Source organism: Brachionichthys hirsutus, chromosome 5, assembly GCF_040956055.1.
Source record: "Brachionichthys hirsutus isolate HB-005 chromosome 5, CSIRO-AGI_Bhir_v1, whole genome shotgun sequence".
Classification (NCBI taxonomy): Eukaryota; Metazoa; Chordata; class Actinopteri; order Lophiiformes; family Brachionichthyidae; genus Brachionichthys; species Brachionichthys hirsutus.
The window spans coordinates 13,724,161-13,785,108 of NC_090901.1; the positions used below are offsets into that span (position 1 = coordinate 13,724,161).

Sequence of the window (60,948 nt, forward strand, 5' to 3'; positions counted from 1 at the left end):
ACAGACGCTTGCTGTTGCTGGCTGGAGTCTGTCCCAGCGCGCTCTGGGCGAGGGGGGGGGGGGGGGGGGGCGACCTCCGACGCATCGCCAGACTCAATAAATCAATAAATCAATAATTCATTAAGCGGTTTAAAAAAAAAAAAAAAAAGCTTTGTTGACGGATGAGGAAATAAATCACATTCCAGAGGACCCCCCTGTATAATGAGGACACGGGACACGGTGGACTCTCGTTGGTAACCTTTATCAGATGACCCGGAAGTCCCCTGCGACCCGTAGATGCAAAGCATTATGGGACACGTAGTCCGCTATAGCTACTACTACACCCCCCCCCCCCCCCCCCCCGCTGAGGTACCCCGGTCCATTCAGAGGTTACCTTGGTTGTCAGAAAGGCACATGGGCCCGTCGCGCTGGTAGTTGGCCACGCGGGTCCTGTAGGGGCAGTTGACGGGGATCTGCAGGTAGTTGGCTCCGAGCCGGTGTCTGTGCGTGTCGGGGTAGGAGAAGAGCCGGCCCTAGAAGAAGACAAGGGCGCCTCGTTTTCAGAGAATCAGTACTTTCCTACGTCGTAATCTGAAGGGGGAAACATCTGGATCAAACGTGCAGGTTTAGCATCTGACCGAGCCCGTTTGGGTCAGGCGCACCAGAACCGGTCTGAATATTACACGCCGCTGGAGACTCGGACTACCAACCCCTCAAACTTACCTGCTCCTTTGGCATGAACCACTCTCTCCGGGATCCGCTCCCGGTCAAGGTGAGCCATCTCATCAGTAAAGACGACATCCTGGACCAGCAGGGGGCCCCTGGAGCCCGCAGTCTGCAGGTTCAGCTTGTCTCCCACAGGATGCCCCCCCCCCCCCCCCCCCGTGGTGAGACGGTCCGCTTTCTGCACCAACCCGGATCCACGCATCAAAGGAAAGACACAGACATAATTACAATGCGCTCTAATGTGCAGAATATCACTCTGACGCGGTGCTGAGACAACAGACGAGTCGACGGACGGAAAATCTGACGCATGAAAACATGAAGTTTGTTGTGTTGACGTAAGACGCAAAAAGCTAAAGAGCAGAAACAATGACATTTAACTTGCTGCATCGTAACGATGATCAGCTCCAGGTAAAGCACGTTGTTATTGTAATACTTAAACACGCAACAATGACAAGACAGACAAACACACAACAACCAGAGGACCCAGACAAACACACAAACAACCAGAGGACTCAGACAAACACACAAACAACCAGAGGACCGAGACAAACACACAAACAACCAGAGGACTCAGACAAACACACAAACAACCAGAGGACTCAGACAAACACACAAACAACCAGAGGACCAAGACAAACACACAAACAACCAGAGGACTCAGACAAACACACAAACAACCAGAGGACTCAGACAAACACACACACAACTAGAGGACTGAGACAAACACACAAACAACCAGAGGACTCAGACAAACACACAAACAACCAGAGGACCGAGACAAACACACAAAGAACCAGAGGACCGAGACAAACACACACACAACCAGAGGACTCAGACAAACACACAAACAACCAGAGGACCAAGACAAACACACAAACAACCAGAGGACCGAGACAAACACACAAACAACCAGAGGACTCAGACAAACACACACACAACTAGAGGACCGAGACAAACACACAAACAACCAGAGGACCCAGACAAACACACAAACAACCAGAGGACTCAGACAAACACACACACAACTAGAGGACCGAGACAAACACACAAACAACCAGAGGACTCAGACAAACACACAAACAACCAGAGGACCGAGACAAACACACAAAGAACCAGAGGACCGAGACAAACACACACACAACCAGAGGACCGAGACTTTCAACGGAAACAAGACCGCAAGGGCTTTTTTGAAATGCTCCTCTTAGACAGGATGTTTGACTGTACTTGTACTGTAATACATGCTACTGTGTGACTGTACTTGTACTGCTCTAACATTCTATCTAATAAATATATTCATCATCATCATCCTTACTTTCACTTTAAAGTTTCCAAATCAAAAATGTTCCTTACTTTTATTGAAGTAGTTTTTTTACTTTTAGTTTCATTTCTCAAGTAATGAAATCAACCACCACCAGTCATAGGAAGCTCCTCCCCCCTCCTAACCTGCAAAGAAAACGAAAAAAGACTGAAAAACACAAGGAAGACGTGAGCGTGTCAGGCGGTGTGTGTGTGTGTGGTTGTGTGAGGTTTTTTACTTTTAGTTGCATTTCTCAAGTAATCTCAAGTAGTACGGACAATTTAGCGCCACCAATTCACCGAAGCTTGTCCTCTTGTCTCCACAGAGAGACGGCGGGGACTCAGCCCAGCAACCTTGAAACCATGTTTAGTTTCTCATGGCGTTCAGATGCTCGCGGTGTCCTCAGAACCGGACACGCCCTGTCCTCAGAACCAGACACGCCCCGTCCTCTGAACCCAGTCTCCGGACACTCCCTGTCCTCAGAACCGGACACTCCCCGTCCTCAGAACCCAGTCGCCGAACACTCCCTGTCCTCAGAACCCAGTCTCTGGACACTCCCCGTCCTCTGCTTCTTCAGACAGATAAGACAACCTTCACTAGTTTGTTATGAGCTGAATAGAGGTTCTTTGTCCTGTCTGTCTCCTGGTCCTTGTGTCCCACACACCCCTCCTTCGCCTGTCAAATGTTTAGGACACCCATGTTTCCACCCCTCCACCTAAAATAGTATAAATATCTATGTATGCTTAAAATTCTTTGCACACTGTGTGTTTGTCACGGCGTGTGCCCGAAGCTGCTTTGATCATTTACTATCTTTTTGATAAAATAACAAAAGACAACTCTGCTTGACTCGGATCTTTATTTGCCCTGAATTCAAAGCATAAATGTTTGAATCAATGAAAAGCGTGCGACAAACCAAACACCCGGGGCCGTGCGTGACACGCCCAACGCCTGACGGTGGCAGAAGTGACGCGAAAGTACACCCGAAAGAGTTACAGAAACGGCATCGTTTATTTCAGAGGCCAGCGATGCTGGAAATTGAGCAGCGGCATGTGGGATGAAACACAAAGGAAAGACGAGCCGTGAAGCAGGGACAGGTGGGAGGACGCAGGGACACGTGGGAGGAGACGAGGACATGCCGGAGGACGCAGAGCAGTCCCCCGTGCGTTGGTTCAGGTGGACTAGTTCCAGCGGTTGTACTGGTCCCACTGGTTTCCGTTCATGTAGGAGTTGGACAATGATGTTGCAGTCGAGGTCACGACGGCGACTACAATAATGACAATGAGCGCGCCGATGCACCCCACGACGGTGGCGCTGATGTTGAGGCATCGGGCGGTGGAGCCGTAGTGTCGGGCGCCTTCCACGTCTCCGATCCACTTCCGGTCTCTTGCCTGTCGGAACCAAAGCGGAGTGAATTTAAAACTCTGCTCACATCTTAACAGACATTTCGACACACAACAAGCGACTTTACGGAAGTGGGCATTTCGGGACTTTTACTCTCTTTTTTCCTGTTTCCAAGGTCAGAAGCGCCCTTTGATTTTTTTTTTGAGTAGTATTTTGTTGTTTTTATTCATTAAAATGAAACTTTTTCGTAGTTGCGCACCGGAACACGCGGCGAGGCTTTCTCCAGTAAATGTTTTTTCTTTTTTTAAGTTTCATTATATCTAAACTTTAAAGAAAACTAATCTGCATCTAAATGGTCAAAACAAATAATAATTCAAAAACAATGTTTTTTTTGGTGCATTTCTTTTAAATGTCAAACAGGTTTGCGTGTGAACCCTTCATATGCAAACCTGTCGTCTGACATTTCCCCTCCCCCCCATTGTTTCAGACGACAGGTTTGCACATAAAAGCTTTAATGAAAGAATGAGACGTTCAGGGACTCACCTTGATAGAGTAGATAAGAGCTGCCAGCCCGAGGCAGCAAGGGTTGTAATAGACGAAGCAGCAAAGGGACCAGAGGATGTGGTCCTTGGGGGGCTCGCTGGAGACGCTCACGGTGGTGTACTGGACCACCGTGGGGGGGCCCGGCTGCCCGGATGGGTGACCCATGGGATTCATCTGGCAGCTGGAGTTCGCGTGTGAAGAGTGAGGACTACAACTCGAGTGTGGACAATTTAAGTACTGATGACTTCCTGGTTCTGCTGTCCCACCCCCACCCCCGCAGGAATTTTCTTTCTTTCAAAACTAACCCAAGCATTGATTTACCGACAGCTTGTTCTCCTATACGAACAAATTGGCAGATGCAGTCAGGTTTATTCTCATTCTACTCGGTCATCTAATGATGGGCAGTTTATTTTACCACGTCCAAAGACAAATGTTTTGAAGAGGACGGTTATTTATCGTGCTATCCCACTTTGGAATAATTGCCCACTGAACATATGAAAGTCTCTTTTAAGTACCACCTAAGGATGCACTATTTAAATATGCGAGTATGGAACTATTAAGCATGAATGAAATAACTTATTATAAACATCAAAAGAAAACATTCATAATGTTTTATTGCTTTTAGATTATTATTGTTAAGTGAATTGTGATTATATGTATTGCGTGTATTATGTTTTTTTTCTGTGTGGACTTTTGTGACAGCTAATGGGGATCCTTTTAAACAATATTGTCTTTTGCACTTTCCCCCCCTCACTAGAAACAAACGCCGCTGACGCACGCACGGCCTTTTGTCTTTACGCGCAGATAGATTGAAAATCAATTACGATATGCTTTAAATAGGTTTCTATTCTAAATGGAGCGTGAAGAAGTCGCGCCTCCTTCCTGCAGGTCTCTGCAGCAGAAACAACCGAACAGCTCGTCCCGTTATCAAGTCGCTTAAACATTCATGTGCAGGAATTCTGTCAGACATTCCAGCCAGCAGTTCTGAATACAAAACCTGCAACGGATCATTTGAAGCATTCACTTTCTGTAATTTAACAAATAATTGATGTGGCGGGGACTAAATATTAGATTGAACAACCTCTAAATTCACATCAACATTGATTGACTGACCCTCGTGATGGATGGTCAGTACTCTAGTCGAGTGGTGGATAGTCGGGGTGGTCACATCAGCAATAGTCCAAATCTTCCAAACGCACCGTCTCCCTTTTGACAATTAATCTAAGCTCAACTGTCAGGAAACCAGTTAGAGAGGAAATGATCTCTGGAGTCGTTTTGATCAGACCGGCTAGAACTTTATTAATTTCAACAACAAGCTACCTTTAAATGAACGCTGCTGATTACACACGAAGGAACACGAGCACTAAAGTCACATGAGAGTTCCACACCATGAAGATCAATGCAGTCAGATATGAATGGACAAAGCAGGAGCAGGTGACCTGTACGGCTCATTTTGGACAGAAACACATTTGTTTGCATCCTGATGAGGATCTTTAGGCTCCACAAAGTGATCATAAACATCCTACAACTCTTACATGTAACCCAGTTTGTGCTCAAACAAGCAAAACCACAGAGAGGAAACTTCCTGGTAGCTATAAAATAAAAATAAAGACATCATTTCTAGAGCATTTCCCCCGAATCATCTTAAATTTTGTTGTACTTGTTTCCCCAAATATGGATTGAGGTAATTATTATTGAGCACACAATCATACCCAACTCTAAAGTAAGTTCAGTTGTGGTTTTAAGGCGAGGAGAGGAAACTCAAGCTAAGAAAGCCATACACACGAACTTGTCTGTTCATATGCGGAAACCTGAAGGGAAGTTTCTTTATGATCAGCGGCTTAACGAAGACAAAAACAACCCCGCAGGACAAATGAAGGCACTTCACAATCTCATTCATCCCCGATCGGCATCGCGTTCCTCCGACCTTCGGCTGAAGGAAGGTCGGATCACACATTACCTGAGAAATCACGTCTACAGAGGCCGGAACGTACAAAGCACATTCAGCAATCCCCAAACAAATTGACATTTCAGAAAACAATCAGGGAAAGGGGAACGTCTCAAAGGTGATGAGCAACGGTGGCCATCCGCTAACTTCCTAGTCAACACCCGGATTCGGGGCGTTTCCTTTCCCTAAGATAGTTTTGTTTGCACCTCCCGCCTCCCGCCTCGTTACTTCTGGATCAGCTCCCGGGTTTGGGACGTTCCCTTTCTGTCAGATTGTTTTCTGAATGAGGTTTTTACTTCCCGGCCACCGTACAGCTCCCATCGGTTCTGCTTTCCCAGGACTCTGCAGGACGGATTCCAGGAAAAGTGGGAGGTTTATATGGCGCACATCCAGATAAAACAAGGTGGATCCGGGAATGTATGACTTTGAGATTCCCAAATTATACAACAACTCCAGAAAGTACTTTTAATGAACCCTGAAGGGGCGGAGCTTTGCAAGCTGAACGCACATTTTTAAGGAAGACGTCATCGCTCAGCTGATGCTCCCATTCATCCGAGTCGTTATCCAGACGTGCACTAAAGTCTTCACAATCAAGCACTGAAATGTGGCAGCTTTTAAATACAGAAACCAGCACAGGTTCTAGCAAAGATTGTGTAAAAGAAAAAATAGAATTTCTGTAGCAAATCAACTGTTTGGATGGGCTGAATTATAAATGAACTAACAAACACACACACGCGAGGTTATTTCTCAGTGGTGTGAGCGATTCCATCTCGTTTTCGATGACCTGTGTATTTGCCCTCAGGGGGGCAAATTTTGATGCGTTACATCTTTGAGGATGCGGTCAATGTCGGGGCTCCTGGGCGGGTGTAAACGTGGAGGTTGGGTTTCTAGAAATGATACAGAGGGGAGACGGATTAGGACTCTTGACGCAGAGCGACCAATCAGGTCGCGGCTCAGACTGAAATACAAGGACCAAGTCCAGGACCTTCTCTTTAGCGCGCTCTCCTGTCTAAATGTTCCCATCTTCCATCAACGGTAGCGGTCTATTAGACCGACATCTTTGCTGTTGCTTGGCAACACCGCCAGCTGCTCTGAGACGTCTCATTGGCTACAGTGACCTCAGTGCAGAGCTCTCGTATCGAGCCCCAACCGCTCCTGGTATTTAACCCGCTTTACAAAAAACGAACCAACAAGCTCGTCCATTCTGGATCATGAATGGCCGAGCGGGACCGGGGACTGCGTTTACCTTTTTGGCCTCCTTGTTGTGTTGGTCCAGACAGGCCTGAACCCTGCTGGCGTAGCCCGGATGGACGGCCTTCAGCGTCTCCACCTGCAGGACGGAGCAGAGACGTTTCACTGGTTCCCAGCAGAGCCTCCATTAACAGCCGGTGGATTGTTTGGACACCAGCTACAGTCTACTTTGATCAGCTGGTTACGTTTTCAGTCTTTGCGTGCCGCACATCTGCTCGTTCTTCAAAAGAGACGCTGGAGAATCGTTTCTTAAAAGCTGACGGCATCACCCAATGCGTTAAGCGTTCGTATTTCCCCATTTACTTTTTAGCTAACGCTTGTTTTAAATGGGACTCACACATTTGCAAGTGTTCGAGTTGAAACTTGTCTCGTAATTTAAAGCAGTCGGCCTCGTCTCCCAGCAACAGGCACTGGTTTCCTGAGAGCAGCCACTACATCCTGTGGCGACATCCTGCAGCAGAAACTGATTCTGAAGCAGCGCTCTGGAAATGGAAACGCGTGGCTCACCATGCGCTTCTGAATGAACAGCTGCGCCCCCTTCAGGGATCCGGCCAAGTTCTGGCAGAGTCTCTGCTGCTGCTCCTCGTTCAGCACCCGAGTGTAGAAGTCCCGGACCTGCAGCCCAACACAAGCCCGTCACATGCACGTTATAGCATCATGCTATTATACAGCTCACACACACACACACACACCTTTGTCCACAGAGGAGCAGTCAGGAGACGATAGCATTTCTTAGAACTCGTAAGCATTTCTCGGAAAAGCGTGGCTACCGAGGAGTGATGCCATCGTCAGATGTGAAACACCAAACATGGCTGGTCTTTGCACAGACGTGCTTTGTTAGCCGATAGCTGCATTATAGATTCATATGGTGGATCGTCTCTTTAAATATTGACCTGATGATGAACCTCGACCCTGAACCCCGAGAACTTCGTCTTTACCTGCGTGACGTTGTCCTCATCCGAGGTGTTGTAACGCGCCACGTCTGGAAGCACCTTGAACTTGGACTCCATGAACCCCGGCTGGGCCTCTGGGGCACTGAAGCTGTTGGGGAAGTAGTTTGGGGCACCACCTAGTGGAAGGTGGAGGCAAACACACGCAAGATGAATACGGAATCCACAGACGTCTGTTGAAGCGACGTCAGAAGTGTAAAAAGAAGGTTTCACTGGTTCCTCCAGAGTTACAAGAGCGTAGAAAAAAATAAAAGGAGGGACTGAAGAAAGGAAATAAAGACATAAAGGAAGAGTGCAGGATGCTGTGAGAATCTTTACATCTCAAGTGTAGATGAGACGATCATCTTATCGACAGACGCTTGCCGTTGCTGGCTGGAGTCTGTCCCAGCGCGCTCTGGGCGAGGGGGGGGGGGGGGGGGGGGCGACCTCCGACGCATCGCCAGACTCAATAAATCAATAAATCAATAATTCATTAAGCGGTTTAAAAAAAAAAAATTCCGGAGGACCCCCCCCCCCCCGCTGAGGTACCCCGGTCCATTCAGAGGTTACCTTGGTTGTCAGAAAGGCACATGGGCCCGTCGCGCTGGTAGTTGGCCACGCGGGTCCTGTAGGGGCAGTTGACGGGGATCTGCAGGTAGTTGGCTCCGAGCCGGTGTCTGTGCGTGTCGGGGTAGGAGAAGAGCCGGCCCTAGAAGAAGACAAGGGCGCCTCGTTTTCAGAGAATCAGTACTTTCCTACGTCGTAATCTGAAGGGGGGGGGGTCTGCGCTGCTTTACCTGCAGCATCTTGTCGGGGCTGGGCTCGATGCCAGGAGGCATGTTGCTGGGGTCGAAGGCCATCTGCTCCACCTCTACGAAGTAGTTGGTGGGGTTTCTGTTGAGCACCAGCTTGCCCACAGGAATCAGAGGGTAGTCCTTATGCGGCCAAATCTGAGGGAGAGACGTTCATTAGCTGCAACAACGCAACCGTCGTCTGCGGAGCTGCTTCCAATCAGATTAGAAACCACGATCAAAAAGTTAGGGGTCCGATTCCGCCCTCTACAACATAACATTTGATTTAACACAAACACGCCTTGTTAAAATTTAACTTGAGATAACGTCGCGCCAAAGTAAAGCCGTGCAGAAAACGAGGCCGCCGAGATCAGACACGAGAACGGAACGAAGTTGTGCAACGAACCCGAGCCCTTATCTACAAGCTCAAAGCGTTCGTCCTCGACTCCGACAGAGATAAACATGTTGCAATGCAGTTATTTGGCTTCTCAAAATGTGCCCAATCATCGGCAGTCAGCGGTTCTGGTCAAAAATGACACTCTTGCCGATTCGTCGTTCCTCTGGTGACTGACGGAGACTTTTGCGTCCGACACTGCAGCAATATTCAAAACCTTTCTCCAATAAAACACAATCAGTTCTCTCTTATCAATCGATATTGGATATCTTTTGCTCGGGCTGTGAAAGGTTGGATTGTTGTGCCTTTATTGCACCGATAAAACAGTAGAAAGGTGGAATACGGGTCGTTGTGGTTCTGCCTCGGAGCCTGGAGGAAGGCTACCAGCTCACGAACAAGAAGCGGTACCTTGGTCAAATCAAACGGGTTGAACTGGTACTTCTCGGCCTGATCGAAGGTCATGATCTGGATGGACATGGTCCATGATGGGTGGTTGCCGCTGGCGATGGCGTTGAACAAGTCTCCAATGGCATAATCTGGGTTGGTTGCAGCCAGGCGCTCCGCCTCGTCGACGGGCAGATTCTTTATACCCTGATCCGTCTGGAAAACAAAACGGATGTCCAAAGACGACCGCGGTTCGGGTTCGGCTTCGGGTTCGGGTCCGGGTCGGACGCAGACCGACCTTGTAGTGAAACTTGCAGTAGAAACACTCGTCGGCCGCGTTGACCATCTTGAAGGTGTGAGAGCCGTAGCCATTCATGTGACGGAAGCCATCGGGCAAACCTCTGTCACTAAACAGGAAGGACACCTGAAGAACGGAGGAGAGGAAACGTTTCTGTGCCAGGAACAACTGAACCGCTGCCTAGCAACACCCCGACAAGCCGCTACCTGGTGGAGAGACTCGGGCCTCAGGCTCCAGAAGTCCCACACCATGTCAGGGTCTTTCATGTGCGTCTGGGGGTTGCGCTTCTGAGTGTGGATGAAGGACGGGAACTGCAGGAGGGTGAAGGTGAAGGTGCTTTATCCTGGTTCACGTCTGGCTTCCCTTCGCTATAGATAAATATTAACTCACCAGCATGGCGTCTTTGATGAAGAAAATGGGCGTGTTGTTGCCCGTCAGGTCCCAGTTGCCGTCCTCCGTGTAGAACTTGACTGCGAAGCCTCGGGGGTCTCTCACCGTGTCTGCTGATCCAGATTCACCGGCTGAAATACAAACGGGACGCAGCGATGACAAAAGGCGCCGGGTCTCTTCACGTCGCGTCTCAGCGGGGAAATCCTCCGAACGCGTCCCAACGCGAAACGATGACACGTTATCAGTCACAGGCAAAAAGCCGACGCGCCGCTGCGCTTACCTACGGTGGAGAAGCGCACGGCGACGGGCGTCGACTTGCCGATGTGCTCGAACACCTTGGCCTTGCAGTAACGCGTGACGTCGTGAGTCACCTGGAAGTAGCCGAACGCACCTGCATCACGGGGGAAACACATCTGGATCAAACGTGCAGGAGCGGCAGAGTTCTGTTTAGCACCTGACCGAGCCCGTTTGGGTCAGGCGCACCAGAACCGGTCTGAATATTACACGCCGCTGGAGACTCGGACTACCAACCCCTCAAACTTACCTGCTCCTTTGGCATGAACCACTCTCTCCGGGATCCGCTCCCGGTCAAAGTGAGCCATCTCATCAGTAAAGACGACATCCTGGACCAGCAGGGGGCCCCTGGAGCCCGCAGTCTGCAGGTTCAGCTTGTCTCCCACAGGATGCCCCCCCCCCGTGGTGAGACGGTCCGCTTTCTGCAGCAACCCGGATCCACACATCAAAGGAAAGACACAGACATAATTACAATGCGCTCTAATGTGCAGAATATCACTCTGACGCGGTGCTGAGACAACAGACGAGTCGACGGACGGAAAATCTGACGCATGAAAACATGAAGTTTGTTGTGTTGACGTAAGACGCAAAAAGCTAAAGAGCAGAAACAATGACATTTAACTTGCTGCATCGTAACGATGATCAGCTCCAGGTAAAGCACGTTGTTATTGTAATACTTAAACACACAACAACCAGAGGACTCAGACAAACACACACACAACTAGAGGACCGAGACAAACACACAAACAACCAGAGGACTCAGACAAACACACAAACAACCAGAGGACTCAGACAAACACACAAACAACCAGAGGACCGAGACAAACACACAAACGACCAGAGGACCGAGACAAACACACAAACAACTAGAGGACCGAGACAAACACACACACAACCAGAGGACCGAGACAAACACACAAACAACCAGAGGACTCAGACAAACACACAAACGACCAGAGGACCGAGACAAACACACAAACAACTAGAGGACCAAGACAAACACACACACAACCAGAGGACCGAGACAAACACACACACAACTAGAGGACCGAGACAAACAAACACACAACTAGAGGACCAGAGGCTACACATTTAGTCACTTATTTGCTCTGAATTGTTCGTTGTGTAACTGAAGGGACCGAAGTTCAGTCACCGAGTCTGACCGACGTCACGCTGCAGACAACGAAGCTCCGCGTTGAACGTCAGAAACTAGTTAGCTAACTATATAGCATAACACAAGATTAGCATTATAGCACAACACAAGATTAGCATTGTAGCATAACACAAGATTAGCATTATAGCACAACACAAGATTAGCATTATAGCATAACACAAGATTAGCATTATAGCATAACACAAGATTAGCATTATAGCACAACACAAGATTAGCATTGTAGCATAACACAAGATTAGCATTATAGCACAACACAAGATTAGCATTATAGCACAACACAAGATTAGCATTGTAGCATAACACAAGATTAGCATTATAGCACAACACAAGATTAGCATTATAGCATAACACAAGATTAGCATTGTAGCATAACACAAGATTAGCATTATAGCATAACACAAGATTAGCATTATAGCATAACACAATATTAGCATTGTAGCATAACACAAGATTAGCATTGTATTTACACTTAGCAGCGCCTTGGGAGTGTTTTATTTAAATGTCTGACATTAGCTTGCTCAATGCGTCCCTTTAGTCCGGAACGTTCGACGCTCAGCCTAAAAGCACCCCGGAGCTGCGCACCACAACATCTACAGACCTGCGTGGCTCTGCTCGCCTTCCACAGCTTCATCTGGTCGGTTGAATTATCTCTGTTTTCCGCCATCGTGACAGGTGACGAGGACAGGACGAGGACGAGGACGAGGACAGGACAGGACAGGACAGGACCGGACCGGACCGGACCAGAACGAGGACGAGGACAGGACAGGACAGGACCGGACCGGACCAGAACGAGGACGAGGACAGGACAGGACAGGACAGGACCGGACCGGACCAGAACGAGGACGAGGACGAGGACGAGGACAGGACCAGGACGATAAAGCGTCACCGTTTTATCTGACGGACCAGAAGCGAACCTCCCACTCCTACTATCTGTCTGGCTCCTCCCCCACCAGCGCCCCTCGCTTTTGATTGGTTGAAATGGGAAACCTGACCTATTTGGCTTTACTGAATAAACTTACAATAAAAAAAACATAGAATCGATAGAATCAAAAGCTTTTTGAAAGTCCAGAAACATCATAAAAGCATCGCCCTTAGATGAATAGATGATTATAATCAATCAGATTCAGAACCAAAGAGTCAGTGTTTAGGAGTGAAATAGGTCTAAGGTTGCTGAGACATGTCTTATCTTCACCAGGTTTTTTAATTAATGTTCTTACCCCTTGTTTCATTGTTTCCATGAGCTCTTTTTGATTAATACATTCAATTAATGCTTGGAGCAAAAAGGTCTTAAAGATCTTTAATGGATAAAAGTGGTGTTGTCGGAGCAATATTTCTTGACCTGAAAAAGGCGTTTGATACTGTCAATCACAGAATCCTCCTGTCTAAACTGTCTACCTTTAATTTTTCACTGCGCACACTTGGATGGTTAGAATCATATCTATTACACCGTTCTCAGTGTGTTCAACTACAAAACCATCAATCAGCTGTTCTAGGTCAGTCTACTGGTGTTCCGCAAGGTTCTGTCCTGGGACCATTGCTGTTCTCTTTATATGTTAATGATTTACCTTCTGTTTGTCCTGACATCGACTTACAAATGTATGCTGACGATACTGTTATCTATGTTTTTGGTAGCAGTACTACACAAGTTGCTGAAGAACTCACTGACATCATGGTTCATGTAACAACTTGGCTGAAGCAGTGCTGTTTGCAATTAAATCTGTCAAAAACGGTCTGCATGTTTTTCTCAAAGACAAAGTGCTCTGGTGCTGACCCAGATGTCTTTGTTTTGGGGGAAAGGCTGCAGATTGTTTCCGAATACAAGTACCTTGGAGTCCTTATAGATTCACAACTTAATTTCAAAAAACAGGTTAAAAAGGTCTGTAATAGAGTTAAATTCTGTCTCTCAAACTTTAGATTCACTCGGGATTACATGTCGACAGGGGCGTCGTTGATGTATATGCATTCAATGATTCTTTCGCATATCACTTACTGCTTAACAACCTGGTCGCAGGCCAGTATCACTACTCTAATACCTCTGCAGTCTCTGTACAAACAAACGCTTAAAATACTGGACAAAAAACCAGCACATTTTCATCACTGCCCAATATTAAATAAATACAAATTGTTAAACTGGGAAAATTTGATTAAATATATAAATTCATGTCTGATGTACAAAATTATTAATGGTTTAACATCTCCTCCGCTCGGACAGTTTGTGGATGTAAGAACTGCCACACATCGAGTTTCTAGAGGTGCTGCAAGAGGGGACTGCGTTATCCCACTCAGGAAAAGCAAATTTGGTCAATCTGCCTTTTCCTTTAAAGCTGCACATGAGTGGAATTCTATCCCAGTTATCGTCAGAAATCTTGAGAGCTGTAATGCATTTAAATTTCACCTTAAGGAATGGCTCATTAGCACACAGTTGTGTCGTCACTGAGAGAAACTGCTGTTTAATTTGTTGTTTTTTACTGTCACCTGTTTTTATGATTTTAGTTGCTTTATAAAATTTTAGTTAATAGACATTAAGTTTTACTGTTACTTGAAATTGTTTTAGTTGATATAGTTTTTATTTATGTGGTTATTTTATATCTGTATTTTTATTAATTTTATTTCATATGTATATATATTTTGGGGCCATGGAATTTCTGTCCAGGGACAACAGATGAAAAATAGCCTTTTGGCTAATTCTGGCACATTGACAGAAATGTTTATTAATGTGCGCTGTCCCTGTTAAATAAACGAATCATTCATCACGCCCAAATGGTAGGCGAATGGTGACAACTACTTCTTCTTCCACCCGGGTAAGTGTGTACAGTACACACTTACTTACCCAGTGGAAAGTGTGTACAGTACACCCAGTAAGTGTGTACTGTACACACCTAATGGGTAAGTGTGTGTGTACAGGGCAAGTGTGTACTGCTCTGCGTCAGGTGCTGCAGGCAGGTAATCCAGGTACGGAGGGAGAACACGTGGAGCTTTAAGCAGCACTTCATTCTGTACTGATGGAGTTCACGTAAATAAATATGGCTATAACATAAGTAAATTAATAAATGCTTCATCAAATAGCTGCATGACTTCAATCTGGAGCGACACCGAGATAATCGCCTAGATTTATTCACGCAAGGTTTCCTGAAGAAGCGAATATATTTAATATACAAAATGTAGCAATTCTTGTGGCATTTATATATTTCAATATTTTACTGTCAATTTCAATTTGAGTCACCTGGTATTATAAAGCAGCAAGTATTTGTACCCCCCTTGTTGTAAGGATATTTGGAGAGACGACACACACGTCGCTGAATCTACATCAGACGAAGCATTATTTTGAAATTCACGACTTCTTTCATCGTATATTTGTACTAAATATCAGATCGGTATCAGCTTGGAAGGAAAACCTGCAGCGCATCTCTGCTACGATGACTTTCAATGATCAACAGTCTGAAAACTAACCTGCCGAGTTCACACATAAAACAAACACAAGATGTTCTCTCAGTGAGAGGCATAAAATGATTCCGTTAAACTACACAAGCGAATATTTCCCCAGGCACACGCACTGTTGCCTCATCACTGGTGACAATCATCCTTCCATTTCAAGTGTAAGAACTCGTGCGTCATGAAGACAAACACGCAGCAATCTGCAGATACATTTTGTGATGCTGTTACATCACTACAATAGTATTGCTGCTTGTTTTACATTAAAGTACAGCTTTATCAGAATGTCTTCCTTGCACTCAATCTTTTTATAGTATCTTTTGCAGTTTTGTCTTTATTTGTAATCGATATCTACGTCATCTGGAGCCAATTACCAGTGGTGGAAGAGAACTTTTGATATTCCACTTATTCACCTGTGACGTGCAGACGCACCTTTACCAAGGCCTCCTCATTCAAACAAGATACGAGTCCAAAGGGCTACTGTTGAATCGCGTTTATTTCAAACAGCATTCACATATTGTGTGAATGCTGTTCACTTTTCACCGTTTTCCGTAGGCACAAGTCACATCAAGTGCTAAACAACATCATGCATGATCGAATGTCGGCCACAGCTCTGTTGAATCAAATGCAAATGTTGATTGTAAATAAAAATATTGCTTCAATATCTGGCACATTGGGACCGCGACCACGGTGGGTGATTTTTGGACAGATTTTCAAAGTGATGTGCGGAACACGGTTAGAACTTCCAAAATGTAAAGTACAATCTGCTTAAAAAAAAACCACATTGTCGCGTAAGCCTGATGATGCCTTTAGAGTTAGATAATTCACATTCAATAGTTACAACTAAACATCACTGTTGCACAATGTTGTCGAGATGATCTCAGATAGATAGAAAGCCGCCTTGACATTCTGACGTTTTCCACATATCTTTATTTAAAAAAATAATTAACTGACTTAAGCAGGAGAACCGGTCAGGCTTGGAGCTCCTCTCGGTTTGTCTGGTGAACGTTCTGAATATCAAGGCGTTTCCTTCAAATGACAGGACCTGTAAACCCGTTTAAAAGGTTAGTTTAATATCACGATTTAAATTCCCAGAGGCTTTTCTTTTTAAAGTAATTCAGTAAATATGCTGTTATACAAATGAACTTGGAGTCTGATGTTTGTTAAAGTCTAATACTATGAAAAATGTCAGTGAAAAGAATGCTGTAGTTAACTATGTACACTGTAAAATATATGGTATGCAACTTGTATTGCATTATTTATGGTAACAACAGAAATATGTGTGATATTTATATGTTAAATACATCTGATTAGCCACCCTGTAACAACTGCTACAAATTATTTCACCTGGATAAGAGAACCTGGATATTTCTTTTTTCCCCAAAACACAATGAATACTGAATATACCAAAATCTCTATTATTGATCAACCGCACTGTTTACAAATTACACAAGCAAAACCAAGAGAGCAAAATCAACTCTGAAAGCGCTAAGAAATCAATAAATTCGGTGCGATTGATGACTCCTTTGAAAGGGCAAATGAAGCTTTCCTGAAAGAAGTGATTTCATCCTACGGTCTGGTCAGTTCTCGAGATGGTCATCACGGGCTCTTCAACTAGAGCCGAGCCGAGGAGTAAAACAGAGTACATGGGTGTCAATGAGAAGGTCCCAGGGGGGACAGTGAAGTTACAAGGAATAGACATAAAGAAGGTAGAGGACTTCAGGTACCTCGGGTCAACAGTGCAGAGTGATGGAGAGAATGTGGAAAGGAGGTGAAGAATCGTGTGCAGGCAGGCTGGAACGGGTGGAGGAAAGTATCAGGTGTGCTCCGTGATAGGACGAAGGGACAGGTCTACAAGACAGTGGTGAGGACAGCCATGATGGACGGCTTAGAGACAGTGTATCTGAGGAAAAGACAGGAGACGGAGCTAGAAGTGGAGGAGATGAAGATGCTGAGGTTCTCCTTGGGAGAGACCAGGTTGGATAGGATTAGAAATGAGACAATAAGAGGGACAGTGAAGGTTAGACGTTTTGGAGACAAGGTCAGAGAGACCAGACTTTGATGGTTTGGACATGTCCAGAGGAGAGACAGGGACTATATCGGTAGAAGGATGCTGAGGATGGAACTGCCAGGGAACAGGGCTAGAGGACGACCCAGGAGAAGATACATGGACGTAGTGAGGGAGGACATGAGAGTAGTTGGTGTTGGGGAGAACGATGCAAAGGACAGGGGGAAGTCGAGAACGTTGATTTGCTGTGGCGACCCCTAACGGGACAAGAAGAACGTACAGTAGTAGTAGTAGTAGTAGTAGTGCAGTAGGAGTAGTAGTAGTAGTAGTAGTAGTAGTCGTTTGAGACTTTTTAGTAGGAAAACAATTTCGATGGAGAATCCAGATTTAGACCGGGATACGAAAAGAATGTCAGAACACAAAGCATCAGCTGCTTTCAGTGTGGAATTTTGTGGATTTGTAGGCTTCGGTGGCCCTGAGAGAACATTTAAGAGAAACAAATACAAGCAGAAAGGGAATCAGAGAATTCTTAGATTTCATTCTTCCTGGCTGATTAGCAGCAGAAGACAAAATGGCAACACTCCAGAGAAGCATTAGGCCATATTCACGTGCTACGATCAACAAACAGCCAACAGGAACAATCATCATCGATAGTTTTACCCGAGACCACAATAAAAACGTACAACTTGGACCCATTTACTTTAGGAAGGAACTAAAACACGCTGGACCGGTGATAAAGGGCAGCCCAGCCGGAGTCCAGTATGCACCTGGAACAGGTTTGACTGGCGGCAATGCGAACCCAGCACTGACTTTGATCATACGGGGACCGGGCAGCCCTCAGCAAAGGGCCCCGGACTACATACTCCCAAAGCACCCCCCCCCACAAGACACTATGATTGGGCACGGTCGAACGCCTTCTCCAAATACACGCAGGGACGAAAACAAAGGTTTATAGCATGTACCCTTCCACATGCTTCCACCAGAGGGCAGTGAAGTGACAAAACTGACCGAAAAGAAAGTCTGATAAAGGCGTCGAATGAACGAAAGAGGGCGAAGGCATCGGAACCAGGCCAGGGAAGCGCTCGGCAGGAGTTTCTGTGGATATTTAATACTCCAAAACGAGAGGAGGAGGTTTTATCGTTACCTTTTCATGACACTTTTTAAAATACTGGCATTAGTTGCTCTCATCAGGGGAAAATAGAATGGGTGAACTTTGACCCAATGTTTCTTCAGACTGTCGTTATCAATCCTAAAGCAATCAGCTAATGAATGAAGGCGCTACATTTATGGAACGAAGCCGCTGATGCGTCACTATAGGACAACACCCATAATGCACTTCTTCTTCGTCTTCTCTTGGCTTGTCCCGTGAGGGGTTGCCACAGCAAATCAACTTTCTCACAATGCACCCAAGCCAAAAAAAAAGAAGCCAGACAATACATCGTTGACTCGGCGATCAATGATGGCCGACGCGAGTGTCCTGCGCCCCCGTCCGGCGTCTTTGAGGACAGACGGGACTAGGTTCTGCGCAGAGGGTGCCACATGGACACGGGCTTCCTCAGAGTGGCCAGCATCTGGTTCCAGTGGGTGATCCCCATGCCGCTGGCCTCCGGGCCGATGATTACGTGGCCCAGATTGTCGCCTCGGCTGTCGTCTGTAGTCTCCGCCACCGTCACCCTCAGGGAGAGTTCCTGCAAACAGCACGACGGGATTATGCAGCTTGCTTGTTGTGCTTTCAGACTAATCCGTGCATTTAAAAAGCACATTTTACAACACAGGGTGATTTTAGGGATATTGTCATGCTTAAGTTTCTTGTGGAATGGCTGTCGGGGTTACAGGCAAAATAATCCAACTAAATGAACCCAGTTTAATCTCAAATAAATTGAAACCGGACAAACCAATCGACAAATAAACTGATCTGTCAGAGATGCACGTAAAATCAGGTTGTTTTGGACATTTAAAGGAGGAAATGTTCCTAATATGCTGTAACTTTAAGTGCGTTTGTTTGCTGTGCCATTTTGTTTATTCGGGCTCTGTTATCACATTTTATCTTATCATTTACCTTGACCTGAATACAGAGTCATGAATTTCCACTTAGTCAGCCGTACTTCTGCCAAACACAATTTGTTTGCTCATTTTCCTTCTATGAATCGGTATTTAAGGCGACCTTTGTGAGAGCGCCGCCCTCCGCCGAGCGTTTCCAAAGCTTCACCTGCAGGACGACGGACGGCACAGAGAAGATCATGGCTTCGTTGAAGATGGGGTTGGTGTCGTCCCGCTTGGTGGACGTCTTCTTCTTGCTAATCTTCCTGCCGTCTTGCAGGAGATAAACTTTGACAAATGGATCTGATAAATGAGAATGACTTCATTAGATTGTGAAGTGAAGGCCTCCGAACTGCAGAGAAGAAACACGCCCGAATATTTGAAGAGTGTGTGATAAATGATTTATTGGCGGTAATGTCTGCTGCACGCCATTAACCCCGTGGGCAGAACGACAGGGTGTAACCTGTGTAATGCCACCTGTGTAATGCCATGCAAAGACGGATATTTAGTGATTTGTTTATTTGTTTATCAATGCAATAAAGCCAAAGCCAGTCACAGGTGTTTTCTTATTTAACAAGATCATTATTCACATTTAAGTGAACTGATCACTCCGAATCGTCCGTAGTGCACGAGAGTGTGCGTGGGTGGTTGTCTGTCTGTGTGCCGGTAACGGGTCCGAGGTGCGCCCGGCCTCTCGCCCGTAGCAAGCTGGGACAGGCTCCAGCAACATCGGCTGTCATCTCATCTACACCAGAATGATGGATGGATTATTCACATGATGAGATGCACCCCCCACAGGCGGCTTTTACTCTCTGCATAACAGCAACTCACAGATCCGTCCATTCACGCTTCAGGCTCACGTTCACACTGGTGCATTTCACCAGAAGCAGCTCTTTGAAATGGGCAGCTGAGATTTTAAGCCTGACGGATAATTCTGAAGCAGACATGAATAACCGGAGAGCTCAGACCTCCGCCGAGCAGCTCGTTCCTCTGCTAACTGGATCGACACCGTCCACATGGTGATCTGGATCAGCACCAAAAGGATCTAGATTGTTCTTGGTATCTTTATACACCAACCATGAAAAGTAAAAGTGAATCAGAGTCTTTTTTTGTATTTTTAACTGATTCTTGAATCCGTAAATGAAGTTTTCAATGTTAAAATAAAATATTTTCTACCGACCCCATTCTGGATCTGATCCGGATGAAATTTGGTGGTGGGATAGAGGCCCCCACCCTACATAACTGTGTCAAATTCCATAAATATCGGTCATATTGAGGAACAAATGCTGAAGCTCCATTTACTGCAATGTCAACGGAAAATTCAAAGTGATCCAGAATCCAGGATCTCTTCTGGATCGTCACCAAACTGTAATAATCTGTTCCTGGTAACATTCCCAACATTTTCTCAAGATCTGTCCAGAACATCTTGAGTTACTTTGCTTACAGACAGACAGACAGACAAACTGCCGTTAGAGAGTTGGACATGTCGAGTCTTGATTATCTGGTGGGATGTGACTGATTTGAGGAGAGCGGACACTCTGGAGTCTGGACATGGATTTATAACCCCCCCCCCAGCAACAGAGACACCAACGTCGCTGACCTGCAGTGGTCTTGCCGTTGGTCCACATCAGGTTCTTGCATTTGGCCACAACCACCGTGAGGCGCTCAGCTGTGGGCAGGTAGCTGAGAGACAGCAGGATCTCACCGACGGCATCCACAGCCTGCGGAGTCAAAGGGAAGCGTAGCAGACAACGAAAGAGCCGCCATGACGGCGGCGCCAGGGGGACGCGCCGTCCCACAGAGCGCTCCGAAGCCCCTGCTGCTCCGGAGGGTTGATGAGACGGTGACACCGTCAATTAAATCAAAGACACGTCAAGTTAGGTTGTCTTTCAAATACAAAAGGAGGAAATAGAAGTAGGGTCATTTATAGATAGTTAAAAAAAGATTATGTTGCAGTTCTTCTACGCACAGTTTAAGTGCAATCGATCACATCATGATGTCAGATTTTCAGACTTGCTAATTGCTTAATTGAAATTAAAATACTGTATTTCATTGCAGTACTTGTACTTTTACTTCAGTAAAGTATCCAAGTGTTTCTTCTAGACTTTCTTAACCAATAATAGAACTCATTCACTGTTTGATTCTGATCTGCTCAACTTATGATTGCATCATAAAAAAAAAAAACTGGTCAAGTAGCAAAAAAAACCCCCAGGAGTTGTCATGGCAACCACTATTACTATACACGTGTAGCATCAAGTCAGATGGCTACATGTTTTGAGAAGCAGTTTTTACATATTCCCTGAGATCACAGCATGCAGGCGTTTCATTGGCTGTTCTTATCTTAAATAAGTTATATTTTACCAGATAATCCGTCCATTAATCCGATTGCATTATCAAATTATAACATGTCGTTTTGTGAGTTTCCAGCTGGGGGTCTCAGACACACAGAGACAGAAAGAGCAACTCTTACTGGATCACCGAACACAGTCCTGGTCGAACCTGCGGCCGGATTGGAACCAACCTTGTTGACATCTTGGAGGTAGAGCCAGGCGTTGAAGGGTCTGACGGTCAGATCCAGGTCGGACAGCTTGAGCTCTGCCACGCCGGCGCTGAGGTTTCGCTCTTCAGCATCGACACCGAAGGCGGCGAAACGCAGGCTGTACTCGTCCAGCGCAGAAACGTCCATGTGGATGGAGTAGTCCTCGTCAAAAATCACCGTGAACGCATTTGTCTGGACCTGAGAGGAGACAGGCTGTAGATAAATACAGTGTTCTGACAGATCCTGTTGGCAGACAGTCATGTCCATCCTTTTGGTAATGTCCACCACCATCCGTCCTTCTCGGTTCCTAAGCAGCTAGGATAGAGAATGTATTTTTTGCAGCATTTGGGGTATCATTGTTCATGGAAACAAATTTTCTGTGGTCCCAAGCAGCTGCTTAGGACCACAGAAAATTTGGTTCCATGACCACTAGGGGCCACCGGACCTGCCAACCCTACTTCCTTAATGATGCAGGGATTGCTGTGCGCAGCGCGCGTGAACACTGCAGCCGATAACGGTCATCTTGGCAGCTCTCCTTTTTTGTGTGGCTGCAATCTGGCAACCTACAGAGTGACGTTGGACCTGACCTCGCGCTGATTGGTCGCCTTATTGTAAACAAACTAGTGCGGAAGCCGCTGCTCCTCCACATTGAGAGTAGTCAGCCGAGATGCCCCCTGGGCGTCTCCCTGGGGAGGTGTTCCGTGCATGTCCCATTGGGAGGAGGCCTCAGGGACGACCCAGGACATGCTGGAGAGAGACTATGTCCGAGGAACGCCTCGGGATCCCCCTGGAAGAGCTGGAGGAGGTGGGCGGGGAGAGGGAAGTCTGGAAGTCCCCGCTGAGACTGTTGCCACCGCGACCCGAAGCGGTGGAAGATGGATGGATGGATAAGTCACTGCCAATTTTCTGAAATCTTCATTTATAGAAATCGTTCATGGAAAAGATTTCAAGAAAGTGGGAAAGAATCCCTTTTTATTTGTTTAAGGCTTATTTTATCTTATTCTTCTGTAACATTCATTCCTTCTAGATTTTGAGTGACAATGGAGATAAATAAATGAAACCATGGACACGAGTGGAAACATAAATAATCTCCTTAGTGAAGGTCAAAAGACGAGTCATGGACTGAGATATGAGAAACTGACTGACAAAGATGAAGGTGATGAAGAGGCTGGTCTCAGACAAGGGTTTACAAAGCAGTCAGGCGTTACCAGGCAACCAGCGACTGTGAACGTGTGTGAACAGGATTAATAATAGGTCTGATCTTCACACCAGTGTGTGTTAAGTGTGTACTTCACTGAGAGATATTTGTGCTGAAATCAACACTGAAGTAAACGCAAACAAAAAAAACAAACAAGCATTAGCAGGAGTCGATAAGTCGCTGTTACGACCCGGCTCGGGGGGAAAGGGAAGCAACACAAAATAACCCGGATGGTGGAAAGTGTTTCACTAAAGCATCCAGGACTTCAGAAACTGGTTCACAAAGGCTGATTACAATAACACATGCAAACAAACCAAGAGGGAGGAGCCACGGGTGCAGCGAAACAAGACTCAGTACTCAAAGCGCTCACTGTGAGGTACAAGAAGGGAAACAAGACTCTCTACCCGAGTGAACATAAACAGCGCCACGGCCTCGGAGGACAAGACACGAAGCTTTGCACAAAGTCTCCCGGGTCTCAAAACACCCGGTCGAGAGGCGAGCTGCCACACGTCGACGGGCCGCCCGGACTGACGAGATTCCAAGGCTTATGAAGCAGAACGTCTCGGAGGAATGGCTGGGATTAGCCAGGCGGGAAGCTAACGCTAAAGTCACAAGCAGGCTACATGGCTAGGAGCCCAGGTGACCTTGAACTGTCCTTGGGCTGTTCAGCATCAGCATCAAACATCAGACACCGCTCATCAACATGCAGATATGAAGCATCCACCGCAGAAAGCTTCCCTCCACATGCATGTCTGCAGATGCAGGGGGGGCATGGCGGTGATGTGTGGGGTGAGATTGAGGCAATAAAGGCCGAGCGAGAGGGAGAGCGAGAGGAGGAGTGACACTGAACAGGGAGACTAAAGAGATGAAGTGATGAAAGGCTGATTCAGCGTTTCTCCTGCTTGTCCACACTGAAGAGGGAGGAGCTAATGTCGATGCTTCCTCTGTTACTGCACCCAGCTGGAACACATGAGTACAGCTGAGCGACGTGTTCGAGCTGCACAACAGCAACACCGGGCCGAAAACGATGACTCACAGCCGGGCAACGTCTCCGAGAGGAGAAGGCGAGAGGCAGGGGGAGCAGACGGAGGGACGGAGGGACGGAGGCTCGTTCTTCATATTAGACACAAGATTTTATGAGAATTAAAAGACAAAGGAAGAGAGAAATATTCCCGCAATAACTAAACTGCACTTCCACAGAGGAGTAAATATTGATCTGGTGAAGGATTCAGAATTTAAGAAATCAGGTAATTAAGGAGAAAGAAAATAGAAGGGAGTACGGTACTCGAGCACGGTACTGTGCAGACACACGTCAACACTGCTATTCCGTTTTCTTGCTAAACTAAAAAGTTTGCACACTTCCATATGGATTTCTTCATCACTCTGTTAGCTACTAAATGCTAATAGCTGCTTTTAAAATCTTAAATCTTTTAAAAATAGGGGGAAAAGTTGCAAAAAAGAAGAAAGAAAATTTAAATTTCATAAGGAGCATCTCAAGAACACAGAAGCTTCTTTACCCTTGTGACTCCAATGAGCTCCTCCGGCCCCAGGGAGACTCTGATGAAGCAGCCAGGGAAGTGTCCCTCCTCCTTCTCCAGCAGGTCCTTTCCCTGGTGCAGGGTGATGTGCAGCCGTCCCGTCCCCTGGCCCGGGTGCCTGGATGGCTCGAACTCCAGCGTCACCTCCAGCTGTCCGACTGTGAAGTCGTGGCCGAAGTTGTTGGCGATGGAGGAGATGGAGCTGAGAGAGTCGGTGGAGATGGAGCGGTTCAGGTGCACCGTCCCGTTCGGATCCAGCTCCCTGTTCATGAGCTCCAGATGGCCCAGGTCCCTGAAAGCATCCGGGGTATCGCTGAAGGCCAGGCTGGGCTTGCGGCTGGAGGTCGTGGAGGTCCGCCGGTGGTTGTTGGCAGCCACTCGCTTTAGGGGGGAAATAAGTAAGAGATAAAGAACATTTTAGAAGAACTGATGCTAAAATTGATCCATTTTCAAGACCCAAGTTGTGATAACACGATATATTTGATATCTGATGCTGAAATTCAAACGTAAACACCTTCTGTCTGACTTCTGAGAAGGACGTTCCATATTTTTCCTGCAGGTACCGATAGTCAAAGTTGGGGAAGGGGGACGGCGTTGGGAAGGTTCCGGATTTCCACAACTTCCAGATGTTGAGCCCGGCCATGGCCAGCAGCACTAAGAAGCCCACCAGGTAGATGCCCGCCTCCCAGCTGGGCGGGTTACGCACCACTGAAACAGACAGCGTAAGGTTTGCTGTCATTTTGGGGCATTTGTTCTAAGACCAGCTGATTTGGGCCACGAGCCTCAAAAGGACTCAAGGAGGCCCGAGGAGCGATCCTTTATGCAGATTAGACAGGAGGCGGGATAAAGCCTCCGCAGCCATCAAACAGACACGCCTGATTGGTCCTACCTTCACAACAAAGAGGACAAATCTACCGCTGCTAAATGAATCTACAAACGGTCACATGCGTCTGCAAAGGAAGCGTGACTGGCGCTCACTCACCACTCAGATGGTAGCCCGATAGATCCCCGCTTTGAGTTGAGGACATGGTGCTGCAGCCAGCCTGGAAAAAACATCCAACAGCAATGCAGTCAGGCTTCAACTCAATTCAATTTTATTTCTATAGCGCCAGATCACAACAGAAAGTCATCTCAAGGCACTTTACAGGAGTAGCAGGGAAAGACAGAACCCAACTTGACCCACAAGAGCAAGAACTTTGGCAACAGAGGCAAGAAAAAACTTCCATTCCACAGGCAGAAACCCTGGACAGAACCCAAGGCTGATCGAGGACAGCCATCTGTCTGACCGGCTGGGTTGATAAGAAGAGAGAGAGAGAGAGAGAGATAGGAGGAGAGTCAAAAACAAAACGTAACATGGATGCTGCTGAACAAGCTACTGACTAAAGAGCTGCTACATAAAACTATAAATGCTAATGCTGGCATTTATAGTTTTATATATAGTTTCTTCTGATTATAGACGGAAGAGAATAAATCACACAATCAGTTTCATCATCCAGAATATTTTTACATTCACAGAACACATGGTTTAATTAACCTGTCTGGACCAGAGGGCGACCCCCCCCCCCCCCCCCCCCCTGCTATTTCACTGACACATGCGTAACAATGTCTAAATAACACTTCCTCATAGAGAAAGGAAAGATGTCAGTCAGTCAGTGCAGGACCGATGGACAGAAGAGCCACAAACGGCACTCGAAGTGATTCCTCAGAGCTCTCAAATCCGTTGTTTGACTTTCGTTTGAAAGAATCGCAAACATTTCACTCCTTGGGCATCGTCTGACTCACATCGGACAGTTTAAAAAGAGGAAATCAATAAAGGAGAAAGAGGGTGCCACCGTTTCTATTCCACAGATTCATCATCGTTGCCAAAGCCTGCTGTCTGCATTACCCAGCATGCAACTCGCTGGTGGATGGCTCAGATATCCAGAAGTGTAACTCTACCATACCTTCACTTCAATCCTGCCACTGAGAAATTGTCTTTATACACACATTCAGAAGAGAAACATGATCTCTACCTGCAAGCTGTTGAGAGATAAGAGATTATTTCATTGATTGAAATGAGTCCATTTTTAGGAGACTTCGGCTGGGCCCGTTATAAATAGTCAAATAAATGCCTGAAATCTAAATTAATGCCATTAATACATCAGAATGTTGCGTTCCAGAGGGGCCATTCATGCTCCTGCTCCAGAGCAAATGTCCACGTTATTGATGTCTGCAATCTGGTGTCTGACTCATTCCTCCTTTGCACCCCCCCCCCCCTCCCCCCTCCTATGTGGAATCTCCCCATATCTCAGCGGCTTGGAGGGAATGGGAGCATTACACTAATGATTATGGAAATAAATCTGGGCGGGTCGTCGTCTCAATTCTGCTGAGCGCTTTGCAGACCGCGGCCCTGCAGGCCAATTAAAGCGTCTGACGCAGTGCAGAGCCCCCCCCCCCCCGACAGCTGCTGATGTGCCACGAGCAAAGCACGAACGTTCTCTGGCAGGAAGTCTCTACTGTAGCTTAGCAAAAAAACGGATTAGCATGCGCCGAGTCCGAGGCGGCTGCAGGAGCCTCAAACTGGACGGAGAACACGAGGCGGTCAAGCAGGGAGGAAGGAGCTCTGCTGAATCTAGACCAATAGTTTAACCTGAGTGTGAAGAGGTACCTGCTGAAACAGCTGCAGGTGTGCAGAGATCATAATATCAATTTCACCTTCATCACAAGGTGCCATGCTGTCGTTTCTGGGTGAGCGTTAAGACTTCAGCTTTAAATAGGGTGTAAATAATGTTTTGTCTCCCTGACAGGTTGTACAGAACATTAGGCTGACTCTCATTGCTTCAGGTTCAAGCTGAACCTGTAATATTCTGTAATCTGTAATATCGTATATGTGTTCAAAGCCTTATTGAAGAAAGGCTTATTGTAAAGTAAGAGAACTCCATCAACTGACTGCTCACTATTAAAGGAGACATATTCTACACTCTATCCACGAGTTAACGCAGTTCTCAGACACTTATATGAAATATCTGTCCCAGTCTTTGGCCTAAACATCAAACACATGCTGCAGGACAGCGTCCCTCTTGTCTGTCTCAAACAGCTGCTGCAGGACAGCATCCCTCTTGTCTGTCTCAAACAGATGCTGCAGGACAGCGTCCCTCTTGTCTGTCTCAAACAGATGCTGCAGGACAGCGTCCCTCATTTCTGTCTCAAACAGCTCTGCCAGAAATGCTCTAAACCCGGAAGCAAAAGTACGTTCATAGCGAGCACGCGCGCATGCACGCTACCACGGTAACCGTGAGGGATGCTTTCAGCACGTGAAAACATTTCTGGCAATTTTCGCTGGAACATTACCATAAAAAAAATCAAACTTCATCCACTCTTCTCTTCTTCTTCGACTCACGCAGGAGACAGGAAAAGCAGTGCGCAATCAAGGAGTGAGTGTGTCTACACACGCACATTGCAGCATGTTTGTGTGTGTGTGTCATTGCGCACACACACACAAACGCGTCGCAAGGACGGTAATAATCAGGACGGAATGAAAATCATCTTCAACCCGCTTATCCAGGATGGGTCGCGGGTCCAGCAGCCTCAGAGGAGCGGAGATACTCCGCGCTCTGACGGCGCGTCTCGCATTCCCTCCAGCTGATGACGCATTACTCATCCTGGACAAAGCCAAAGCGTGCAGCAGTCGCCTGGTTTTTGAAGTTGAAAGATCTGCTGAAAGAATTGAAAGCAAAGAAAAAGACAGAACCAAGCTCATCAAGAAGTGAAAAAATGAATCGGGTCAAGAAAGATTATAAAGAAACACAGTTTACCTGTGAGGATCTCACCGGAACAGAGACGGAAACGGTGAAATATGCCCAAAAACAAGGATTCAAAGAAGATTTGGAAATGCTAAAAGAACAACAAAAGGTAAAGGAGGGCAGTTCACGGCATAAGCTGAGTCCAGTACTTCAAGAAGGGTTTATGAAACACTTGTGAAAAATATTGACCTCTCTGAGACACGCAGACTCTGCAGAGAGGGGGGGTCGCCGACAATATTTGACCAAAAGTGGGGAGCTGAGAATATTTCGTGGTGATTTTTCAGACACGTTTTTCAAGGATACCGATATTTCGTTGAGGAGCAAACAGAAGAGCTTCAAATATTTCATATTTACACGATAACCCTGCAGAATAATGCAAACATCCCATAAACTCGAAAAGCAAATGTTTAATTGACAGAGTCGTCACCGCAGAGGTTTGACTTCTCTTGAGACGACTTCACTGTAAAACTCCTTGGATTGATGAAAACAATAATATGCGAAGAGCGTAAACCTGCATGAATGCTACAAGACCAGATAACGGAGAACAACGACGTTTGCCTTCGTTTATCCTGACTAATGAACAGAGATGGCCGGCATCATCAGCCACAGCCACAGGGGTAATTACGGGGGTTGCTGAGTGCGCCCCATTCATTTACACACCTGGATGCATTTTCCAAGCTTTCGTCACTTTTCCCATCTTGAAGTGTGGAGCTCTGGTTTTATGGCTGAAATGAAACAGGAGTAATTGTGCCTCCCCCCAGCAAACACACTAAATGCCACCTATTTGATTAACAACCTCACAATTAAGCAAATACGGAACGGCGAGCACGTAGACCTGCAACAACCGCTGTCAGCATCGAATTCTTGGTGAAAAAGGATCTTCGCTCGCAGTAATGGGAAAGTGGACAGATGAGCAAATTCTTCAAAGTGGGGGCTGAGGAGCCATCCTCTGCTTTATTGATTACCTACTGAGCAACTGCAGTCTGATTCAAAGGCTTTTGGATAGCGGTGCAGTTTTCATGCTTCCGCTCTGCAGCTAGAATTCTTTGTTAAATCTCACTTTCCACAATAAACCTGCAGACGTTTCTCACAATACCTGCAAGAGAGGCTCCTTTGCGCCAATTAAGTAAAGGGAAGCTAATTAGCTTAGCTTGCTCATCTAACCTTCACTGTCCCTCTTATTGTCTCATTTCTAATCCAACCTGGTCACTCCCAAGGAGAACCTCAGCATCTTCATCTCCTCCACTTCTAGCTCCGCCTCCTGTCTTTTCCTCAGAGACACTGTCTCTAAGCCGTCCATCGTGGCTGTCCTCACCACTGTCTTGTAGAGCTTTCACCACCGCTCCATGTTTGGTAAAATCATTTTGGTAATGGCAGACAGCCTGCTGGCGCTTTGTCTGACTCCCCAAGCCACATATCTCTGAGCTCTCAGCTTGTATCATGTAATAAAAGCTCCTCCTCCCAGGAGTCCAATAGGGACACGGTGAGGGAGAGGCAGAATGTTAAAGATCACATAATCATACTCTTTTTCCACAAGTTAACGCAGTTCCCAGACACTTATATGAAATATCTGTGAGAGTCTTTGGTCAAAATAGCAAACAGATGCTGCAGGACAGCGTCCCTCTTGTCTGTCTCAAGCAGATGCTGCAGGACAGCGTCCCTCTTGTCTGTCTCAAACAGATGCTGCAGGACAGCCTCCCTCATTTCTGTCTCAAACAGATACTGCAGGACAGCGTCCCTCTTGTCTGTCTCAAGCAGATGCTGCAGGACAGCGTCCCTCTTGTCTGTCTCAAACAGATGCTGCAGGACAGCGTCCCTCTTGTCTGTCTCAAACAGATGCTGCAGGACGGCGTCCCTCTTGTCTGTCTCAAACAGACGCTGCAGGACGGCGTCCCTCTTGTCTGTCTCAAACAGATGCTGTAGGACAGTGTCCCTCTTGTCTGTCTCAAACAGACGCTGCAGGACGGCGTCCCTCTCGTCTGTCTCAAAGAAGCTGTCAGAAAAGCCTCTGAAAACAAGAACGAAACTATTCATTGCGTGCACGCAATGCGAATGTGCATGCATGTGCACGTTCCCCCTCTGTGACATCACAGGGGGGAGAGATTTCTGCCAGTAGGTGATTACAGAACTATACAATCTATGCAGGTTTTTATTTTTAGCTGTTTTGGGGTTGATAAGGACCCAAACCCACCACAATAGTGTAGAAACACGGGAAACGTGAGTTTTCCATAATATGCCTCCTTCAACAGCTCTGAAAATACGTGTGAAAAGGAGGGAAAGCCCAGGATGCTTCAGGAAACACAGTCAAACACTCAAGAGTCAGATTAAATGGTAGCCTGGGATAGATAGAACTTTGCGAGGGAGCCACCTCCTCCTCCTCCTCCTCCTCACCTAACGCATCTTTCCTCAGGTAATCAGAAAGCAGACAGGAAGTGTGGGAGTCAACTCTACATTAGAGAAGAAATAGTACCCAATACCTAACCCAAAAGAACCCAGAGCAGCTGGTTACAATAGGTCAGAACATTTTCATGCGTTCATTCACACGTCTGAGTAGCTAAGGAGTGAGTTTCAGAGTCATCTGAGATTGGCCAGGGCAAAACATCAATCACAAACAGCCCCCAGTTTGGCCAGAGGAAGTCCATCCTCATCTCGGTCCACCTTTGGCTTTTAAATGAAGGTATAAAATACACCAGGAAATAGTTCTATTTAAATATAGGTCTAAAATGTGGATGGATCAAGTCACCACACGACTCAGCATCATCAAACTTTGTCAAAGTGACGAAGGACGTCTCGGAATGCTTCAAGCTCTAATCACGCTTTTAAAGATTCAATTATCACAAAATGTTTTCACATTCAGAAAAAACAAACTATTTCTGGAAATATAAAAAATGAACACTTTGAAGCACAGTCGAACCGAATGGATCCGTTTAATCCAGCAGCCTCTCCAACCCAGAGAGCAGCCGGGTCCAGGATCAACATCTCACTTCTGCTGCGCATCAAAGCTGCACAAGTTTTAAGGCCATATTCTGCAGCTAGAGTTCCTCTCACTGGTGCTGAGGAGAGAGCATCCATCCTGTGCTACGCTACAACGCATCCTTCACCGCACACAAAGAGGCGGAGGGACAACGTAAATACGCAGCTCGCATGATGCGCGGCGAGGAGAGCGGCGGATTGTGGCTCGAGCAAGCCGGCATTCCTTACCCGGAGTTTTCTTTTGGTGCAGTCGGGAAGAAGGCGGTGCAGGAGGAGGAGGAGGAAACTCCACCGCTCTCCCTTCTTCAGGGGCCGCTCTCCATCCAATGGCACCGGTCTATGTCTCCTGGAGGAGGGGGGGGGGGGTCCTCTCCTCCCGTCTCAATGTAGCTGGAGGAGGAGGAGGGTTTATCTCCCGTGTGTTTGCGCTGCTGTCAGACCCAGCTCACCCCCCCCCCCCCCCCCGTGGTCCACGGAAGAAGAGCCGCACACGCGCGCTGGACCTGTTGTTATGCAACGGACGCATGGGGGGTAAAATATAAAAACATTTTCAACCCCCACCCCCACCCCCCCCAAAAGAAAACTTAAAATTACAGAGACTTAAGATAGTTATATATAAAAAAAAAAAAAACTCTTCGTGATGACATTCCATTTAGATACTTTATAAATTACTTCTAGGTTTCAGTAGAGCATGAAGCGGAACGCCTGATCCAGCCTCACGGAGGCGCTATTTTAACTCTGGCAGATTTAGGGGTTGTTTTATGACATTCTTGTTATTTTAATTTAGACCTTCGGTGATTGTAATTTTCACTGTTTTTATTTATATTTTATTGTCTTTGTGGTTTATTGTTCTTTTATTAAGCCCCTTGTGATTTATTCCATCTGTGAAAGGTGCTATAAATAAACTTTACGTACTTATACTTACATACTTATGCTGGACCCACACAAAAAGTTAACGGGGTCATTCGTTTAATTGCATAAGCAAACAAATATAAAAATATATAAAAGCCCCCCCCCCCCCCCCTACAGCTGCGGGTCTCCCCTTGACCCCTGACCTCCAGATTGACCTTGATAACGTTGATTAAGTTATTACTCAGGATGCAGGTAATAAACCTGCTGGACCGTCGCTCCGGATACGACCCAATGAACTCAGAGCAGGAAACACTAGCACTATACTACTACTACGACTACTGCACTTTCAGCTTGTCCCATGAGGGGTCGCCACAGCAATCAACGTTGTTTTTGTGCACGAAGCAAAGAGAAAATGAACCAGACCCAGTGATGAACGTCAGCTTTTAATGAAAGTCACCCTTCAGCCTCTTTAAAGTGGTTCATCTCCTAGCAGATAACTCTGAGGGCAAATACTACTGTACACATTTCTGTACATGAGCGCTCCTCATCATGTGGCTGGAAGATGAACAGATCTGTTATTTGTTTTAGGACTAACTGTACACAAAACTTTTATTCCCCCCAAAACAGGCGAGAAAATCATGTAAATCTTTGAAAATGAATAAATGACATTGAGACAAAAATAAAGAGGTGCTCCATACTTGACAAAATAATGTGGATTAAAATAGATATAGGTTATACAAATATACTATATACACACACATTATAAAGGCTCAAATCTCTAGACAAGGACAGCCGCCAGTGCTGTCCAGACATTCCTCAGTACCCAGCAATAAACTCACAACGATTCATCGTCTCCCCGTGGACTGTCCCGTCTCGTCCCGCCGTAGTAAAACCATTCCCGGATCCTGATCCCAAAAGTATATTTTTACACTGCCGACAAAGCTGCAGGTTTCCGACTTAAAAAGACAAACTTTTAGAGTAAACTTTTGAAAGGCTTTTAAAGAGCCGTCCGTGCCGTTGTGCATCAAGGCGCTAGCCTAGAAGCGCACGGAGCCCCCCCCATGGTCCTTGGTCATCCCACCCAAGTGAAAATTCAGCCGTCTGCTGGAGCCGAAGCTGAAGGGATGTCTGGTTCCTCTGAGCTCAGGACATTCCTGGAGCTTCAAAGCAAAGTGACGACGCCTACTGGAAGGCAGCGATGCTAGCGCAAGATCAACCAAGCAAGCTGAAGTTTAGTTCTTTAAACCAGCCCCCCCATCTGCTTCATTTAGAACAATGCTACGCTGATTTGGGGTGAAGCGCGACAATCCTTTTCTGGACGGACCTTTTTCTCTCGACCTTCAGTCAGTTGGGGGGGGGGGGGGGCAGTAGGAAAGAGCTGAACTTTTAAGTTGTGTTCATCTCGACTCCATCAATAACGCATGCCGTTCTCACCATCTGTAACGAGTATAGGTGATGGAGCCGCCATTTTGTTGGCTGCTGGACAGCAAAGAATAAAGGAACAGTGCGGGAGGAATGGAAGCAGCTTTCAGTGGCGGCGCTTCACTTCAAGGACAAGTTCTGTGTCAATGGGAAGTGGTTCGTACTGAATGTGCAAAAGTTCTCCCTAAGGGAGAACCATGAGGGGGGGGCAAAAACAACAGAACGGACAAAGAACTTCTGGCAGTCCCTGAAACGTCCCCGTTCAGACGGAACTTTTTACTTGCGTGTTTCTTGATTCTTGTCTCTAAACTTGAGTGAAATCACTTTATGTGCCACAAAACTAAAAAGTAAAAGACTGCTTGCCATTAAAAGTTGCAGAACAAAGGTACAAAAACCCAAACCGACCTTAGGGGCGGTTCCGTGCTGGTTTAACATTAAACGGTATGAAAGCATAGGCAGAATGGACCTATCCTATACACCCCCCCCCCCCCCCCCGGAGGGTGAGATGGGATGCAGACTGCGTTTGACTACCTTCCTAAAATGTGATACAATAATAAAAACTAAAATCTCTCAGTAACTGGATCTCATTTCAAACATGACAAAATCCATCGACCGCAGGAAAGTTGGTTTTCCCTTAATTTGTCTTTGTAATTTTTAATGCTTTTAAGGTTTCACCGCTTTTCAATTTCCTCCATTTCACAGAAGCTAAAACAACTTTTGGATAAACGAGTCATGCAAACGATAATCATCACTCCGGCCTGCTGAACTTTATCGGGGAAACAAGGCCTTTCATCTCATTGCTACCATGAGATGAAAGGCTAAATGATTTCATGCCGGTCTGACAGGAAGCCTCTCACTCTGAGGGCTGACGCTGCACAACCAGCTGTTTAAGAAGAGCTCCGTGGCCAACGCGGTGGAAATCTGTTGCCATAGCAACAGCCGAGATGGGAAGTCAGAGTGGCTGAGACAGGTGGAGGGCGTTTGCTTGGTGGCTCTGAGGAACCGGCTGAGGCTGCTGCAGGATGTGGACGACCCGGATCAGGGTGTCAACGCTGGCGAACGCCAGGTACTGGCAGCAGACCCAGTCCTCAAGGCTGACGCCGCGAGTCGCGTCCATCGAACGCTCTGCAAACTTTATCATCATCAGCGTCCGCTTCAGGTCCAGCCAATTTTGGAGGGTGGCCTCGCGTTGCGTGGCGGTAGCCTCGGACATGGGACTGCAGCCCAGCGCCTGGAACAAATCCTCCCGAGGCCCCCAGAGCAGGCACTGCAGGCAGGCGCGGGCGTCGGACATGGCGATCCTTTCCGAGGGGTTGACGGTGAGAAGCAGCCTGGCCAGCTGCTGCAGCCCCCGCGAATAGAGCGACTGGACAGGAAGTGGCGGCAGGTCCACCCAGGTGTACTCGCGCTCCTTCAGCTTGGGCGTCTCCTCGAAGGGGTTGGGGCGGTGCAGCATCTCGTAGATGAGAATCCCAGTCTGGAATTCGTCGCACTTGCGGTACTGAGTCGCCGTGACGATTTCAGGCGCCAGACGCGACCGGTCGCACAGCAGAGCGGGGTCAGCCGCCATGAGAGTGCTCTTCTGCTTGGCTTGGGAGAAGTTGCTGATGATGAGGCGGGCGGGGCAGGTGGCGTTGGCGGCGGCGGCGCTGGCGGAGGTCGCACCAGAGTCGCCGCTGTTGCCGTTGTTGTTGGGCTCAAGGATGTCCAGGTTCCAGGGGTTGCCAGGTTGGCAGTGGACCAGCAGCAGGTTTTCCAGTCGCAGGTCGCAGTGGGTCACGTGATACGGCTTCATGTGCTCCAAGCCGGCGCACAGCTGCAGCAGCAGGAGACACACCTGGCGCTCGTACAGCTCCGGCTGGTGGGCGTGCCGCGCCACGCCTTCCCGAACGAAGTCCGCCACTGTCTGGAACGGCACCTCCCGCGTGATGACCACCACTCGGCTCTTCAAGTGGCCAGAGGTGCTCATGTGGCCGGCCAGGGGGGGTTCATTTAACTTGCCATTTGCAGTTTTGGAATCGATCGTCTTGATTTCTTTTTCCTTCCGCCTGTTTCCATCTTCCTCTTTGTGCTCTCCTTCCTCCTCCCCCTCCTCCTCCTCATCTTCCCAGGGCAGCAGACGAGTGGGAACATCAGCCAGGAAGTGTCCACAGTCCTGCTGGATGTTGAAGTTCACAGCCAGACTTTGCCTCACCGCCAGACTGTGGAAGAACTGCTGCTGGGTCTCCTTCAGCTTGCTCCGACAGATCTGGAAGGGAGGAAGAGGCGGTTTGATTTCAAGCTATGAAACATCACAATCGAGGCTTTTCCAATATTTAATGGAGACGATGTTTCCTGTTGAAATTGTAAATGGTCCTTGGGTCCCCAAATTCACACGCTCACCGCGGGCGACTGCTGCCATGCAAGGCAACCCTTCCAACCAGGCCACAGCCACCGCATTGACACCAAAACGCCTAAATACGGTCAATACCGGTTCAATCTGTGCGTCCAACTTGGTAGTTAAGTGAACATGTTTAAATACTGCAAAACGCAGATAATTTACAAGTGATTTTATTAAAGAATAAAGGGTTGGCACTTTGGGCTTGCATATATTGTAAAGTGGCACACGTCATAAAAAAGGTTGCCCCCCCCTGCAATAGATCATGAGAAGAAATAGTTCTTTGTCAGCCTCGGAGACCTTTACAGACACGGGGAACAAACTATTCAGCCTCAAGGATATATAAAGGAATAAACGCCAAACGCCCCTGTGTTCAGACACCCCTGTGTTCAGTATGTTCAGATACCCCTGTATGATATCTTTATGAACCCGGAAGTGTTTTGCTACTGGTATACTATTTTATGAAATTATTCTTGAAATCATGAGTTCAGATTTATTTGCCACTCTGTCATGCTATGATGATTGTCGATATAGTTCGGTAAAGTTGGGAAGATGTTCACAGATTCGTACTTCCTGCATCAATAAGTCATTGGTGATGCGTTGTAAAAGTGACGCCTCTTTCCCATCGATGTGCTACAAGCTCAGTTTGATCAAAAGCAGCCGTCTTCCAAGCTGCAGATGTAACATCGGCGTCTACGTGCAGCCGACTGTCAGACGAGTGTCAAGGGACCGTCTGCAAATTGCAAAACCGCTGCAACAGCAAAGAGAGACACGACACAGATATTCAATAACTTCACTTTTATGCCCTGTAGTGTCACCAGATTTACTGCAGCCATCACCTGGCTGCTGCTGATCATACTACAATACTTAGTTTGATATTTAAATAGTTTTCAATAGTTGATGGCTGCAGTAAATCTGGTGACACTACGGCGCATTAAATGTTGGGGTAGTTTAATTAGTGTCATTGGTTTCTGGTTCTCCTCTTCTGCTACTGGTCGCCTTATTTATGGATGAGTGTCATAAAAACTTTCTCTTGAGCCTCCCGTTAAAATGAAGACCACGCTTTTGAAGAGGAAAGTTTCATATCCTGTGAACTTCATCTGTATGTGATTTGTATTTAGCTTCACAACTCTCCCAACACACACACACACACACACACACAGTAACACAAGCTTTCCTCACATGATTAAAACTACAGATAAAACCCCCATGTATGCACAGACAGGTTTTAGTGCACAAGGCCGTGACCTGAAGGCTCCAAGTTTAAAGATTAAGATTTAAGATTCGTTTTTATTGTCATTGTTACACTGTAAAACCATGAAATGCCATTTACACCCGAGTACAAGGGCCCCTTGACACAACCACACACACACACCCATCATGCAAATATATGCATAGGGGCCCCGTAGCATGCGGAGAGGGCGTAGGGCGCCCCCGGAGCAACTTCCTCCAACCTAGATGAGGAAGGAGGAGTGCTAAAACACAAGGATGATAAAAACACACTGCAAAGATGTCTGATTAGTCAAAGTCTTTTTTTGCAGTTTGTCACAACATTTTATACAAACATACATTTGAACTCAGTAAATGAGCGATGAGGCCAATGAAAGGCTCACCTTGATGGCGTAGTTGACCAGCGGGTCCTTGGCGTAAGAGGCGGTGTAGTAGACGGCATCCCCCGCCTCACAGCAGGGTTTCCCAGTGGTCAGCTTGAAGTGGGACCAGCTATCGGTGCCAAATCTCAAGTGATCCTTCTGACCGGCCATGAAACGGTCCTCGCATTTTGCTGCCAGCTTCCTCAGCGTGTCTGTGTGGAGGCCACGGATCCTTCCCACCACCTCGTCCCAGCTGTCCAACCCCCTGTAAAGAGCAGGTCTTAGGGGTTTGGAGGCCCCGCCTCCAGCAGCAGCACGACCCGTGGCCTGACTCCGTCCGGCAAGAGACTCTGTGTTCGGGTAGACCCTCCGTTCTCTGCCAGTGGTGGCACTGGCCGGGGGTTGAGGGACCAGGGAGGGTGCGCTGCTAGTGGACTGGCCCTTGGCTACAAGTGGCCTCTCCAGGGAGTCACCGCTCTCGTGGTTATTGGTGCGATGAGGCTCTGAGCTGTGAGAGGAACTCTGACTCGCCGTCTCCCACGTGGAGTCCAGGTCGTAGAGAGGGTTGGCCACGCTGAGGTTGGTGCCCCCGGGTTTAGCCTCAGCATGAGGCCTCAACACTTCCTGGGACGACTCTTTGCCTCCGAGGCTGGGTTCAGTGAGGGAGCGAGGAACGACCTTCTTAGGTAGCGGTGGCGGCGTGGCTGTAATGACTGGCTGCTCAGGGAGGGTGTCCAGGTCAAGTGAGGCCAGGGTGTCATTGGACGCTTTGAGATTCCGCGGCTGCTTCAGTGGGATCATGTTGGCTCTGGATTGACCTGGAGGAAAAGAAGATTGCCAAATCATGAATGAAACTGAATCATACAAATGTGAGACGAGACCACGAAGCTTGACACAAAACATGGCAAGGAATGGCCAAACTGGGAGGGTACAAGTTGGAGTACTTATCTCCCCGAAGGCCAATGTCCCCGCCTCCAAAATGTAATGGATTCATGCGTCTTCCAAATTTGGGGAGAAATGGCAAAATTCATTTAAAAAAAGTCAAGAATGGAAACTAATCCAGGACGTAAGGGTTAAAAAATGACACATAAAAAACAAACTGCGCTGCGCTCTTCCGTCGCCGGTATTTCACCCACGTGGCATTTTCAGTCGCCCACTCGTCTGGCAGCGGCCCCGGAGGCCAATTCACGCCAGAAGGCATTACATCTGGGAACAAGCTGTCCCTCCAGCTGCCCGACTCAATCTGCAGGCAGCCTTACAGAGGCAGCGGAGTGAACATATTCATCAGTGGCTTGAAGTGACCTGATTTTCTGGGATGCCGGTGGGAGGTTGATCAGAGATCCTCGCTGCTCGCAGAGGTCGAGGACCACAGAAGCAGAACCAAGAAACTTGGCTGTGCTGCACGATGGGAAGGAAGCAGTCTGGTTGTTTTTTGTGAGTGGACGAAGAAGGTCAAAGACGCAGTAAAACCCTATTCCTGGTGGATTAAGAGAGGCTGAAAGCAATCAGACGTCTTTCCTCTGGGAAACCTCGGACAAAATAGATGCCACTAATAGCACATCCCTGCTCGACGTTATGAGTCACTCCTCACATGTGCGTCACGCCGCCGTCTTAGGAAAGCAGAAGTCTTAAGAAACAGCAGTCAGCAGATAAAGTTAATGTGTCTCGGTAATCCCAGCTGGAACGGGTCTATTTAATGTGCTCCTCTCCCAATCGGCAGTAATCCGTCCTCAGAAACTACCGTCCATCCCGTCGCCCTGCAGACAGAAGACCGACTGAATCTGCGACGGCGGTTTCTAAACACAACACAGAAGAAAGCGTGGCGTGTTTAAAAGATAAACGCCGCCTCAACAACTCAAGCATAATGCAACGAGAAAGGTAAAGCAGCCATGTGCACGTCCAGGCCTGTCCATCTGGGTCCATCTACATGCAACACAGCAGGCGCATGTAGACAGGAACACCGTGCACACCTGTGACGTATGGATTACGTACATACCGAGAACGCACTCCAGTCCCACTGAAAAGAAACCCTCACGTTTCTCCAGGACGCCCCGGAAGCCGTCTTGGAATATATTTGTCCTCGTGTAATGGACACCCATTGACTTCATTTGGTCTGTATTTTGTAACTTATAAGGCCTTTAAAAATAAATAACTTAAAAATGCTGTGATCTTATTAGTCTCAATAGGATCAGATTTTGAAAATCACGCCTCGTAATTTTCTGCACTATTAACAAACTAGTTTAAGAGATGAATGTGAAACGTGTTATTAAACTTCAGTGTGTCTGAAAAGTGAAAGCCTCGTCCGCGTCTCTAAAAAGAACCCGAAACACTATTCATGCTAATTCAGAATGAATCAGTGGAAACCATTCAGCAGCCTTTAGAAACAAGCAGACGGTTGGATTCTCGTTCAGATGATATTTCTTTAAGCGGACTTTAAATGTAAAATAGGAAGACAGCATCTCTTTCACACTGTATTTAAAAAGCCAAACATTGAGGCGCAGCGTCTCTCCTGAAGGAGAGGAAGCGACCGCAGCCGTGATTTCAGCCACGGTGATGTGATGAAACGAACCGAGGCGGGTTGATGAAGTGAGAGCAGAGGCAGCAGAACAAGAGGAAAGAGTGAGATGAGAGAGATGGAGGGATGAAGAGAGAGAAACAAGCCTACCTCAATTCCACTCATTCCTCAAGTTTCCAAGTGAACGTCGCTGAGCGAGGCTGGAATGTTTCCTTTGCTTCATCCCTGAGACTCAGAGGTTTTGACGTTCCCACCAATACCAGAGATTCAGTGACTGACAGGACAAACGCCCCCCCCCCCCCCCCCCCCCCCCGCCGTGGCTCTGATTACAATACCGAACGCACTGTATGTAGCGCACAATGTTAGCACAGTCACAGGCAGGGAGCCCTTCTGCAGTGGAAAGTTCCCACTCAGCGACTGTGGAGTTAATCCTGAAGGACGCTCACCCTCATTAAACTGAGCCGGGAGCTGCAATCTCACAAAGAAAAGCAGGCTCGAAAGCGTTTAACGCATTCGCATTACACAGATCCACACGGCACACACCCGGTAAAACACACACACACCTATTTTTGTACTTTCATACATCACTCCATCGCAGCGACTTCCTGTCCCGTGTTTCACAGCTGCCACCCGTGACTCTTCGCTTTTCACGTTCTCGTCCTCACGCCGCCACCAGGGTTTATAATGGCTAATGATGAAACGACTGTCAACAAGTCACAAGCAGGACCCGAAATAGATCTGGAACGAGAGTCTGCAGGAGCGTTCTGATCCAGAGAGCAGAGATGATGTCACCAAATAACGAGCCTCCACTGCGAGGCAAAATCATTTCATCACCTTCATCTTTACCCGGAATCACGGGAGGGTTGAGAATAAGAGCAGCCGGATGAAAGTAGTTTGTTTGATGGTCTGCCTAAACTTGAAAATGCCTTGAAGGTAAATCTGCTCTTCACGACTTTTCATTTTATAGTTTGAATATTCCTAATATTCAGCTTTGGTAGAAGAACAACAGAAGATGTCGTAGTGATGTATCTTAGTGTAGCTTCCACCCCCCCACTGGTTCTAATACTCGCATGCATTCTCCTCATTAACTTTAAATTTTCTACTAATCAAACAGTAAACACACGTTGGTGCACTGTGATAATCATTTAAAGTTAATCAGATTAAATCACTCAAATCGACACATTTGATATGGCACATACTGGCAAAACTAAATAGATTAAACATAGAACAGATACTCTTGAATTAACATCTACATTAAATAAAGAAACTAGAAAAGCCCTCAGAGAGCGCAGACCTCCGCCGAGCAGCTCACTCCCCTCATGATTAGATTTACACCGTCCACATGGCGATCTGGATCATCACCAACACTTTATATCTTTGTACACAACCGTGGAAAGTCAAAGTGAATCCGAGTCGCTGTGTATTTTTTACTGAGTTTTGAATCTCTGAATGTAAAAATGTAATATTTTTCACTGACTCCATTCTGGGTCAGATCCAGATGAAACTCGGCGGTAAGATTTCATGAACATTTCATCACGATCCGTCCAGAATGTTTTGAGTTACTTTGCTAAGAGACGGACGGACAAACAAGGAGGTGAAAATCGTTCTACCAATCGCGTCTCTGAACGCTGCACACCGGCGTCACCCTGACGCATCGACTCCTTTGGACTTCTCAACTGCTCCAAAACCAAAGTGAAGCACAGCCTCCTCCAATTTACCTGATTCCTCACCTGAACGAATCAGTGCTGCCCTCTACTGATAAATCTCAAGAATTGTATTGACTGTTTCGATCAGGGTTGGGCAAACGTTTTGACTCGCGGGCCACAATGGGTTCTAAAGAGGGGCCGGGCCAGGAACAGATGGAGGGAGTGTTTATATGGACTAATATAAATGACATGTAAAAGTCATTAGATGAAAGGATTTGGCCTTTTACAGGTAGCAAAGCATGAATATGCAAGGCTCATTGTATAAATTACAGGGAAAAGGTCAAATGAATGAGGTTTAATTATAATAACATTTAATTTAATGATATAATTCGGACAAATTGGGCGGGCCGGATTAAATATTCTGGTTTAGATTATGGCTCAACGGCTGTTATTGGTATGAATCAATATATTCATGAAGAATACTGCAACATTGTGCCTTAATGGCGGTTAATGTGCCTGGAAAACATTTACAGACGCCTCCTGCTGATTCTCCAGTAGCTTGTTTTTTGGCTCAGTGGTTGGGAAATGGAAGGTCACCGTTTCTAGTCCCGGGCCACCAGCCCGGAGTGTGGGCGGGGGGCTGGCTACCCCCAGAGCACTGCCACTGTCACGGCGGTGCCTTCACCTTCGTCCCTCTCCGCATGCTACGGGGCCCCGATACATATGGTGATGATGATGATGAGTGTGAGTGTTTCGAGGGGCCCCTTGCACTCGGGTGTAAACGTTATTCCGTTGTTGTTGTGTGTAGGGGCCAACATTCATTAACAATGACAGGAATAAAGCTTTCTGCTTTTTCATATATATATATTTCAAAATGACTTTTTGTTTTGTTTTGTATCGTTGCTTAACGATCAGCCAATAAGAATAAGAACCGTCTGATTTATGAGTTCCTCTCTTTACTTCTGCTCAAAGATTTATTCCCACTTGCTTTTCAGCTGTTAAAAACAAAAACAAATATTCAATTCTGTTTAGAACAAATGGAGGAAGAGGAGTCTGATTCAAACCGGACTTCAAGGCATCATCATCATCACCAGACAGTTGAGAGGATTTAGAGCAGAGGCGGGACAACAATTAGTCTCACACATGAAATGAAGACAAATAGTTTATGACGTTAATAACAGAAGCGCTGTCTGACCCTGTAATGTGATTAGCCCTGATTGTCACCTAGCAACAGCAGGAGACGACGATGACGAGGGAGGAAGGTGTACTAAGGATAGAGCAAATGTTAGCTTTTTTATCCGGGATTCACACGCCGTATATTCTGCATGGCTGATCAGAGCAACAGAATCAGAGAATTTACTCCACTTCTAGTTCTCGGAGTGAAAAAATATATTTCCAGTTACTTTCCGCTGCAGCCTGCGGGCGACAAGATTTGCAGAGATTTAGCTCTGACAAGGAAATAAATTAAGACCTGCCACATACGGAGACGTGCCGATGGAGGAGGGAAATAAAATCATTTCACATTCTTATGCCACTGAAGACCAAATCTGACCGTCATTACTCTTCGGAGGATGCAGAACCAAACGTCCACAGAGGTGTCGACGTTTCAAACCGTTCCTCTCTGCTCCGAGTGTTTGTGACGCAACATCAGAAGCTCATTTGCATCCCATCACATATTTATGAGAAATATTCAAAGTAGGAATAAAAACTCATTCTATAAATTATGACATAAAATCGAGCTGAAAATCAGCCAGAGCATGAATTAAAAGCATTTAGAGTCTACTGTCAAAACTATGATGAGATGATCAAAAGAAAATGAGTGTACAGCATCCTCACCCAGATTGCTGTATGTGGCACTGCACTGGCTGGAGGCAGTGGAGTGGGAATGCTGGGATTGGCTCCCGTCCTCCTCTGGATCTCTGAGGCTGCCCTCGATGGCTGACGCCTGGGAGGCAACCTGGTAGGAGCCGTCGCCCTCCCCAAGCAGCAGACCCTGATTCACTCTGGCAGAGACGGAGGCGGCCCCAGGCAGCAGCCGGCCCCTGGTATTGCTTGCAGTAGCTGGTACCTGACTGCAGACGACACACAGAGGGATGGGAATGTTGGAATGGAATGAGCTTTCTGTCCTTCACTTGAAACCTAAGATAATATTTCCCCACTGCTTTGTGATCGTTCATCACTGATGATGATGATATCAGGACAAAGCCGCTAACATCAGAGGATGTGAACAAAATAAATGTTTAATCTGATTCCGGGGGGTTTCTGCCTCTGCCTCCAGAACAGCTGTCAGAGGGGGGGGGGCACTGAAGAATTACACAAAACTCCACACATGCTGCCTGAGGGAGAGAACGTCGGGCTGTGTTTTAAGCACACTTCTAGGACGGTAACTGGCTGTGATTTCATTTGTTTAAACATTTGAAATAAATGTCATCTCATTCTGTCAAAGATCGATCAATAGCTATGATGTTCAATATTGTTGGACATATTACCGTATTTAATTTTAAAGACGTACAAGAGACAAATTGAAAATAATACATTCAGAGAGTGCAGAAGAAGCCAGCGTCAATAAAAAGAATAAAAGCTAAATGGAACAAAAAGACGGCATTATCATTTCATTAATTCACATTATCTCAGAGTGCTCATTCACTTTCAGATGAAAGAAATACAGAATTACTACTTGAAGGATAAACATAAGTATTTCTTAATATTTTACTGTAAACCACAAAAGACAAAAGACAAACCGTCCAGCTATACTTCCTCTACTGAGGGACATATTAACAGAGCAGCTGCTTTATCTGTTGGGTTTTATGACTTTATTGTGAAGCTGCCGTTCAGAGTGAGGAAGCAGATCTCTCTTTCTTCTTGTCCCCTGAGGGGTCGCCACAGCAAATAAATGTTCTCCACTTCACCCTGTCCTTTGCATCGTCCTCCCCAACAACAGCCACTCTCATGTCCTCCCTCACTACGTCCATGTATCTTCTCCTGGGTCGACCTCTAGCCCTGTTCCCTGGCAGTTCCATCCTCAGCATCCTTCTACCGATAGAGTCCCTGTCTCTCCTCTGGACATGTCCAAACTATCAAAGTCTGGTCTCTCTGACCGTGTCTCCAAAATGTCTAACCTTCACTGTCCCTCTTATTGTCTCATTTCTAATCCTATCCAACCTGGTCACTCCCAAGGAGAACCTCAGCATCTTCATCTCCTCCACTTCTAGCTCCGCCTCCTGTCTTTTCCTCAGAGTCTCTAAGCCGTCCATCATGGCTGTCCTCACCACTGTCTTGTAGACCTTTCCTTTCATCCTCACTGACACTCTCCTATCACAGAGCACACCTGATACTTTCCTCCACCCGTTCCAGCCTGCCTGCACACGATTCTTCACCTCCTTTCCACATTCTCTCCATCACTCTGCACTATTGACCCGAGGTACCTGAAGTCCCCTACCTTCTTTATGTCTATTCCTAGAGCAGACCTCCACTTCTCTAGATTCTCCTCTACCTGTTCTCACCGCAGATCACAATGTCATCTGCAAACATCCTATTTCAAGGAGCTTCCTGTCTCACCTCATCTGTTAGTCTATCCATCACCATGGCAAACAAAAAGGGGCTCAGAGCTGATCCCTGGTGCATCCCATCTCTACACTAAACTCCCCTGTTACTCCTACTGTCTGACTGTCATACATGTCCTGAACTAATCTGACATACTTCTCTGCTACTCCAGACTTCCTCATGCAGTACCACAGTTCCTCTCTGGGCACCCTGTCATAGGCTTTCTCTAGATACAAAGACACAATGCAGCTCCTTCTGACCTTTCCTGACCTTCTCCATTGCTAGCATCAATGGAAACACTGCGTCTGTGGTAATGTTCTCAATCAAAGCAGGACGGCTTTGGTGGCTCAATAGTGTCACCATTTTTGTAAATGTTATTTCAAAAGACGCCACTGTGACCGCATATTGTTTTGAGTTTTGAGTTTGAATTATCTCAACTTTTTTTTATTCATTACTTAAGATAAGGGCAAAACAAAGAAAGGTGACATAACAGTTCACAGAGTTGGTTTCATGGCCACGGGTGCTGTCCTGGGCGGGCGGTAATATTTGGATCGTCTGGATACGGATGTGTCATTTCCTTTGACGCCAATAATGCTGCCAATGAGACGAATGATTCACATGTTAACCAAAGCAGGTTTAGGGTTAGGGTTGTGTGTGATTTAAGAGATGGCTGAGATCGTGTACGACTCCGCATCGAGGCCTGAGGGTTAGAAATTACGACACTTGGAAAATGAGTTCAAATTCTTCCATCGCTATCAGGCTGCCAGCTATTTACAGCCGTAAAGAATGTGAAATGAAGTACTAAAGGCTCCTGGTTTGATATAATTATTGTTCCGTAAAAATACATTTGTCTGGATCACCATTTTAGGGACTTGTGTGGTGTTGAAGGAAGCACATCGGTCGTTCCACAATGAAGGATGAAAAATGGAAAGTTGCTGAATACCCCACCCCAACAGATTGGTAAAGTTTGGGAGATTTCTGAGAACATGTTGTAATGTTAGGATAGTGAAGATTAAAAAAAATAAAACTATCTTGTAATAATCAAGGTTTATGCCCCTTGATCTGGATCCAAAGCAGAACTGAACCTTCCCTGACTCTTCATGGGAACCCATTATGTATTTTGTATTTAATCAATCTCAACAACACAAACAAACAACCCTTCAAGAAAATGTCCTCGTCTTTAACAGAACATTAAGTCAATAAGTACTTGAAATATTTGTTTCTAAAATAAACAAAACTAAATCAAAATAAAATGAAAAACTATGATGAACAGTTTTATTACATAATTTTAACAATGTGAACAGAAAGCCAACGAAAACCACCCAGCTGTTTGTGTCTGTGGTGTGTGTCTCAACCCTGGGACACATCGTCCGAGTAAACCCACTGCGTCTCCTTCAAACAGCTGATCAACACCATCTGCGTTGGCCTGGCGAACTCGTTAGCAGTAGATAGTAGTTTTAGTTTAAATGAAAGGCTGTTAGACAAACAGAAAAAAGTAATCAAACTCTGGCAGGATGGCGGTGCGACAATTATAATTCAGCAAGAAACAGTAGATACAAATCTGTCTTTCCTTTTCTGCTTCAATGAATAGATCCAATTCTTGGTTTTAACTAACCGGACACAAAGTTCTTTATCTAACAAAAGGACTGATAAAAACAGTCCCCTCAGAACACACCCTGTATGAACACAACACCCACTCCTTGAGAGGCTGTCCACACAGTAAATACCTTTATGGCTGCTACATGAATCGGTGTCAGGACCCGACTTGTTCAGGCGGCAGGAAGTTGCCCCTGTGCTCTTCACAGATTCTCATTTTTCTGATGAGAGAACTAAAACCCCAACTTCTAAATCAATACGCCCTGGATGGCCCCGTGGGTTCACAGAGGTGAAGGAAAAGAGTTTCTAGTCTTACCCACTGTACTGGCTCACACAGCTTCCCATCTGGAAACCTCGAACACAAGACAAACCTGGATTCACATTGCAAAATGAGCAATAATCCCTGGTTGGATGTAAGAAGAAGAAAAAAATGAATCTACCGCTGCAAAGTTCTCCCCTTGTCTTTCTTCCGTCTCTCCTCCTTTGAATGTCCTGACCTGTCTCTGGTAAGGTGTGTGTTTGAGGAGCATGCCCATATTAGCCAATAAAACTACTTCCATAAAAAAAAAAAAAAAAAACCTCTGTGGTTAACCCTCCATCTGCCAATCTGCAGAGTTAAAACCCTTTCAATGACTGCAGGAATATATGAAATAATACTATAGCTTTAGAGGAAGAAGTTGAACCAAACACATGGAGCAATTCAAATGTTTTCAATTTTATATTTAAAGTGATCCCTGACCGTTTTTACAAATCAGTCTAAAAATACATGGACAAAAATATATAATTATTTCTTATAAGATATAAAATCCATTTTGTTTGGAGGTCGCCAATGTTGTTTACGTCGCTGGGTGTGACGCCAAATGGTTGCAGCACCGAGCTCACTGCTATTGTTTAGTATGGCAGCGATCTGTTAGCAACAATGACTTATCAGTCTGAACCGCAGCGTCAGCAAAGACGTGAGCAAAGTTCTACTGAAGGAAGAACCTGCAGAGCAAAGAGCCTGCCGTTCAGGTAATGGATAAAGTCACAGAATAGACCACGTAGGATGTGAAGGAAAGGGCAAGAGAGCAAGCAGACAGGCCAAATGCTAATCGAACACCTCTTGAATCCATGGTGAGGGATCTCTATGATGGGAGAGAAGCAACTCTAGCACTGTGGGGGAGCAGCAGATTAAGGGGACGGTCTTGTGCAGGTCTTCCAGTGAATATCAGACCTCTCCTATACTGTAATGAGGACCTACACACCTGTTGGGGGCAGTATTGCTGTTTTTGAGTGGGTGATAACTGCCTACTACTATGTAATGGAAGGAAGAAACAGGAAGGACGTAGAGGAGGGATAATGGTGCCGCAGGAGCGATCGGAGTATTTTAAGCAGCTAACACTGGAGAGTATGTCACGGTACTAAGAAGAAAACAACTGTTTCGGTTATTAAAAACAAGGATAATGATGACGGTGAAATCGCAGAGCTGAAGAGTCGAGGGCCAACGAAAAAGACCGACACCCGATGATCAACCCGGGCCGAGCAGTGAGAGTCGGGCTAAATGGCTACAGAATCCCCATACACCGCAACTCACGGGTCAGCTGACGGGTCGGGCTGGTTCGGATATGGATGTAGTAGAATAGAAAACCTTTATTGTCATTGCATAGTGGGATATACAATGAGATTAGGAGTGCTGCTCCGTTTGGTGCTTCTATATAAAATACAAATAATAGTAGAAAAAACAACAACATGAATTTAAAGCAATAAACAGTGCATGCAGAGAGATTGTCCAGTTCTTTGCATTTAGTAATTGTACATGAGGTCTGGGAGGCGGCGGTATTGCACTTAATTATAAGTAATTATTATTACTTAATACACATTGTTTTACCTTCACATTACAAATTGCACATGGTAAGTAGTTATATTGTTTAGTGCTGGTTGTTTTTCAGAGCGCTGATGAAAAAACTGTCCCTGAGTCTGTTAGTCCTGCTCTTGTGCAACCTGTAGCACCGTCCTGAGGGCAACAGGTTGAACAAGGTGTGTCCAGCGGGGGAGGGGTCTCCGACGATGTTTGTAGCTCTGCTGAGGTAGCGAGAGCCGGCGATACGGTCCAGGGGGGGCATAGAGCAGCCGGTGATCTCCTGTGAGCCTGACCCGGATTCGCCAGACGAGCGATTGCAGTCTGGATCACCGAGGAGCAGCCGTTGTGAAGTTTGATATATTGTTTGTAAATAAATGTGTTATTACAACATCAAAAGCTCCTTTTCAGTGTTGTTGTTATTGTGTTCTAGAAGTAAACAACTGTTGAGATGTTTAAAGTGTTACTAAATCAAAAATATTAGCATCAAAGCCAGCGATCAGCTTGAGATATTTCCATGTACAAAAAGCTAGTTTTCTCAGGTTTTTGTTTAAAACTGGTGATTTTGGTTAATTCCGCCTCTTTTCAACGTCCAATATCTCTAGAACGAAAAATGCTAGGAACACAATTTTTTCCTGATGAAAGAGACTTTACGCTTTCATTTGGTCGCATTTGCATCGTCATAGTCCACAATATGCTGTGGGTCTTGAAAAATAGGTCATAGATGAGATAGATGAGCGAAAACAGCTGATACTGAATGAGTTAACATAAGGGTATTTCAAAATTCACTGTGTAAATCTTCCTACATGACTTCAATAGCAGCGCAACTTTAGCTACACCATTCACAGCAAATAACTGGTAATAAGGACTCAGCATAATACTCACAATGAATGTGTAAGTCTTCAGAATTTCAAAAGATTGCGAAAAATGCTCATCAATATTTTCTCATGCAAAATGACATCTTTGAATTGCTTTGGTCTAAGTGACAAAAACAGACTGTTGGTGAATAAAGCTTGGATACATACCTGTAGTCCTGACTGATGAGATCACATTCAGTGGTTTGTGAAAGCGCCATTTGTCCTGGACTCAAAGATCTGGGCTCTTTGCTTTCATCTAGTGTCAGTAGTGTGTTTTCTCTGCTCTTGTCTACTTCTTCACTGTGACCAGTTACACCGCAATTTTCTGGTTTGTAGGTGAAGATGATGGTTGGCTTCTGAGTGGGACCTTCCGGTTTGGACTCGGTAAACCATTGATGTTGCTGGACAGGCGGTGGTGGAAGCATGTGAATAACAGTTCCATCAAGCCCAAGCAGTTTGTCCTTCTCCCTCTTCACTCTCTCCCTCTGCTCATCCTCATCTTTCCTGCGACGAAAAAAGCTCTTAAAGGAAATCCAGCGTTTCGGTTTGGAGCCATCTGTTGAACTAAGTTTCCCCTCTGCGCCTGGATTTTCTTTGCCCTCACTGGGCCGTACAGGTGAACTGGAGGCAGAACTCTTGGTCCAGTTGCTAAAATGTCTCTGTAGGATGTTGGAAGCGTGGTAGGGGGAAGACGTAGACCTTGGAGGGGGGAATGGTGGATTAGGCTCTGATTGAGTACTAGAGAGTGGGATAGCAGCAGAGGCACTCTGGGATTTACACAAAACTTTTGTTGGAGTGTCTTTCTTGGGCTGAGAAAGACAGCCATCAGTTGTGGAAAAGAGAGATGTGGGTCGAGTGAGGGTCTCTTTTGTGGCATCAGGTGGAAGGGCATAAAGCTCCTCAGAATTAAGGGTTTTAGATTTTGATGACGGTAACTCTGGAGGATACTGGGGCAGGTGGATGGAGGCAACAATCTGTAAAAGCACAGCTCGCGCCTCCTCCTTCTGCCTTATTACTGTCCCTGAAGACAAAGACAAAGTTCCATCTGTATTATCATCTCTACTGGAAGCAGCATCTCCACTTGTCTTGCAAGTGAAGGTAACAGCATTTGCAGTGGCGCTGGTTTTAAGAGGGTGTGCGGCAATGGCAAGACTGGCAGGTGAATTCGTTGTAGTGGGAGAGAGGGCCCCAACTGCAGAGTTAATCACAGTGCTACAATCTGTAGTGGTTTTAGGTTGTATTTTTGGTACTTTTGACAAGGTTTCAGATGGAGCTTTTTGCTCCTCAAAAGACACTTTCTCTATTGTGCCTTTACCAGAGAAAGTCTTCTCTGTTGACGAGGACTGGACACTCTCAGAGGACCCAATCTCTTCATAAGTATGACTAGCTACTCTACTACTTAAGCCTTTTGGCTGTGGCAATTCCCCACTGAGTCCCAAGAAGCTCTTGTACACAGCCAGGTTGTCATATGCACTTGGATTGATGACAATAGGTACCTTAACAGCCTTCTTGGAGCCGCGGGCATAGGCTGGCTCATCTCGAATGATAATAGGAAAAGGTGGCATGCCTGCATTATTGAAACTGTTAAATTTGATCTCTGACAAGTTGGGGGATTTCACTGGTACAGTTTGGGAAGAAGATAGGCCAGCAATGGGAGACGTGGGAGCTGACTTGTGACTGCAGAGCTGATTAGAGATTGAGGGGCCAGAATTATCCCCAACTCCAAGATCCACTTTGGGATTTTTTTGTCGAGGACTTGTGCTTGATATCCACACTTCTTGGTAGCATATGCTCCCTGATTTATTTGGGGAGGTACCTGACATGACTACAGATGTTGGTGATACTTGCATCACAGGAGACATTGAAGACACAGGAGAAGCAGGATAGCGGGGCTGACTCATTGGGGAACTAAAGAATGCCGTAGGGCCTGACGGAGTTGACATTTTTTTTGGCTTTGGAGTCAACTCTGGAATCTGTTCATCTTTATTGACCATAGAAGCAGATACATCCACAATGGTGTAAGGCCTACAGATGAGAGATTTTTCCAAATTCACTACACGGTATGGTTTGGCCTGCTCCTCTGTGGGACTAAAACTAATTGTGACTGGTTCACCTGGAAGAGCCTGGGGCATTGGCATGCCTTCTCTGCCATCCTGATCTTCTAATCTAATGGCCAGTACAGCCTTGTGTGTTTCAGTCACCTTTGCTGGACTCAATGCTCTTTGGATTGCCTCCTTTTTTGGAGAAATGCAGGGGACAGGGGCCTGAGAAGATGTGGGCGATTTTAGGTCATTTCGAGGGCCACTGCTCCCACTACTGGTCGTTGTTTGAGAATCCTCTGGTAGGGATGACAATGATTCTGGAGAAGTGACAGACTCTGAATTTGATAGGAAACCACTGCCTTGCATATCATGATGCCCATAGGGAAGTAAAGCTCCATTGGAGCCCATGGGCGGGTATCCATTCAGAATCTCATCATAGCTATCATCATAGTCTACTGCACAAATACGCTGTAGTGAGCGGTTGCGAAGCGGCACAGTATTCCATTTCTTCCCTGCAGCAAAGGGCACTGGAGATAACGTGGCTGCACGGAAATTTGCAAATCGTGGTTGGCCTCGCATACGTATCTCCATTGCTAGTAACTCTTCATCACTTTCATCCCAACTCTCGTGTTCGTTGTCATCTTCTCTTTCAGTATCATACTCTTCATCTTCCTCATCATCTTTGCCTTCACTGGAAAACTCTGGGTAGCTAAATCGACCACCCTCTGTGCTAATGATCTCATTGCTATGACTAAGTGATACCCTTTTAAGAGCGGTTCCACTACCACCACCATTATGGCTTCCCATGGCCAAACAGCTTGAAGCTGGACAGCCTCTTTCTAAGGACCGTTGGTACGAACTATTGATTCGTCCCCAAAAAAGGTCCTTGGAACCCGAGAGAGGTATAGGGCTAAGGCCAGGGCCTAAGCCTGCAATCTCTTTTAAGATATCTGTTAATCCACTGTTGTTATTTCCACTAGGGGTTCTTGGGCTAATTGGGCCATAACCTTCAATCTCCTCACCGTCATCATCTCCATCATTTATACTTCTGAGCCCATTGGGCATTTTACGGTTCAGTCCATTGCGATTCCAGACCATGAATGCTGATGTTTTGCCCTGTTCTATGACATTTGGTGGTCGTTGTTGGTTGCCATCTGAATCCAGTCCTGTTGAGGGGCAGGGCAACATCATAGTGGGCTTAACAGCAATGGTTGGCTTCTTGGCCACCGGTGGACGGAAGTGCCCCGAGCAGGCGGACCCGCTACCACCCCTCTGGGAGGTGTTGGCCAGATTTGGGTTGGCGCTGGCTCCCGCAGGCGGTGGATTTTGTTGTTGACTTGTTGGACGCATTGGCTCAGAGGGTGGCTTCCTTCCACTGCTCTGAGCCAGACAGTGCAGACTTTTAGGTTTAAAGCAGTTCTTGCACTCGCCTGGTTTCCACACGTGTTCGGTGAAGGTGCTGCAGGCGGACATGTCTGCTGGTCCAGTAAGGCAGCCTTCTGGGTCAGTGGACAGAAAAGCCCTCCATGAGCTATAGGGGTCACAGGTACTAATCGCAGTACACCAATTATGTCCACGATTCAAGCTTCAAATGTTGAGGAAACAGCATCTAAAAACAGAAGAGAACAGTGTAAGCTAAAGAATATTTCTGACGTAATTTTTACTTTGATTAATTCACAACGTTGATTTGATTGCTTAAAGAAAGATGGTGGCGCAAGCACATTGTTAGGCAAGGAGTCTCTTCCAGATTTGTAACTTTACAGTTATTTTCCTGCTCATCTCAGGCATTTTCGTCCTACACCTACACGTCCTACACCCGACAGGAACTTTTAGATACTGGATCACACCACTCTGATGAATTTATCACAAATCTTCACAGATCTACAGAACACCGGAAGCTATGCAGTCTACTTAACCGCACAGAAGTGCTCTCAGGCGATGTCGACATAGTAAAGTAAGGTGGGGAAAGTGCAAAGGGCAATGAGGTTCGAATCCGACTTGTGGCCTTGCTGTGAGGAGTTTGCATGTTCTCCCCACGTCTGCGTGGGTTCTCTCTGGGTTCTCCGGCTTCCCTCCCACCACCAAAAACATGTAGTGTATGTTTTACATTAGTAGCTAATTTTACACAATATACAAAACAAATCTGAGGAGCCAGAAGCCAAAAGAGCCGGTTCTTTTTAGCCGAGCCAAAAGACCCAAAGGAATTAACTTCAATAGAAAGCACTAGCTAACAAACAGCTGTGTGCATTGTGTATTAGAGCCGAATAGAGAGGGGGACGGGTGGCATTCTCCAATGAACACACAGCGGAAAAAGTCACAGCTTAAACACAAGTTGCATTAACTTGCCTGTACTCCATGTACTGCTGAGAGAACGCTGATGTATAGTCTGCCTTATTACTTGCTCATTCTATTCCACTTCCAGTCCCTGCAGCTGATTCTATTTTCTGGCTTAAGGACTCATACAGTTGAACTGAGCGCTTTCCCCACCTTCTTCCTTGACTACACTTCATCCCTTCCTACGACCTTTCCTGTGTGGGAGTCTAAAGTCTTGACTGATCATCCCGTCCATAGATCTGCGTCTGAGCCCGTCAGTATGCTCCGCTAGCTTCCACCATGCTCGGGAGGAAAGCAACAGTTGTTGAAGCTTGAAGAACAGCCAAGAGGAGGGAGGAGAAGAACAAACAGCCCGGCGGGCTACTCACGGAGCGGCAGCGGCGTGTGTCCAATCAGCGGTTAGTGAGGCGGACGGAGGAGAGAGCCACATGACAAACGTAGTCGATACAGAGTCTGGGGTATGAATGAGGAGGGGCGGGGTGAGAGGAAGAGCCCCAGCACTATCTGAGGAGAGAGGGAGGGAACAAGCATGAGTGGTGCTGAGGGAGCCAAAACATTACAGATAAATACACGGGGGAAGGCGGATGGGTGAGGCAAGAGAGGGATGAAGAACAAGGAGGAGTGGCAGGAGATAGTCACTACAACAGTCACCTGATCCAGGCCTGGTGAGAATGAATGAGGTGGAGCAGATTTACTCCATCGGGTCTGACTTCTAAGAGAGACGGATCAGTTTCCCCGACGGCTGATGATGATGGATATATTTATTAGATATAATGTTAGAGTACAAGTACAGTCACACAGTAGCATGTATTACAGTACAAGTACAGTCACACAGTAACATGCATTACAGTACAAGTACAGTCACACCGTAGCATGTATTACAGTACAAGTACAGTCACACAGTAGCATGTATTACAGTACAAGTACAGTCAAACATCCTGTCTAAGAGGAGCATTTAAAAAAAGCCCTTGCGGTCTTGTTTCTGTTGAAAGTCCTTCGTACATAAATCATCAACATAACCAGACATGCCTGTTAAAGGGAAGTTTTTTCTTGCCTCCGTCTCCAAAGTTCTTGCTCTTGTGGGTCAAGTTTACAGGTGTAGCAGGGTTCTGTCTTTCCCTGCTACACCTGTAAATTGCCTTGAGATAACTTTCTGTTGTGATCTGGAGCTATATAAATAAAAGTGAATTGAATTGAATGAGAGACTTTCACTTGTCTAATTTACTGTACTATTTCATTTTACTTTATTACTGCTGCATAAATTGTCCTCTGTCGTGTGGTTTTATGTTTATTTTATTTTTTTAGTACCAGAAATGTGGGCCTATGCACCTTATCTGTTTCACCGTAGGACTGTGGGAAACGTCCTTGTATGTCTGACATGGGAAGGAATTGACAAATTAAGCTACTTCAACTTTTGACATCATGCAGGACGGAATCCATAGATATGAATCAGAGGAAAGAACTCTGCCTTTTGCCAATGTGGTGGATGGGTCAGGAGTCTAATGGCTGGTCAGTCTCCAATAAAACGTAAAAATGTACCAAATACCAGACATAAAACAGTATAGAAGACCAGTATGCAGAAGGACATGGCTTTGTCTTTCTGATTGACCGAATGAAAAGAGCGTGATAAGAGCTTTTTGAACCAACACATCTCCCATAGCATAGAATGCACTGGAACAAACTTTATACAAGCAGTACATTTAAAACACACAAACACACAATCAGATCAATATGCTAAGTTGTTAACCAAGTTGTGTTGTCTTTCTTAGACAATTATATGCACGGCCTTAGTATCAGAAAAAGTGGCTTAATTTAAAAATTCAAGAAAAGCGCAAGGAGATAAAGGCAGCCAGTGTCATCGTGGCTGCTAATAATGCAGTGCAACATGGTAGATGGATGTATCTGAAGATGCATCGATCTGGGGAAGACGGTCCTCTCAGGCAGGAGCACATTGCAGACACGTTGCATAATTAAGTCTTTTCCTTCACTCTTAACAATTCACATTCTTCCTTGAGCTTCACGTCTACAGAAGGGATCACTCTTAAAAAGATGGGACAAGACAATGTGATCAGAGCTTGGGCTTCAGCCGTATGTTCTATGCAGCAAATGCTCTGTCAATGGCGTGCCAAAGTCCTGCACTGCATTGAAACACTGATAATCGCTGCTGTAGAGCGCAAAAATCTTCCTTTGACATAGCAGAAAATGCCAACAGAGCTCATTAACGATGCTCAGTTCCATTTCAGTCTCAGCAAGCAGCGAGGACTTCGACACAAGCTCACCTAAAAGGAATGCAGTGCTTTGCTGCAAACTTACGCCCCTGCTTTCCTTCTGTGATGCCAAAATATGGCATGAAGAAATGTAATTAACTGGCGAGAATAGCCTCCTCCTTCACACAAGAGGTCAGAGACATGGACTGTCATTGGTGCTGTTATCCAAAAGGGACAATTCAGTTCATCTCCTGGCAGTGCTTTAGGCCATGGCCAAGTCTTCAAAGTTAAAGCCCCACTTGTTGAATGCCTGTCAGAAAGATCTTTTTTAGAAACTTTATTTCTAGGTCAAGAAAAGTGATCCAACAGTCTGAAAAAGGGACAACTTATGTGCTACGTTGAACCAGTCCGATGTTACAGCATCTACTTGCTAATGCAGAAAAGCACTTTTGAAATGTGCCATTATTTTGAGACCTTTGTACCTCCAGATGAAAAAAAGAAAACCCAACAGATAATCATTCACTTCTGAGTTAAAGAGGAAGCACCGTCTTCAATATGGTCATCAACATATGTGGAACTCACGAGCCCCGAGTGAAGTCATCCTAAATAAAACCCACCAGAGTTTCCACATCTGAATCTCAGTCTCTCGCTCTGGCCGGTCATTTATTAGGATTAGGAGAGAGAACGAGCGACTGCTCTACAAGCAAAACCCATTTGTTGCGTTCCTGCTGAAGGCTTCGCAGCATTTCTGCAGTAGTTCCACCGATGACACTGTTGATAACCAGCTCTTTCCCCGTCTCCCCTGCTAAACTAACTTAAAGAGGCCGTGTCAAATAGACCGAGACTCCGCTATGGATGCAAATCAGTCCAGTTGGTAGATGAGTTGACGAGCTCTATGCCATCGCATCATCTGTGCTGACAGTATGACGCTCAAGAGCCAGGTTCCACATTGGGAGTAAAGCGGGACACATTGTGGGACCCACAAGGGCAGTGACAGCAAGGTGGAAAAGGCTGGCAGGACACCCATTGAAAACCAAGGCATTTCTGGGGAGAGCTAAAATGGGCATTAAAACTACAACTGAAAAAATAGAACCTGACTCGTAAGGAAGAGGATGTCATAAATATTCAATAAAAAGTGATGCAAGAACTAAAGGCAGAAGCCAAGCAAACGTCTACTGTGACAGGTAGCTTCTATGGAGGACTTCTGGATGTAGAAGAGGAAGAGGAAGGACAAGGATAAAGGACAGATAAATGTAAAGTATGGGGGATGGGAGTCAGGCCACAAGGATTCGAATAACACTGAACGTCTTTGTGGTCCCCCATGTCCCATCAACAGGAACTATTACTCACCTGATGGGAGGGCTCCACATGACTGGAGGAAGACATTGTGTTTATTACGTATGAACACACGAGTCACGCCGGAGATGACAACCTGAAGACGTAGGATAAGACACGCCTTTACCGTCTGGGACGAGACTTCATTAGATGCGTCTGTGGTTCGTCACCGGCATGCCAGGCCGACCTGCCATTAAGGTTTACAGCCTCTCACCTGCACAGGTGAATCTGCTGCTTGTTTATTGTGTGCGTTCAAAGACAAAGAACACTCACAGAGCTGCAGGTCTTCATCGCCACCTTCATGAATGTTACTGCACATCATCCTCCTCCTCTGTTTACCGGAGAAACAACATTTCACTCCTATTTAGATTTTCCCAACTTAGATTGACTTAAAGGAGACATATTCTACCCTTTCTCCACAAGTTAACGCAGTTCCCAAACACTTATATGGTCAAAATACCAAACAGATGCTGCAGGACAGCGTCCCTCATTTCTGTCTCAAGCAGATGCTGCAGGACAGCGTCCCTCATTTCTGTCTCAAACAAATGCTGCAGGACAGCGTCCCTCTTGTCCGTCTCAAACAGATGCTGCAGGACAGCGTCCCTCATTTCTGTCTCAAACAGATGCTGCAGGACAGCGTCCCTCTTGTCTGTCTCAAACAGATGCTGCAGGACAGCGTCCCTCTTGTCTGTCTCAAACAGATGCTGCAGGACAGCGTCCCTCTTGTCTGTCTCAAACAGATGCTGCAGGACAGCGTCCCTCTTGTCTGTCTCAAACAGATGCTGCAGGACAGCGTCCCTCTTGTCTGTCTCAAACAGATGCTGCAGGACAGCGTCCCTCCTGTCTGTCTCAAACAGATTCTGCAGGACAGCGTCCCTCATTTCTGTCTCAAACCGCTCTGCCAGAAACGCTCTAAACCCGGAAGCAAAAGTACGTTCATAGCGAGCATGCACGCTACCATGGTAAAGAGACGTGTGTGCGTGTGTGCACGTGCACACACACACACACACACGGCGCAATGACGGCAAATCTCAGGACAGAATTAAAATGCTTTGAATCCTCCATCCATCCAGGGAGGCGCCCCCCCCCCCCGGACGCCTAAATAAGATGCTCGAGTCGTCTCACCGGGCTGCGCTCTGCGCCGCGCTCCTCCTGGATGGCGGCGCGTTTCACCCGACCCCTAAGGGAGAGCCCAGCCCCCCCACAGAGGAAGCTCATTTCAGCCGCTTTTACTACCCAAAGCTCGTGACCACAGGTGAGCGTAGGAACGGAGATCGACCGGTAGATGGAGAGCTTCACCTTCCGGCTCAGCTCCCCACCCCGACGGACCCCATTTTAGCCGTAACATTACCACCAAAAAATAACTCTATGCAGGGAAAATGCCGTAGAGCGCGGACGGGCAGAGCACAGACATGGGGACGCACGCACGCATGTGCACGCTCGCCCCTTCCGACGTCAGAAGGGGCGCGTTTTCTGCCAGACGTGTTTCAGGAGGTGATTACAGACCTACCCAAAATGCGAAGGATTGACTGGATGGTTTATTTTGCTGTTTTTGGGTTGATAAGGACCCAAAATCACCAGAATAGTGTAGAAACATGGGAAAAGTGAGTTTCTCATAATATGTCCCCTTTAAGTGCTGCAGGACCGAATGGTACATGCTGCAAAGTCCAGCTATTCAGCAAAGCACGGGTCAACTTAAGGTTCAAGGTTCAAGGTTACTTTATTTGTACCCAAAGGTAGATTTATTTATCTCTAAGATGTGTCACATCTTCTTAGAGATGTCCAGTTGTGGAAATTGTCCCCTTTAATTACACAGATATGGCTTTACATTTGGTCTAGAATAAGCCATGACGTAATGTTGCGACTTTCAGCTCCCCAAATCGAACAGAGTCCGAACTGAGTCCGTTTAGTCAGGTGTGAAAACCGCCTTAGTTACAAACATCCATTGTCCATAAACCACAGTCAACATTTTAAATGTAGCTACTTCTGCCCCCCCACCCCCCGAACCCAGAATTTGGGTATTGTTTTATTTGTATTATTTTAAAAAGTCCTATATTTTTAAAAGGAAAGGCCGATGGCGTTTCTGCTGACTCGCCCTCGCAATCACCGAAATCCCAAGGATCAGATCACGGCTCTGATGAATTATCATATTGACTTTCTAAACAGCACCAAAGGGTGGATAAACTACTTCTTTCACCTTGATGGAGTATTGAAATACAGTATATATTTCCATGTCCCATTTCTTTCTCCTAAAATAGTTCCCCCTTTTTTCCCATCCCCCTGGAAAGCTCACTAAAGTCTAATTTAATTTCACCCATTTGGCAAACTGAAGACAGATTTGGCTCTGCAGGTTATCTGGCAAGCGGAGGAACGTCAAGGTTCCAAATCTATTAGCTCCTGACACTGCAGGGGGGGGGGGGGGGGGAGATAAATCAGACCTTTTAGGAGATGCAACTGAGGAACTCTGAAAACATTTTCAAAGCCAAGTTCCCATCCTGCCAGAAGCAAAAACTTCACTGGCATATCTGAAAGTAATAGCCCTCTCGTTCAATGTGGCTAAACCGGATGTTACATTTCATTATTATTTCATTGTATAAGTTGTGAAACAAAGAATTATGTTGTTTGCATGATTGCCCAACAGTTCTGAGGTTACACAAGACATATCTGGCAGCAAAGGTATCTTACCTTTAAGCCTACAGAGCCTGAAACAGCCTGACTGTATGACAAACATAATGTCAGGCTGTTTCGTATTAAACTGTGTGTCGATATGTCTCCGCCCTTCAGAGTGTTTGAGTCCAAGAAAACCTTGTCCTGCATGTCTTAGATGGTTTAGTCCAACCTTGTTGAAGCTGAGAGCTACTTCTAAAATAAAACATTTCCTCAATTTACCAGTAAGGATATTAATCTATGTAAATACACTGATCATGTGTAATGATTACTCACACTAATTATTAACAAATATTTAACAAGGTAGGAAACAGATTTAACTTGTTCAGAAGTCTTTTATTTCATACAAACTCTTGAGAAACCATGGAAATAAACATTCCACACAGAATGGGGCTATCAATGATTATCTTTTGTAATCTAGGGTTGTTTGGCAGGTGACAGGGTTAGGGTAGGTCTCCCCATCCCCAGTCAGAACTGCTGCTGCAGGATGATTCCAAAAACTTCCTGCACAGAAAGAAGAACGGACTGAGAATCGCCTTGAGCTGCTCCTACCAGGAATAAACTTGTTCCCAGTCACGGGTTTAGGCGCAGCTGCGTTCTTTAGCAGATTGTTCCATGTTTTTCTCACATAAACGATCATTTCCTGCGCCGTTAGCGGCTTTGTTTGAAGGCGGGGCGCGCCAACCGATTTGTATTTTAATACCTCCGTTGCGTTTTCCACCTCACAAACCGACTCGAGACAAGAAACAAATCTTCCAAGCCTTCTAATATCCTTGCTGTCAGTCATGGCCTCCATCATGCGTTACAGTCATCGGTTATTATTAGAGTCTTCAGCCTGTAGAACCTGAGAAATTGCCCAAATCTACCACGAGAATCA

General features: G+C 46.3%; 5 protein-coding genes and 1 long non-coding RNA gene across 7 annotated transcripts in view; 1 reads left to right on the forward strand and 5 right to left on the reverse strand.

The window, feature by feature from the left end:
• The window catches only part of LOC137893557 (catalase-like), a 3,989-nt gene extending 3,229 nt beyond the window's left edge, over nt 1-760 (reverse strand). Inside the window, exons 1-3 of the mRNA XM_068738967.1 lie at nt 703-760; nt 563-570; nt 374-512 (exon numbers count right to left, since the gene is read on the reverse strand). Coding sequence (XP_068595068.1) covers nt 374-512; nt 563-570; nt 703-760 — 205 coding nt within the window. The remainder of the gene's footprint in view (nt 1-373; nt 513-562; nt 571-702) is intronic.
• Nucleotides 761-2,848: 2,088 nt separating this feature from the next.
• On the reverse strand, nt 2,849-4,078 carry LOC137893978 (dispanin subfamily A member 2b-like). Its single transcript, XM_068739434.1, has 2 exons — nt 3,887-4,078; nt 2,849-3,390 (listed from the first exon to the last, which is right to left on the reverse strand). Exons 1-2 carry the CDS (start codon nt 4,058-4,060, stop codon nt 3,181-3,183), a joined length of 384 nt encoding a protein of 127 aa, XP_068595535.1. The 5' UTR covers nt 4,061-4,078; the 3' UTR covers nt 2,849-3,180.
• Nucleotides 4,079-5,159: 1,081 nt separating this feature from the next.
• Nucleotides 5,160-12,615, reverse strand: cat (catalase). Its single transcript, XM_068739316.1, has 13 exons — nt 12,338-12,615; nt 10,816-10,987; nt 10,552-10,662; nt 10,272-10,402; nt 10,088-10,192; nt 9,882-10,007; nt 9,608-9,799; nt 8,812-8,964; nt 8,585-8,723; nt 8,024-8,154; nt 7,593-7,700; nt 7,081-7,164; nt 5,160-6,721 (listed from the first exon to the last, which is right to left on the reverse strand). The coding sequence occupies exons 1-13, from the start codon at nt 12,401-12,403 to the stop codon at nt 6,656-6,658; spliced, it is 1,584 nt and encodes a 527-aa protein (XP_068595417.1). The 5' UTR covers nt 12,404-12,615; the 3' UTR covers nt 5,160-6,655.
• Nucleotides 12,616-18,693: 6,078 nt separating this feature from the next.
• Nucleotides 18,694-25,522, reverse strand: syt12 (synaptotagmin XII). Its single transcript, XM_068739775.1, has 7 exons — nt 25,477-25,522; nt 25,009-25,202; nt 24,474-24,875; nt 21,741-21,956; nt 20,820-20,940; nt 19,389-19,522; nt 18,694-18,867 (listed from the first exon to the last, which is right to left on the reverse strand). Exons 1-7 carry the CDS (start codon nt 25,520-25,522, stop codon nt 18,694-18,696), a joined length of 1,287 nt encoding a protein of 428 aa, XP_068595876.1.
• A 7,006-nt stretch (nt 25,523-32,528) lies between these two features.
• peak1 (pseudopodium-enriched atypical kinase 1) lies at nt 32,529-53,001 on the reverse strand. Of its 2 annotated transcripts, XM_068739064.1 has the most exons (4): nt 49,655-53,001; nt 43,490-43,725; nt 37,514-38,310; nt 32,529-35,771 (listed from the first exon to the last, which is right to left on the reverse strand). In XM_068739064.1, exons 1-4 carry the CDS (start codon nt 52,999-53,001, stop codon nt 34,476-34,478), a joined length of 5,676 nt encoding a protein of 1,891 aa, XP_068595165.1. In that variant the 3' UTR covers nt 32,529-34,475. The 2 variants fall into 2 exon arrangements, with proteins under 2 accessions (XP_068595165.1, XP_068595166.1); XM_068739065.1 differs by lacking the exons at nt 43,490-43,725; nt 49,655-53,001 and adding an exon at nt 40,158-40,294.
• On the forward strand, nt 38,698-39,654 carry LOC137893956 (uncharacterized). The gene is made up of 2 exons (XR_011105467.1): nt 38,698-39,085; nt 39,213-39,654. It is a non-coding gene; the product is annotated as an uncharacterized lncRNA (long non-coding RNA).
• Nucleotides 53,002-60,948: the final 7,947 nt, after the last annotated feature.

Bases quoted from the DNA above. Each gene is read 5' to 3' on its own strand.
- cat (XM_068739316.1), bottom strand. From the start codon at position 12,403: ATGGCGGAAAACAGAGATAATTCAACCGACCAGATGAAGCTGTGGAAG. The intron at 8,724-8,811 runs GTAAAGCAGCGC...GTCTTCTTCTAG, and splicing joins GCCCCGACAAGATGCTGCAG to GGCCGGCTCTTCTCCTACCC. The intron at 7,165-7,592 runs GTGAGCCACGCG...TCCGTCCTGCAG, and splicing joins TGTTCATTCAGAAGCGCATG to GTGGAGACGCTGAAGGCCGT.
- LOC137893978 (XM_068739434.1), bottom strand. From the start codon at position 4,060: ATGAATCCCATGGGTCACCCATCCGGGCAGCCGGGCCCCCCCACGGTG. The intron at 3,391-3,886 runs GTGAGTCCCTGA...TGGTTCCGACAG, and splicing joins CTCTTATCTACTCTATCAAG to GCAAGAGACCGGAAGTGGAT.
- peak1 (XM_068739064.1), bottom strand. From the start codon at position 53,001: ATGTCCGCCTGCAGCACCTTCACCGAACACGTGTGGAAACCAGGCGAG. The intron at 38,311-43,489 runs GTGAGGATGCTG...CTTTTCCTCCAG, and splicing joins TGCCACATACAGCAATCTGG to GTCAATCCAGAGCCAACATG. The intron at 35,772-37,513 runs GTGAGCCTTTCA...CCTCCCTTCCAG, and splicing joins TGGTCAACTACGCCATCAAG to ATCTGTCGGAGCAAGCTGAA.
- syt12 (XM_068739775.1), bottom strand. From the start codon at position 25,522: ATGTCCTCAACTCAAAGCGGGGATCTATCGGGCTACCATCTGAGTG. The intron at 25,203-25,476 runs GTGAGTGAGCGC...TGTCTGTTTCAG, and splicing joins ATCGGGCTACCATCTGAGTG to TGGTGCGTAACCCGCCCAGC. The intron at 18,868-19,388 runs GTGAAGCTTTGG...TGCTGTTTGCAG, and splicing joins TGCCGTCCGTCGTCCTGCAG to GAACTCTCCCTGAGGGTGAC.